At 35.1% G+C, this 72,089-nt stretch overlaps 3 protein-coding genes and 1 long non-coding RNA gene across 9 annotated transcripts; 2 read left to right on the top strand and 2 right to left on the bottom strand.

The window, feature by feature from the left end:
* Positions 1-6,475: 6,475 nt before the first annotated feature.
* Positions 6,476-35,329, bottom strand: LOC145137854 (uncharacterized). 3 transcript variants are annotated; one of them, XM_079071995.1, is made up of 10 exons: positions 35,219-35,329; positions 34,078-35,091; positions 8,565-8,667; positions 8,399-8,482; positions 8,198-8,316; positions 8,010-8,111; positions 7,800-7,930; positions 7,493-7,557; positions 6,829-6,892; positions 6,476-6,553 (listed from the first exon to the last, which is right to left on the bottom strand). In XM_079071995.1, exons 4-10 carry the CDS (start codon positions 8,447-8,449, stop codon positions 6,495-6,497), a joined length of 591 nt encoding a protein of 196 aa, XP_078928121.1. In that variant the 5' UTR covers positions 8,450-8,482; positions 8,565-8,667; positions 34,078-35,091; positions 35,219-35,329; the 3' UTR covers positions 6,476-6,494. The 3 variants fall into 3 exon arrangements, 2 of the variants coding, with proteins under 2 accessions (XP_078928121.1, XP_078928122.1); XR_013721252.1 differs by lacking the exon at positions 6,476-6,553 and adding an exon at positions 7,016-7,271 and having other exon boundaries at positions 6,780-6,892; XM_079071996.1 differs by lacking the exon at positions 6,476-6,553 and having other exon boundaries at positions 6,785-7,271.
* Positions 35,330-35,628: 299 nt separating this feature from the next.
* On the bottom strand, positions 35,629-36,601 carry LOC145135568 (uncharacterized). 2 transcript variants are annotated; one of them, XR_013719887.1, is made up of 3 exons: positions 36,062-36,601; positions 35,867-35,966; positions 35,629-35,732 (listed from the first exon to the last, which is right to left on the bottom strand). It is a non-coding gene; the product is annotated as an uncharacterized LOC145135568 (long non-coding RNA). The 2 variants fall into 2 exon arrangements; XR_013719888.1 differs by having other exon boundaries at positions 35,633-35,783.
* A 16,943-nt stretch (positions 36,602-53,544) lies between these two features.
* Positions 53,545-56,164, top strand: LOC145136398 (uncharacterized). 3 transcript variants are annotated; one of them, XM_079070515.1, is made up of 4 exons: positions 53,545-54,014; positions 54,149-54,658; positions 54,739-54,849; positions 54,942-56,164. In XM_079070515.1, the coding sequence occupies exons 1-4, from the start codon at positions 53,768-53,770 to the stop codon at positions 54,956-54,958; spliced, it is 885 nt and encodes a 294-aa protein (XP_078926641.1). In that variant the 5' UTR covers positions 53,545-53,767; the 3' UTR covers positions 54,959-56,164. The 3 variants fall into 3 exon arrangements, with proteins under 3 accessions (XP_078926641.1, XP_078926642.1, XP_078926643.1); XM_079070516.1 differs by having other exon boundaries at positions 55,028-56,164; XM_079070517.1 differs by having other exon boundaries at positions 54,739-56,164.
* On the top strand, positions 55,626-56,144 carry LOC145140376 (uncharacterized). The gene has a single exon (XM_079073887.1). The coding sequence runs from the start codon at positions 55,626-55,628 to the stop codon at positions 56,142-56,144; it is 519 nt and encodes a 172-aa protein (XP_078930013.1).
* Positions 56,165-72,089: the final 15,925 nt, after the last annotated feature.

Consider the following 72,089-nt stretch of genomic DNA (forward strand, 5'->3'; position numbering starts at 1 on the left):
GACGGAGGTTATCAATGCAGAGATCGGTGGTCTCTTCCAAGTGTGTGTTTTTTTGGTTTCTATAGGAGAGAGAGAGAGAGAGAGAGAGAGAGAGAAAAGGGGGCCCCTATCTTTATTTAATATATAAAAATAATTATAAAAAAAAGAAAATGTAAAATAAATCTAATAAGGGCAATTTAGTCATTTCAATTTTACGAGGGACCAAATATGCGTACAAACATGGCCAAAAGGACCACGAAACCAAAAAAATCGGGGTTTGGACTAAAACCCCAAAAAAATGCATACCACAGGGACCATTTAAGCATTTTTGTCTTTTTAAAACAATGATTATATATATATATATATATATATATATATATATATATATATATATATATATATATATATATATATATATATATAAACGTTACACATTTTAATATTAACTCGTTTCTCTACGGGCCATATTGACAACTGCCGACTTGTGTCTTTCAATATGTAATTTTTTAAAATTTAGTTTACATGTATAAATATAAATTCAAATTAAGTCTTTGTTTTTATTTTTTATTTTTTAAAATCTTCCAACAAATATTTTGCATCACATAGTGATGCATTGGTCATCAATCTTGATAAACAAGATTTTCATTTATCATAAGACTTGTGGTAAAATTATTTTTAAAATTTTATCCAACTAGATATTTGGTGATGAATTTTTCAAGTGATAATAATAATAATTATAATAAACTATTTAAAAACGGAGACAACGACAAAGACAACAAAACGGAAAAGCGTAGTTATGATGAGTTTATTTTAAAGATTTGACAATTAATACTAAATTAAATATTTTTTGGAAAATATAATTATTTTATTTTGTATATTTAATTAAAATAAATTAACTAGCAAAAAAATATTAAATAATTAATATTTAAGTAAATCAAGGATACAAAAATAAATTTTGTTAGAATTTAGGGACCTATTGAAAAAAATTTACCATTCCAGTTGTAGAAAGGTTTTTCAAATAATATTTTTTTTCTGAAAATTACTCTAAGGTTTAATGGGCAAGGGTTGTTAATTCATAAACTTAATGAAAAATATGTACAAATACTATGTTTTAGAATATTGTTGTTGAGATGATTTTTGTAACTAGTATTAGTGATTATCTTATATGACTTCCACTAAATATTTATGATGTAATTTATTAAATATTCTCTACCTAATAATTTCTATAAAATGGAAATGAATTTAATATATGTAATAAATGATATTACTTTTTAAAGGTAATATAAAGTGGAGACGCTAATCCAATACATCGAAAAATGTATCGAATAGATCTATATAAAATGAACATATTGTATACATAAATAAAAAAAATTATGGCTTCATATGGGGCACTGTGTTTCATCGCTCTGCTAATGTTGATTGCGATCAGCAATGGCTAGGTGGGTCAACTTGTAGTATCTGTTGTTGATGCAGGCATGCCTTGAAGGCCACTCCACCTACAACAACTACAACAGTGTACTTAGAAAAGTGTTTTTCAAGCATCTACTGGTCTGGTTTTTGATTTCTATGGGAATGAAGTTGCAGTGGCGCTGTCAGGAGCTGACATCAAAGAGCTAAAAATTGTGGGATCCCTTTGTTGTGTACACGTTTTTCAAGGATTTTTCACTGTTGTACACATATATGAAGGATTTTGATTTTGTTTCATATTTGGCTCATGCGAGTGTTTTGCATGTGTTCCATTATAGCTGCAATAACAAAAGAACACACATAATGCAAAATTAGAATAATAACTAATAAACTACATAACATTCAGTCTTTCGTTAACTACTACACAATTTAATATTAACTCGTTTTTCTACGGGCCATATTGACAACTACCGACGTTTGTCCATCAATATGTGATTTATTAAAATTTAGTTTACATATATAATTATAAATTTGAATTGTCGCTCTATTTTTATATTTTTTTTAAATATCTATATTATTAATTAATATTATTTTTAATTTTTTAGTAATCCAAGGAATTTAATATCAACAAAACATAATATGTTTTTTTCATAAATTTTATATTTATATATCTACCCCGATACATAAAGATCATATTTGTCAAATGTCAACTTCTCATTTAGTTTAACACATGCCATTTTCTGAAAACTTTAGAATTATTTTTATTCAAATGTCACCTACTAAATGCCACCTCATAATAATTAATTTTTTAATATATTAGTTAATGTAGATATTAACATTCCGTTTGTAAATTCGTATATTTTCGAATTGGAACAAAGAGGAATTTTTTTTTAAAATACATATTTAAACTATAATAAAAGAAAATATTTTCTATTTTGAAATCAAAACTCTTAAATAAACTATGAGTTAAATAACTAAATTTGGAATTTATTATTATTATTACCGAGGTTCGATACGAAAAAGTCACAATAATTAAATCAAACATTTTTAATGATACTTTTTAAACAAAACCTTGAAATTTTTTTGATGGTATGTTTTTAAAATAATGATTATATATATATATATATATATATATATATATATATATATATATATATATATATATATATATATATATTAATATTAACTCGTTTCTTTCCGGGCCATATTGACAATTGCCGACTTGTGTCTTTCAATATGTGATTTATTAAAATTTAGTTTACATGTATAAATATAAATTCAAATTAAGGCTCTGTTTTTATTATTTGTTTTTTAATATCTTCCAACATCACATAGTGATGCATTCATCATTAATCTTGATAAACAAGATTTTCATTTATCGTAAGACATGTGGTAAAATGATTTTTAAAATTCTATCCAACTAGATATTTGGTAATGGATTTTTCAAGTGATAATAATAATAATTGTAATAAACTATTTAAAAACGGAGACAATGACAAAGACAACAAAACGGAAAAATGTAGTTATGATGGGTTTATTTTAAAGATTTGAAAATTAATACTAAATTAAATATTTTTTTGGAAAATATAACTATTTTATTTTGTATATTTAATTAAAATAAATTAACTAGCAAAAAATATTAAATAATTAATATTTAAGTAAATCAACGATACAAAATTAAATTTTGTTTGAATTTAGGGACCTATTGAAAAAACTTACCATTTCAATGGTAGAAATGTTTTTCAAATAATAATTTTTTTTCCTGAATATTACTCTAAGGTTTAATGGGCAAGGGTTGTTAATTCATAAACTGAATGAAAAATATGTACAAATACTATGTTTTAGAATATTGTTGTTGAGATGAGTTTTTAACTAGTATTAGTGATTATCTTATATGACTTCCACTAAATATTTATGATGTAATTTATTAAATATTCTCTACATAATAATTTCTATAAAATGGAAATGAATTTAATGAATGTAATAAATCATATTACTTTTTAAAGGTAATATAAAGTGGAGACGCAAATCCAATACGTCGAAAAAAGTAACGAATAGATCTATATAAAATGAACTTGATTGTATACATAAATCAAAAAATTATGGCTTCATATGGTGCATTGTGTTTCATCGCTCTGCTAATGTTGATTGCGATCAGCAATGGCTAGGTGGGTCAACTTGCTTCATCTGTTGTAGATGCAGGCATGCCTTAACGGCCACTCCACCTACAGCAGCTACAACAGTGTATTTAAAAAAGTGTTTTTCAAGAATCTACCGGTCTGGTTTTTGATTTCTATGGGAATGAAGTTGCAATGACGTTGTCTGAAGCTCACATCAGAGAGCTAAAAATTGTGTGATCCCTTTGTTGTGTACACGTTTTTGAAGGATTTTTCACTGTTGTACACATTTATGAAGGACTTTGATTTTGTTAAAATTTTGGCTCATGCGAGTGTTTTGCATGTGTTCCATTATAGTTGCAATAACAAAAGAAGACACATAATGCAAAATTAGAATATTAACTAATAAACTACATAACATTCAGTCTTTTGTTAACTACTACACAATTTAATATTAACTCATTTTTCTACGGGCCATATTGACAACTACCGACGTGTGTCCACCAATATGTGATTTATTAAAATTTAGTTTACATATATAATTATAAATTTAAATTATCGCTCTATTTTTATATTTTGTTTTTAAATATCTATATTATTAATAAATATTATTTTTAATTTTTTTAGTTATCCAAGCAATTTAATATCAACAAAATATAATATGTTATTTTAATAAATTTTTATATTTATATATCTACCCTAATACATCAAGATCATATTTGTCAAATGTAAACTTCTCAATGAATTTAACACATGTCATTTTCTGGAAACTTTAAAATTATTTTTATTCAAATGTCACCTACTAAATGCCACCTCATAATAATTACTTTGTTAAATATATTAACTAATGTAGATATTAACATTCCGTTTGTAAATTCCAATATTTTAGAAGTGGAACAAAGAGGAAAAAAATTTCTTTAAAATACATATTTAAACTATAATAAAAGAAAATATTTTCTATTTTGAAATCAAAACTCTTAAATAAACAACGAGTTAAATAACTAAATTTGGAATTTATTATTATTATTACTGAGGTTCGATACGAAAAAGTCACAATAACTAAATCAAACCTTTTTAATTACACTTTGTAAACAAAACCTTCTAATTTTTTTTGATGGTATTTTTTTAAAACAATGATTATATATATATATATATATATATATATATATATATATATATATATATATATATATATATATATATATATATATATAAACGTTACACATTTTAATATTAACTCGTTTTTCTATGGCCCATATTGACAACTGCCGACTTGTGTCTTTCAATATGTGATTTATTAAAATTTAGTTTACATGTATAAATATAAATTCAAATTAAGGCTCTGTTTTTATTTTTTGTTTTTTAATATCTTCCAATAGATATTTTGCATCACATAGGGATGCATTCGTCATCAATCTTGATAAACAAGGTTTTCATTTATCATAAGACTTGTGGTAAAATGATTTTTAAAATTCTATCCAACTAGATATTTGGTAATGAATTTTTCAAGTGATAATAATAATAATTATGATAAACTATTTAAAAACGGAGACATTGACAAAGACAACAAAACGGAAAAACGTAGTTATGATAGGTTTATTTTAAAGATTTGGCAAATAATACTAAATTAAATATTTTTTTGGAAAATATAATTGTTTTATTTTATATATTTAATTAAAATAAATTAACTAGCAAAAAAATATTAAATAATTAATATTTAAGTAAATAAAGGATACAAAATTAAATTTTGTTAGAATTTAGGGACCTATTGAAAAAACTTACCATTCCAATGGTAGAAATGTTTTTCAAATAATTTTTTTTTCTGAAAATTACTCTAAGATTTAATGGGCAAGGGTTGTTAATTCATAAACTGAATGAAAAATATGTACAAATACTATGTTTTAGAATATTGTTGAGATGATTTTTTTTATCAAGTATTAGTGATTATCTTCTATAACTTCCACTAAATATTTATGATGTAATTTATTAAATATTCTCTACCTAATAATTTCTATAAAATGGAAATGAATTTAATATATGTAATAAATGATATTACTTTCTAAAGGTAATTTAAATGGAGACGCAAATCCAATACATCGAAAAAAGTAACGAATAGATCTATATAAAATGAACATGATTGTATACATAAATCAAAAAATTATGGCTTCATATGGGGCACTGTGTTTCATCGCTTTGCTAATGTTGATTGCGATCAGCAATGGCTAGGTGGGTCAACTTGCTGCATCTGTTGTTGATGCGGGCATGCCTTGACGGCCACTCCACCTACAGCAGCTACAACAATGTACTTAGAAAAGTGTTTTTCAAACATCTACCGGTCTGGTTTTTGATTTCTATGGGAATGAAGTTGCAGTGGCGCTGTCAGGAGCTCACATCAGAGAGCTAAAAATTGTGGGATCCCTTTGTTGTGTACACTTTTTTGAAGGATTTTACGCTGTTGTACACATTTATGAAGGACTTTGATTTTGTTTCAATTTTGGCTCATGTAAGTGTTTTGCATGTGTTCCATTTTAGTTGAAATAATAAAAGAAGACACATAATGCAAAATTAAAATAATAACTAATAAACTACATAACATTTAGTCTTTCGTTAACTACTACACAATTTAATATTAACTCGTTTTTCTACGGGCCATATTGACAACTCCGACTTTTGTCCATCAATATGTGATTTATTAAAATTTAGTTTACATATATATAATTATAAACTAGAAAGGTGACCCCCGCGTTGCGGGGGTCAGAAGGTGTCGCTTTTGTGTGGAAGTATAGTATATTGTTTTAATTGGTAGCTACAGTAAAGTATGTTGCTATTGTCTATGTTTCACCCATTTACAAATACACAAATATGTTGTAGTATGCTATAATATAATGACCCCTTTGTGTTGCAAAGTAAGTCAAAAATATAACATTTCGGAAAAATAGAACATATAAGATTAATACCTTCCCATATTTCCACATCTTCAGGTAAATTTTATCAACAGGGGTTAGAGACCATACATAACACACGATTGAGCTCTAACGGATGTTTACCTCCTATAAACATATTCTATTATAATCAAAATATGGAATATACATATAAGTGATTTTGAATTTTCAAATGACCAAGCAAAGCGACCAAAAAAATTAACAGTTCAATGTTCTATTCATGGCATGGTAATCAAGTCTTATTTCATAAGTTATTGAATAAACATCAATAAATGTTAGAAAAATAATCCATTTAATATTTAAGGTTCTACTATTGGGTGAATTCATTTGACCCGGGGAGCCTACAAATCTATCATTTCTTATGGGTTGACCGTATATAATACCAGATGTTGCCACGACATCCACAAATGCCAATTTGTTCCCCATCTCCCTCGAACTCCTTTCCGCCTTCATACATATAGAGACATTGAAAAAAAGAGTTAAAAAGAAAAAAAAATTGTTATCACACAATAAGAGGACACTTGTTTACAACATTGGAGTTAAAACTGTTTTCTTATTAATGCATTATACTTTGAAGTAATTCCCTTGTCCTTCTCTTCTAGTATAGAATGTGCAGAAGATACTATTCTTATGCGAGATGCAGACGTAGTCACCCCAACACGCCTATCCATCATCATCATTGGTGCAGTAAAATTGTGGGTTGGTTTTACCTGAGATTGGTGCAGTAAAATTGATAAAGGGCATTTTGGTCCTTTTTTTGTTTAAAGAAGGGTATTCCCTAATGCAAAATATATTTACTGTCAACAATTCCAACATTTTTCAACCCCTGAAATATGCAAGAAAAAAAAGTAAAAATATTTATTAACATATCTAATTATAATACATTTTCATTTAATTATTTTTAATGAACTTATTTGCGCACAATAGCCAAGTTTCATATCCATTCCCCACCCATGACCAAGGTTATTCTGAAAGTACATTAATTTGTGTATCAAATAATAATTTATTTATTTATTTAAAAAAAAAAGAATATGCAACATTTTTTGCCTGTAAGATGCCAACCACAATGCCATGCATTTCTGGAGAATACTGGAGCCATTTCTTCAACAAATCTATAAATCCAAACAACAAATAAAAAACAATTGACAAATTATATTTTTAAGACATGCACTCTAGCTACGAATTGCTTGTAATTTGTGATATGATACTGTATGTACTGTGTTTCCCCTGAGTCAAATTTTTGTCAATGAGACAAAAACTGCAATTTTTTGTTGCAACAAAAAAGGTGGGGCAGAGACTTGCTTTGTAAAAGACGTGAATGCCCTTCTTATTTTATATGAACAAAGTAAATTACCCTTTGATTCATTTACCCGTGGAATATGTCTTCTTTTCCGTAATGTGATCCTATGATGTATATCTGATGATTTTGGATCTAAAGCTGGTTGAGATATCTCCAGTCCTGCTGCTTTAACAATACCCAAGTATCTGAAAATGTAATATAAATAATTGAAAATTAATACTAAGTATTGAAAAAAGAAATGATAGATAAAGATGTAAAAGCTACCTTCTGGGGTTAAAATGTTGCACTCCAAGATCTTCATCCCATAGAAATACATAATCATAAACGGAAACAGCAGCCGGATGTAGAAACCTTTTTGCAAACCACCTGAAATTGTAAGAATCATTAAATTTAATTACCTCAAAACATGTTTCTCATGTGAGGTCATGTCATGTTCTAGAATTAAAGCTTACCATTTTGTTTGATTCACAGCTACAATATGAACAACTTTCTTACTCCACTTGAGAGCCCACCATCCATCCATATGCCCATCGTAATGGAACAAAATAATTGTAAAATTTTCATGAAGAAACTGAAAATATTAATACTAATTCAATATTGTTTATATCAAAGATATATATCACGTTGTGAATATTAAATACTCTTTATTATACCTTTCGAACAACTATATTAACATTATGCTTCATTTTCAATCCCACTGGCATTGCCAGCAAATTGTGAGGAATGGAAACATTAGCCTGACATGCATAACAAAAAAAGGTAAATCAATTAAGAACAGATAAAATAAGTTTAGAATGTGATGAATTTAATCGCAATCACCTTTAATTTAGAACTACTTGATGCCCATATAGGCTTTAATTCCAAGTCAGATTTAGGTTCAATAATGCCATAAGATTAGACCCTTTAATCCTGTGAAAGCTAGCTAATAAAAAAAAGCAAGGAAGCAGATTAGTTTCTGATGGGTTTTAAGCATAAGAACAATCCTATGTGCTCATACAAACCCTAATGCTTGGATCTAGGTTTCTCTATTGTACATGCAATGAATCCAAGACTTACAAACCCTAGATCTATCAAATAAGAACTGAAATAAGGGTTTAGTAATTACCTTTGATTGTTATATAGCAATAACAATCAATCCTTGTTTTGATTGGCTTCAGAAAGCTTAGTGCCTAAAATGCTGCACCTCTAATGGAGTCACAAACACCACTAAGCAACTTGGATGAAGAGGGAGGAGAGAGGAGGCACCAAAAACGGCTGGAAACCCTAGAGGAACTCTTAGCCACGTTTTTGGGGCATAAGAGTCCTATATATACATGTAGGCTATTAGGGTTTGCAACTAGGAAACCCTAATCTGACTGCTTAAGCCCTAAGCTGTCCAATGGACCATTCCAGAAGGCCCTTGGACGATTTCTTTATGGTCCTCCATATAGAATTCGTCCATTGCCATCTAATGGATCCTAAGCCCAACTTTGTAACTATCTTATAATTACAATATCAGTCCCCTTAATTTAATTAATCTCTTTTAGTCACAAAATTAATTCTTAATTAATTCTTGACTAATATTAATTAAACAATATGATTTCTCCTTTAATATATTGTTCTTATAATATATATTAATAAATCATAATTAAACCTTTCTCTCTCCTTAATTCATCCTACATATTGCTATGGTGAAGGCAACCCAAAAGGACCATGCTCATAATCAGGTCAAGTACATACCAAAATAGTTATGGACTTAGACACTAATCCGACAGTCTCCCACTTGGATAAGTCTAATAACTATTTTGCATAACTTCATAACTTGATCAGCAATCGTAGCTTTCAAAAGCCGCTGTCAACTCTAATCTTATCAGATACGCGTGTCCTTTAGATAAGGGATTATATATTCCTCCATAAGATATCGTATAGACATGAGACATGGATTGAAATCATTCTCTCGGTCTATGTGTCGTTTCCCGATTTCCGATTTATGACGACTGACTAATTGAACAAATCAAATCAGTCCTGGCCCGACCGAGCACTTTCCTTTGTCATCACTAAATCATCGAGGGGCCCACATATATCGCTTTTATCCCACCTTGGGTAAAATGAATGGATAAACTTTGACTCAAATGCTTGCTTGCACCTACTAATCGAATCACACACAACAATAAGTTTTATAACACCAAGTTACTGGTGCGTTTACTTATCATCAATGTGCAACCGACCAGCAAATAACAACTCACACGTCTCGGTTTCAAGTGTAACACCGGGTTCATGGTATGATTTTATTTAAGTTTTTATCTTTTTTTTTTTGCCACGAACTCGGCGAGTCTGCGTCCCGACTCGCCGAGTAGCAGCAGGGTGGACACGGGATTTGAGCGGTGAACTCGGCGAGTCGATGCATGGACTCGGCGAGTCCACCTGTCTGGATGAAACTCTATTTTCAGACATTGCACCCTATTTTACCCATTCTAAAACACCCATTTCGTCCCATTCTCTTCCAGAAGAACTGTAGAGCGAAACCCTAGCCCATTTTGATCCTTGTGAGTGATTTTGGCTTGGTGAAGGAAGTTTGAAGCTTAAGAGAAGAAGGAGGAAGTTGGAGGGTGCAAGGAAGTGTGGTAGATCCGAAATCTACCCTGGGAGAAGCTCCTAACCAGGTAAGAAAGCTCCTTCTTGATCTTTAGTATAATAGATTCCCTTTCTGTCCCTTATATGTGGATTGCAAGACCTTAAACCTCCCAAACTCCGTGTGTTTATGCCCTAGGAGCTTAGATTTATGGTTTGGAACCATTGCATGTCTCAGATTTGGCCAGAATGGGTGAAGAGTCGAAGGGTACTCGGCGAGTGCCAAAGTGCACTCGGCGAGTTCCATGAAGTTGGCCTTAGACTCGGCGAGTTGGATAAACAACTCGGCGAGTCCTATGAAGATTGTCTGGTACTCGGCGAGTCGTTCTTCAAACTCGGCGAGTCCCTTGAATATAGCCTTGAACTCGACGAGTTGTTCTTCCAACTCGGTGAGTCATATGAACAGTCACTAGGATAAGAAGGGTTTAAGTGTAGGAGGTCCAACCCTCCGTAGTCGCACGTGGAATTAGCAATTTAACGTGTAGCTATAGTCCCAGAATCTCCAAACCTCCAAGGTTGATGTTGGATGGAAGATTGGAGCGATTTGTGAGATCTGTTCGTCGGACTCGGCGAGCTCCCCCTTGGACTCGGCGAGTCCAGTCGCGGGTTTTTCAGTTGTCCCCGTCTAGCGAGTCAGGCTGACTCAGTGAGTGGGAACAGGGACCCAATGAGTCAGAGTCGGGCTAGACATAGAAGGACTCGGCGAGTCGCCATATGGACTCGGCGAGTCCAGTCAATCAGAAGGTTGACTTTGACCAAGGAGTTGACTTTGACAAGTCATTTGACCTTAGGGGTATTTATGAGTACCTAATCCATGTTTACGGATTTATAGCCGGGGGGATTACCGGTGCGGCAGCCAGGCGTAGTCTGAGCAGGTTTTCGGCAGCTACTCTCGAGGTGAGTTTCCTTCCAGTAGGGACGGGTCTAAGGCACCAAGGCCGGCCCGTATAGACGATATGTCAGTATCGGAGTGTGGGCGGAGCCCGTATCTCATAGCTGAGTTTGATTGTGTTATATGCCAGTATGATAGAATTGCTTATACTTGTTGTCTGTGTGATACTTGTATGTTATGGTTTAGTAGCGGAGTGTGGGTGAGGCCCGTATCTCCATGGATAGCAGAGTGTGTGCGAGGCCCGTATCTCTCAGAAGGTAGAGTGTGGGCGAGGCCCGTATCTCTATGGGTGTGGGCGAGGCCCGTATCCCTTAGCTATCCATTATATGATTGCATGGTATGTGGCATTATGGGGGAACTCACTAAGCTTCGTGCTTACGTTTTATAGTTTTGTTTTCGGGTATCTCTTCAGCTAGGGGAAAGGAGCTGGCGCGGTAGCGGGATATCACACACACTCTTGTTTCCGCACTATGGATTTTCTGGGATGTACTCTGAATATTTTACTATGATGTTACCGGTTTTCAGACATAAATTAATATTATGAATGGTTTGTAACAATGTTTTTATGTATTAACCTAATTTAAAAATGAAATTTTTAGTTGGTATTTTTCGGATGTTACAAGTTGGTATCAGAGCCCTGGTTTGAGGGATTCGGACACACCTTCGGGGGTGTCTGGACTCAAATCGAGGGATTAAAAGATTTTTATAAAGAAATGATTTTCTAAAGACTAAGTAAAAGGGGTTTCTAAAAAGAAAAAGGTGTGTGATGTGCGCGACCGACCGAGCTCAAGTAAGCTTTCCCCAAAGTACCCATACAAGTTTACGTTATGATTATCAATTTCAGTTTCAGTAGAACAGCATGCTAGAATAGGACTAAGGATCTAGGAATGATGCCTTATGTGCCTGCTTTATGTGTTTCGGCTTTTTGAGAATTGCATGCTAGTACAGATCAGTCAGTATGATAGCCAGAGTAGTATATACTTGATTATGTGTACTCAATGCCCGAATGCTGCTTGCTTTGTGCTATTAGGAGTTCTAGTCGTCTTTCACTAACTAGTGAACGAATATGCTAAGTTACATATTGCAAGGATTAAATAATTTCAGAAGGTTGGGTCTAGCCCTATTTCGCAGCTCTTGTTTGAGTCCAACCGTTGTAGGGTAGGACCTCTCATTCGAAGAATTATCTAGTCTGAGTAATATGTAATAGTATTCGCGAGCTAGTTAGGGAAAGAAAGCAGGGACTTCTTGTGCAGCTGATGGCAGAGAGTGGGATGGCGATTACTTAGGGCAAGCCTAGGGCGAGAGTAGCACGAGAACCGCAGTATTAGTAGAAAGGACTTGGTTGAGTTGAGGCAATTCTTGAGGAAAGTACGGATAGACGTGGAAGGTAGTATGGGCCTGTACTACTGAAAGCGGAGGATTCGTACTCGATTCAAAAAGGGCCGAGACGAGACCGGGGACTTGTGATATGAATGTGACCCTCGTTAGTGGAATATAGTATGATGGTGGTTATGCTATGTTTTGCAGTATGGTGACCACACGACAGGGAGCGGGAGGCTCAGGATCAGGATCGGGCTCGGGTTCAGGGTCCGAACCAGTTGATGAGGGTCTACGCGAGTTCATTGCGTCAGAGATTACCAGGGGCATCCTTGAGTCGACTCCCATCATCTTCGGGTCGATCAAGGAGGGTATTGTAGAGTTGATAGAGGATCGTCTCAGGGCGTTCAGGAGTGATATGGCGGCTAGCCAGTCAGGACCACGCACACTGTCCTTTAAGGACTTCAGGGGCAGTGGTGCATCAGATTTCCATGGGGCGAAGGACCCCATTGCTGCCAGACGATGGATTGCAGACCTTGAGTCTGCACAGCTGATCAGCTTCTGCCCCGAGGGGTCGAAGGTATGATTTGCAGCAGGGTGTCTACGTGACAGAGCTAGAGATTGGTGGGAGTCGGTTTGTGACTCTTTGGGAGCCGCGGCCATTGAGGCTATGACATGGCCGGACTTTGTGACACGATTCAGGGCGGAGTTCGCACCTGCGGTGGAGCTCCAGCAGTTGGCACGGGAGTTCTTGGATATGAGGCAGACGACAGAGACAGTGGCGGAGATCACTGCCAAGTTCCGGGAGAGGGCGTTACTGGTGCCCCAGTATGCAGGTGATGAGGATATGAGGAGGACCCGCTACCATGACATGCTGCGAGCCGACATTCGGGAGCATGTCAGTTTTTCAGCTTGCCCTACCCTGGATTCTATGATTGCTAGGGCGAGGGAGAGGGAGATAGATCTAGAGCACATCCGGAAGAGGAAGGCAGAGGAGGGACAGACGATAGGGGCTTCGGGAAAGAAGCCTAAGGGATCAGATGGTAGGCCGAAAGGCCATTCAGGACCGGGCCGCTGCAGGAAGTGCGGCAGGTCGCACGAGGGAGCGTGTAGATTAGGATCGACAGGATGCTACAGGTGCGGCAAGACGGGACACTTCAGCAGGGATTGTACTGCCCCTACTCCGGTTATTCAGACATCTGAGTTGCTGTGTTTCCACTGCAACCAGAGGGGCCACAAGAGGGCCAACTGCCCCCAGTTGACAGCAGCAGCGCCAGTACAGGCGCCAGCTCCAGCGACCCTGCGGATTACAGATGGCCGGCAGGGCAAGGCAGAGGCTCCGGTGGTGAGGAGCCGGGCATTTCAGCTGACAGCCGAGGAGGCACGCGCTGCACCCGATGTGGTGACGAGTATGATTCTTTCCCTCTGACCTATTTATATGAGATTTATGATATTGATATGTGCTCTGTGTATATACGTTTAGGATCGTTCCATGTAAACGGTATTCCAGTCCAGGTGTTGTTTGATTCGGGGGCTACCCGATCCTTTGTTTCTCTTGCACTTAGCAAGAAGTTTCCTGGGTCCTCGGGCATGTTGGATTGCCCTTTAGAGGTCGAGATTGCGGACGACCGGTCGGTGCGAGCATCAGAGGTCTTCCGAGATTGTGTATTAAGGTTGTTCGAAGAGCGGTATTTGGTTGACCTAGTTCCCATTCCATTGCAGGGAAACAAGGTCATTATTGGCATGGATTGGCTGAGTCCCAATGGGGCAGTGATAGATTGCGCGCAACAGTTAGTACGAGTTAGAGCCCCAAGTGGGGGAGAGTTAGTAATTCAGGGTGAGAGATCACAGCGAGGGCCAGCCTTCTGTTCGGCAGCGAGGGCAAGGCGTTACCTTCAGCAGGGTTGCGCAGGATATGTCGCATATGTCATGGACACCCGGGAGGCGGGTAAGGCGACGGTGGGCGATGTGCCCGTAGTACGAGAGTTCGCGGATGTATTCCCCGAGGAGTTGCCTGGGATACCTCCAGAGCGACAGGTGGAGTTCAGGATCGACCTAGTCCCTGGTGCGGCTCCGATAGCCAAGGCACCGTATCGGTTGGCTCCTCCTGAGATGCAGGAGTTGTCTACACAGCTTCAGGAGCTGTTAGACAAGGGTTTCATTAGACCGAGCAGTTCACCCTGGGGAGCCCCGATTCTGTTTGTGAAGAAGAAGGACGGGTCGCATCGGATATGTATCGATTATAGGGAGCTGAATAAGGTAACGGTGAAGAACCGCTACCCACTCCCGAGGATTGACAACCTCTTTGACCAGCTTCAGGGAGCATCTTGGTTCTCCAAGATAGATTTGTGTTCAGGGTATCACCAGGTGAGGGTCAGAGAGGAGGATGTGCAGAAGACGGCATTTCGGACACGTTATGGCCACTATGAGTTCGTGGTGATGCCTTTCGGGCTCACCAATGCTCCTGCCGCGTTCATGGACCTCATGAACCGTGTGTGTAGACCGATGTTAGATCGGTCGGTGATAGTATTTATTGATGATATCTTGGTTTACTCCAAGACGCGAGAGCAGCATGAGGAGCATTTGCGGGAGGTTTTGGAGACCTTGAGAAGGGAGAACTTGTATGCTAAGTTCTCCAAGTGTGAGTTCTGGTTGCGCGAGGTGCAGTTTCTTGGGCACCTTGTCAACCAGAACGGGATTTCGGTGGATCCGGCCAAGGTGGAGGCCGTGATGAGATGGGAGGTTCCGAAATCTCCATCTGAGATTCGGAGTTTCTTGGGATTAGCTGGCTACTATCGGAGATTCATCCAGGATTTCTTCAAGATAGCATTACCCCTGACCAGGTTAACGAGGAAGGCTGTGGTCTTTCGTTGGGGGCCTGAGCAGCAGGCAGCATTCGAGACACTGAGACAGAGATTGTGCGAGGCGCCAATCTTAGCCTTGCCAGAGGGCATGGAGGATTTTGTTGCATACTGCGATGCGTCCATCTCAGGTTTGGGCGCGGTATTGATGCAGAGAGGGCATGTCATCGCCTACGCGTCGAGGCAGCTGAAGCCTCACGAGGCGAACTACCCGACTCATGATTTAGAGTTGGGGGCTGTTGTGTTCGCCCTCAAGATTTGGCGTCATTACCTCTATGGGGTTCGCTGTACGATTTACACGGACCACAAGAGTTTGAGGTACCTCATGGACCAGCCAAATCTGAATATGAGGCAGCGTCGGTGGCTTGATGTGGTAAAGGATTATGATTGTGAAATCCTTTATCAACCGGGGAAGGCCAACGTGGTGGCCGATGCGCTTAGCCGCAAGGCGGCGCCGATCAGGGATATTTGCATGTGGATGACAGTGGTGACTCCGCTTTTGGAGCGGATCCGGGAGGCTCAGCAGGAGGCTATGAAGGAGGAACATCGGAAGAGTGAGCGGATTGTGGGACAGGTTTCCTCCTTCGACTATGACAGCAGAGGATTATTGACATTACACCGCAGGGTGTGGGTTCCATATCTCGGAGGCGTGCGCCAGGTTCTGATGGAGGAGGCGCACAAATCCCGATTCTCCATTCATCCAGGGGCAACGAAGATGTATAGGGATCTTCGTCTGGACTATTGGTGGCCCTGCATGAAGCGGGATGTAGCATGGTACGTTGAGCGGTGTCTGACCTGCAGGAAGGTCAAGGCCGAACACCAGAGACCGCACGGCAAGATGCAGCCGTTGGATATCCCGCTGTGGAAATGGGAAGACATCACGATGGATTTCATCACCAAGCTTCCCAGGACCGCGCGGGGAGTGGATTCGATATGGGTCATCGTCGATCGATTGACCAAGAGCGCCCACTTTATCCCGATTCAGGAGAGCATCTCGGCCGAGAAATTGGCCGATATCTACATCAGAGAGGTGGTGGCACGGCACGGGGTGCCAGTTTCAGTGATTTCAGATAGGGATGTGCGGTTCACTTCCAGGTTCTGGAAGAAGTTTCATGACGAGCTGGGTACTCGTCTGCATTTTAGTACAGCCTTTCACCCGCAGACGGATGGCCAGAGCGAGCGGACCATCCAGACTCTGGAGGATATGCTGCGGGCGTGTGTTTTAGACTTCGGTGGTAGCTGGGATACCTATCTTCCTTTAGCCGAGTTTTCATATAACAACAACTATCACGCGAGTATTGACCGCTCTCCCTTCGAGATGTTGTACGGGAGGAAGTGCAGGACCCCGATATGTTGGGGCGAGGTTGGACAGAGAGTCATGGGGAGCACCGAAGTAGTGCTCAAGACGACAGAGAAGATTAAGCAGGTTCGGAGCAGGCTTCAGACTGCTCAGAGTCGGCAGAAGAGTTATGCCGATAAGCGCCGATCAGACCTGGAGTTCCAGGTCGGGGATATGGTTCTCCTGAAAGTGTCGCCGTGGAAGGGCGTCATCCGATTCAGGAAACGGGGCAAGTTGGGTCCCAGGTATATTGGACCGTTTAGGGTTGCAGCCCGAGTGGGCAAGGTGACATATCGGCTGGACCTGCCAGCCGAACTTAGTCAGATCCACAGCACTTTCCACGTCTCCCAGCTGCGGAAGTGCCTGGTGGACGATTCAGCAATGGTACCTTTGGAGGACATCCAGGTTGATGACAGCCTGAATTATATCGAGCGGCCTGTGGCTATCCTAGACCGGAAGTCGAAGGAACTGAGGAACAAAAGGGTGGAGCTGGTGATGGTGCAATGGCAGCATCGGAAGGGCTCGGAATGGACTTAGGAGCCCGCGGATGAGATGATGGAGCATTATCCGGAGCTGTTTCGAAAGGGAGCGGCAGACTTCGAGGACGAAGTCTAAAATAAGTGGGGGAGATTTGTAACACCGGGTTCATGGTATGATTTTATTTAAGTTTTTATCTTATTTTTTTTTGCCACGAACTCGGCGAGTCTGTGTCCCGACTCGCCGAGTAGCAGCAGGGTGGACACGGGATTTGAGCGGTGAACTCGGCGAGTCGATGCATGGACTTGGCGAGTCCACCTGTCTGGATGAAACTCTATTTTCAGACATTGCACCCTATTTTACCCATTCTAAAACACCCATTTCGTCCCATTCTCTTCCAGAAGAACTGTAGAGCGAAACCCTAGCCCATTTTGATCCTTGTGAGTGATTTTGGCTTGGTGAAGGAAGTTTGAAGCTTAAGAGAAGAAGGAGGAAGTTGGAGGGTGCAAGGAAGTGTGGTAGATCCGAAATCTACCCTGGGAGAAGCTCCTAACCAGGTAAGAAAGCTCCTTCTTGATCTTTAGTATAATAGATTCCCTTTTTGTCCCTTATATGTGGATTGCAAGACCTTAAACCTCCCAAACTCCGTGTGTTTATGCCCTAGGAGCTTAGATTTATGGTTTGTAACCATTGCATGTCTCAGATTTGGCCAGAATGGGTGAAGAGTCGAAGGGTACTCGGCGAGTGCCAAAGTGCACTCGGCGAGTTCCATGAAGTTGGCCTTAGACTCGGCGAGTTGGATAAACAACTCGGCGAGTCCTATGAAGATTGTCTGGTACTCGGCGAGTCGTTCTTCAAACTCGGCGAGTCCCTTGAATATAGCCTTGAACTCGACGAGTTGTTCTTCCAACTCGGCGAGTCATATGAACAGTCACTAGGATAAGAAGGGTTTAAGTGTAGGAGGTCCAACCCTCCGTAGTCGCACGTGGAATTAGCAATTTAACGTGTAGCTATAGTCCCAGAATCTCCAAACCTCCAAGGTTGATGTTGGATGGAAGATTGGAGCGATTTGTGAGATCTGTTCGTCGGACTCGGCGAGCTCCCCCTTGGACTCGGCGAGTCCAGTCGTGGGTTTGTCAGTTGTCCCCGTCTAGCGAGTCAGGCTGACTCAGTGAGTGGGAACAGGGACCCAATGAGTCAGAGTCGGGCTAGACATAGAAGGACTCGGCGAGTCGCCATATGGACTCGGCGAGTCCGGTCAATCAGAAGGTTGACTTTGACCAAGGAGTTGACTTTGACCAGTCATTTGACCTTAGGGGTATTTATGAGTACCTAATCCATGTTTACGGATTTATAGCCGGGGGGATTACCGGTGCGGCAGCCAGGCGTAGTCTGAGCAGGTTTTCGGCAGTTACTCTCGAGGTGAGTTTCCTTCCAGTAGGGACGGGTCTAAGGCACCAAGGCCGGCCCGTATAGACGATATGTCAGTATCGGAGTGTGGGCGGAGCCCGTATCTCATAGCTGAGTTTGATTGTGTTATATGCCAGTATGATAGAATTGCTTATACTTGTTGTCTGTGTGATACTTGTATGTTATGGTTTAGTAGCGGAGTGTGGGCGAGGCCCGTATCTCCATGGATAGCAGAGTGTGGGCGAGGCCCGTATCTCTCAGAAGGTAGAGTGTGGGCGAGGCCCGTATCTCTATGGGTGTGGGCGAGGCCCATATCCCTTAGCTATCCATTATATGATTGCATGGTATGTGGCATTATGGGGGAACTCACTAAGCTTCGTGCTTACGTTTTATAGTTTTGTTTTCAGGTATCTCTTCAACTAGGGGAAAGGAGCTGGCGCGGTAGCGGCATATCACACACACTCTTGTTTCCGCACTATGGATTTTCTGGGATGTACTCTGAATATTTTACTATGATGTTACCGGTTTTCAGACATAAATTAATATTATGAATGTTTTGTAACGATGTTTTTATGTATTAACCTAATTTAAAAATGAAATTTTTAGTTGGTATTTTTAGGATGTTACATCAAGAATATACAATGTTATCATCTCACCAATCACTCGTGATAAAACCATGAAGTGATTCTAGTGAGCGTGGGTTTGATCAAATACTTTAATCTTATCAAAGCACTCATGAACTCTGCAGCAAACTTGTGCTATGTCTAAACACTTTAGACAATCTACAGACAGATTCATGATAGTCTTCCTTCATACCTACTTCCAACGTATGACCGACTGTGGAGGTTCGAATAATCTAGTTATTCTGGAAGTCAAAACATGCAAAGTGAAACGCAATAATAATATTAATCCTATATGGTCCCAAAACTTTTGAGCGTAAATAAAAAACACTTTTATTTAAACACCATATTGATTACTCATTATTCATTGCTTACTGTTTCAGAAAATCAACTTATTACTCGAATTATAACCACAATTGTCCCATGCTCCAAGCATGCACACTTTGGTTTCCTATGGTCCATATTTTGTGAAATAGATCAATTGAAAAACTTTTCCAATGAAACTCATTTCACAATCCCCAATCCAAATTCTTGCCACTTTTAGAATATGTCAGATTCTAACATTTTATGCAATGATTCTTTCGTAATGTCAGAGAACAAAAGTCACCAAGACCCGGCCAATAAAATTATAAGGTATTCTATCAGAAATTGTTACAAGACAATTTCATAGACGTGAAGTCTCACATTCATCCTTCTTGCATAAAAGTTTCTAATCTAGACATATTTCTTAATATCCAACTCCCATTAATGGAAACATTTCCATATTTGCCATATGACAACTCATTCTTAATAGAATCTTATCTATTCATAATAATGTCAATATAGTCCATCCAGTACTCTACTTCTAACTACTCACAAGTGACAAATCCTCAGTGAACCTCAGATCGTCCTTTGATAGTTGTTTAATTATTTTAGTCAAAACCAGTTCTAGTCCCTTTTCCCTCTTAATGCCCTAGGCATTTGGAAAATTTTAGAATGGTCAAATATTATAGCATATGCAATCGATCCTATACCCGAAGCGTATTGGACACGATGCATAATGTCTCACATAAAGACATGATACTTCATCATCCTTCTGCCATAATATTTTATGTGCCCTGTTCCCACAATTCGAACTATGAAGAGGGATGCCGTAATCATAATTGAATTTTGAGAATGCACTATGTATCCTTGACTAAATTTATTAACATTTCTCGATCTAAGCTTTAGAATTTTGAAACGAAGTATAATATTCTCTCCCTTAATTATAGCAAAACAACTTTTTAACCCTTGCAACTTTGCAAAATGAATCTTTGTTTCCTATAATTAATATTGCTAACTTGAAATACTTACCATAATAATCATGCTCCCACTAACATGATGATTATTTTCTTACCAGCATAACACTTATGCTCCCACTAGCTTTGACATGTATTCAGAAAACAATTGACCTTCTAGAAAACAATGCTTATTGAATTCCTTAAGTTCATATTTCTAATACCTAATGCTTTGATAAGCCTTTATCTAAGCTTTTTAAGCTCATACACCTTTGCCTTAGATAAGTCACATGTGTGTCTAAACAATTCAGAATTTATGTTACTAAGTCCCAAATGTTCAGATCAATTGCCAAATCTCACAATTCGAACTATGAAAAGGGATGTCGTAATCATAATCGAATTTGAGAATACAATTTTCACAATTGCTATCTTCTTAAAATCTCTCTTAGTGAAAGCATTTCCTCACAATCATTTTCATGAAGGAGGAAAACTTTATGACACTTAGATTTTATGATGTATGTGTTCCTATCCATGTGAATTTGTCAAAACGAAAGTTTGCGACAAATCCAAAACCATATGGACTGAACTTGTTCAATCTTGATTTCTTGCCTCATGGTAACATGAATGCCCACCATGTCTTCCAAGCAACTCACCCTTTCATATCAATGTACTTTCCATTGATCAAGGTGCTTTGTCTTTATGCATTCAAATGAGAACTCATACAACTCACACGCATAATTAACTCAACTGGAATGACACAAAAAAAAGAGTATGTCATCCACGATAGGCTTTAAACCTCAAGTCGTGTGCTAGTGATGATCAACTAGGTTTACTCTTGATTTGTTCTTGAAACTTTTCAAGACCATTAAGACTCCCACTGACTTCTTGACATATAAGATTCTCTTGTCAAGAAACATTTCTTGACAAACAAATATTCAAGAGTTAGTGTAGCCTTTTGTCAAGTTTAACACTTCACACAATTGGTCCTGGTTGGTCTTTGTCTTATCCAAGACATCATAACTTACCAATTTCAAATGTGCAAGAATAAGAAAACTTTTCCAAATTCCACATTTATCGAGTGTTATAAACCTACTTAAGACTTGACACTCATGTCAGAATCTTGACTCTAAGACTTGATATTGGAACGAAGTATGATTGACTTCTTGATTTAACCATTTCTACAATTCTCGATTCCTCTTCTTAGACATGCAATTGCACTAAGAATCACTTAGAGGATCAATTGAGATATGGTTCTTAATCATTAAGACTTATCATAAAACACAATAAAAGGTACTCTCCCTTCTTCTTAGAATAGAGAAACTTTTATCTTTCTGCCTACTTGATTCTTCTTATTCGTTCTGCTATTGATTGAAACTCTTTCAATCAACTCAGAATTATACTTAATCTTATAAGTATAATCATATTTACTAAACTTTAGTAAATCATGACGAATATCTTTATCACTCTTGTGGTGGACTTGATCAACGCACAACCTAGTGTACTCAATGTCCTGGTCCTTCTCTTGACACTTTGCCAAAGAATTAGTCTAATTTCCAAAATATGAAGTTTCTCATTCATCACGCAACCAAGTTGTATGATTCCAAGTTTCTGTCCAATTGAAACTTGGGCGATGAGAATCTTCCTTTATTTGGCAAATCCTCGACATTTCACAAATAACATAATCAAGAATCACATCCAATTCAACATTGCTAAAATTAGAAATACATAAACATCCATTTTCACATATGCCATTGCAAGGATAAATAAATAGGACGAAATCAAAATTCATTTTATTGCGGAAAAACTTGTCCTTACAATGCAATTCAAATGAAAACTATGCTATTTCAATTTCTAAGCAATCTATTCTAACTCTAAAGTAGTAGCTCAAAAATCCGATCTTCAAGCAATGCGATCGAAATCCATTTCTTCACGATCAGATTCAGCTTACTTCTTCCCTTAAGCTTCCTCTCTTTTCTTCGATCCTACAAAACATCAAAATGTAATCTTATCACATCATGTATTGAAAATCAAAGAATAGGAACTTATAGAGTTAGTTATTGGATTTTACCTGAAGTAGATCCACACGTCTTGACTCTCCCATCTCTTAGATCTCTCAGGTAAACTGGGCAGCTTCGTCTCCAATGCCCCTTCTCTTGGCAGTAGAAGCAGATGGACTCTTTTGGAATGGTACAAGGAACTATCTCAGAATTTACCTTTTCCGGATTTCCAATGTCACCATTTTTAATGTCCATTGAAGTTTGGGAGTTTGATTTGCCAGACAAATTTGCTTGATCAGCACGCCAAATCATTTCTGATTCAGCAGCTATAAGCAAATAGGTCAAATCAATGAGGGTCACGTCATGGTCCATCATATAGTACTCTCTAACGAACTCACTATATGATTCAGGAAGGCACTGAAGAACCCAGTCAATAACCAACATTTCTGAGATATCGACACCCATCATCCTTAACCTATCAATGTGTGACTTCATCTCTAAGATGTGTGCACACACAGGTTTCCCATCTTCGTGTTTACTTGCCAAAAGGGATTGAGTGAGCTTGAACTTTTCAAGCCTTTGAACTTGTAGGTTAGGGAGAATAATTGGAGGAGGTGGAGGAAGTGAAGCATGACTCTCATTTCCTTGATCGTATCGTGGAATGTCATCTTCATTTGGAAAGCTTGTTCCAAGGGACTTGGGAAGACCATTGTAAGATTTAGACATCTACAACACGGGAGAAAATTCAAGTTAGTTGATAAGAATCCTTGATGTAACACCCAAATGAAACATCAAGGCTAGGATCCAACACAATACTCTGCAACCTAGAAGAGGGATGCCGTAATCTAGTTGCAGAATATTTGAAGGTAGGTAAATGACGATTTACCAATTTCCACCATGAAAAAACGAAAAAACTTTTAAGTTTTAAATGAATTGAAACTCCTAGATCTTTTGAGATTCATTGAACTTTTCAATGGCATGTTTAATCTCGATTATGCCCTTCTATTTGTGACTGGGATGCCGAGGATCACAAACAAGGTGTGAATAACCATACGAATCACGTGGTGCACCTAATTGCTACTATCACCTAATCAATGTGCCGGTTAGCCACACACGCTCCATTGATCTATGATAAACATCGAGCCATCCTTCGCCACCAATGTCAATCCCAAATTAGTGTGCCGGTTAGCCACACACGCTCCACTAACGTTTGAAATGGGTACGAAGTGTAATTCCATGGATTAGCATACAAATTCACATTTTGCCCTAAAGTAACTAAGATTGGGAATTTGTAAAAGCATTTAGTTACTTTGTACTTCATTATACTTATAATGGAAGGTTTCGTCCTATCCTACCCGTTCGGCTAACGACCCTCCACTAGTCAAGAGTGCGGTGGGTAAGAGTGGATACCCATTCAATCGCCATTTTATAGGCAATTTCCTTAAACACCCCTTATAGACCAGCTTCGTGAATGAGGCCTACTAACGGTAAGACTGACTCTTTACTCATATATATAATATTAGACTTTTAATGTTACATATATATAATATAGGGTGTATTTTACACTTTTAAAATACTAGGTGGTTTTATTAACTTTCTCTTTTAATTAAACTTTTAATTAACTTAACAAAACCATGAGGGTGTAATTTGAACTTTTCAAAATACTAGAGTTTTAGAATTTAAATATTACATAATTAAACTATTAATCAAAATTTTAAATTCCGAAACTTGAGGGCAAGTTTTGAAACATTTCAAAACATTAGGTTTTAGAATTTAAATATTTCAACATTAAATTTTTAATCAAAATTTTAAATTCCAAAACTTGAGGGCAAGTTTTGAAACTTTTCAAAACATTAGGGTTTAACTATTTAAATTTCATAAACAAAACTTTTAAGTTCAAATTTAAACTATAAAACCTAAAGGGAGTAATTCGAAACTATTCAAACTTACTAGGGATCAAATAACAAATAATATAAATCAAACAATTAATTTAGTGATTATCTATATTTGACCTAATCCAATTTTAATCACAAGATAATTACCAAATAATTTGAATAATCTATATTTATCATATAAAGAAACTATTATTAAAAAGATTTGAAATTATCTTTTGTTTTGGTAAGGATAATCATTTACATACAATAAAATTCGGATTTTATTATCAAAAAACGATTTTGGCATCAATCCTACAGCAAAACAGCAAGTAAATCCCGAAATATACTCTGTCAGACTCCCGGACTTGCCGAGTCAGTCCTGAACTTGCCGAGTAAGGCCAACTCGCCGAGTCCAGATACTGACTCGCCGAGTTGAGTCGGGCAGAGGCAAAAAAATTGATTTTCAGCAGAAAAACGACAATTGCATCACATACAACAGAAACCAATCAAGGCTCTGATATCACTGATGGGTTTTAAGCATAAGAACAATCCTATGTGCTCATACAAACCCTAATGCTTGGATCTAGGTTTCTCTATTGTACATGCAATGAATCCAAGACTTACAAACCCTAGATCTATCAAATAAGAACTGAAATAAGGGTTTAGTAATTACCTTTGATTGTTATATAGCAATAACAATCAATCCTTGCTTTGATTGGCTTCAGAAAGCTTAGTGCCTCAAATGTTGCACCTCTAATGGAGTCACAAACACCACTAAGCAACTTGGATGAAGAGGGAGGAGAGAGGAGGCACCAAAAACGGCTGGAAACCCTAGAGGAACTCTTAGCCACGTTTTTGGGGCATAGGGGTCCTATATATACATGTAGGCTATTAGGGTTTGCAACTAGGAAACCCTAATCTGACTGCTTAAGCCCTAAGCAGTCCAATGGACCATTCCAGAAGGCCCTTGGACGATTTCTTTATGGTCCTCCATATAGAATTCGTCCATTGCCATCTAATGGATCCTAAGCCCAACTTTGTAACTATCTTATAATTACAATATCAGTCCCCTTAATTTAATTAATCTCTTTTAGTCACAAAATTAATTCTTAATTAATTCTTGACTAATATTAATTAAACAATATGATTTCTCCTTTAATATATTGTTCTTATAATATATATTAATAAATCATAATTAAACCTTTCTCTCTCCTTAATTCATCCTACATATTGCTATGGTGAAGGCTGTTGGATTAGTGTCTAAGTCCATAACTATAATTGGTATATACTTGACCCAACCCGGCATAGTCCATTTGGGTTGCATGGCATCGGAACATTTGGGTAGACCTTTTAATGAGAAGAAGATATTTGTGACATATTAATATATTATAAGTTCTAATATATTAATATGAAATCATATTATTTAATTAGTATTGATCAAGAATTAATTTGGAATTAATTTAGTGATCAAAAAGAGACTAATTAAATATATGGGGATTGATTGTGTAAATCATTGATTCTTATATATGTGGGCTTATGATCCATGATTCCTTATGTTGGGTTTAACCCATGTGGTGGCCCATGGATACTCCATGGAGGTTAAAACCCATGGAGCATAAGGAATGGGTAAAGTCATGGGTTACATGGTGTAACCCTAATGTGCACACTATATACAGACCCCATTGGTTGGTGAAATTGGCACTAGTGCATAATAATGAGAGGGAAAGCTAATTTCTATGAACTCATATCTTCTCTCATGGTTATTCCAAATGTTCATGGTGTTGTGTGAACCATTTGAGGTGTCACATTTGGGGCACTAGGCTCTTGAGCTCCATGGAATCAAGCACCAACAAAGAGGTATGTAATTCTACTAGATTTTATATTACATGTACTTTATATTATGCTAGTTAGAACAATACCTTGGAAAATTGATATTTGCATGTATAATAGAGAAAACATAGATCCAAGGTATTTAGGGTTGCATGTACACCATAGGTGTGTTAGAATGCTCAAAACCCAACAGTGGTATCAGAGCCATGGGTTGTTTTCTATTATATTTGATGCAAATGTATTTTTTTTTCAAGTTGAAGAAAAAAAAAGGAAAAAAAACATGAAGTTTGTCATATTTTAAGATAATTACTTGATTTTATGAAAAACTAATTATTTTTAAAATTTGAGTCATTTTACTACAAGAGTTGAAATTGGCACTAGTGCATAATAATGAGAGGGAAAGCTAATTTCTATGAACTCATATCTTCTCTCATGGTTATTCCAAATGTTCATGGTGTTGTGTGAACCATTTGAGGTGTCACATTTGGGGCACTAGGCTCTTGAGCTCCATGGAATCAAGCACCAACAAAGAGGTATGTAATTCTACTAGATTTTATATTACATGTACTTTATATTATGCTAGTTAGAACAATACCTTGGAAAATTGATATTTGCATGTATAATAGAGAAAACATAGATCCAAGGTATTTAGGGTTGCATGTACACCATAGGTGTGTTAGAATGCTCAAAACCCAACAGTGGTATCAGAGCCATGGGTTGTTTTCTATTATATTTGATGCAAATGTATTTTTTTTTCAAGTTGAAGAAAAAAAAAGGAAAAAAAACATGAAGTTTGTCATATTTTAAGATAATTACTTGATTTTATGAAAAACTAATTATTTTTAAAATTTGAGTCATTTTACTACAAGAGTTGAATTAGGTCAATTTATTAAAAGATAGAATGATATGATTATTTTATTTGTTTTAAAAGTTTGATCTAAATTTTTAAGGAGTTACAAATTTTGTCATAAAATTTTGGAACTCAAAAAGTCTTTTTTAAAAGTTATGATCTTAAGAGTTTTGAAACTTCCATAAGTTATGGATGTGAAATGTCTCATTCATTAACTCTTTAGGTTATGAATTCCAAGAGTCTTCAAAGGATAATTGTCAAAGTTTCAAGATTTGTATTAGTTTATATGATTAGCTAATTTCTTGAAAATTGTTGATGTGAATTATCTTTACTTATGAGTTTAATCTAGATCATAGAAAAAATTATTTGATTATTGTGTTGATTGGAATATTTGATCTTAATGATTTTTATGAACTCCATAATTTGTCCTCAAGTTATGGAAAATGAAGAATTTTTTCTTTTTAAAGTGTCATTAAGTCTCATAGGTTATGAAAATGGAAGAGTCTCTATTTTTAATGTCACCATTAATTGATTTTATGTCTTCCATAACTTGTCCTCAAGTTATGGAACTTGAAAGGTTTTTCATTAAACCATAATTAAACTCATAAGTTATGAAAATCCAAGAGTTTTGAATGGTTTCAAAACTTGCCCTCAAGTTTTGGAATTTGTAAAGTCTCACACACATTAATGCTTTAATTCCAAACTCTACAATTTTAAAAGTTAAAATTCAAACTTTATGGACTTCATTAAATCAATTAAAGTGTTTAATTAAAAGAGTTAATAATTTCATAAAGACATGGTTGAAGTTTAATTAAATTAAGAGTATAGTTTAATTAATAGATTAAACCACCAAGTATTTTAAATGTTTAAAATACACCCTTATACTATTATTATAATTTTAATTATATAGATATGTATAAGATAAAGTCAATCTTACCGTTAGTAGGCCTCATTCACGAAGCCGGTCTATAAGGGGGTATAAGGTTACTGCCTATAAAATGGCAGTTTAATGGGTGTCCACTCTCACCCACCGCTTCCTTGACTGGTGGAGGGTCGTTAGCCGAACGGGTAGGAAAGGACTATAATTCTCCCTTCAGTAAAAGTATAATGATAAACACTAAGTAACTAAACACTTATAAATTCCCCATCTTAGTTACTTAGGAAAATGTGAAATAGGTGCTAACCCATGAAATTACACTTTGTACCTTACCAAGTCGTTAGTGGAGCGTGTGTGGTTAACCGACACACTAATAAGGACTAGTAAGAGTGGCAAAGGGTAACTTGACTTTATTATAGATCGGTGGAGCGTGTGTGGTTAACCGGCACATCGATTAGGTGATAAAGTTAAGGGTACCAAGTCAATTTGCATGGTTATTCACACCTTGTTTGTGATCCTCGGCATCCCAGTCACAAACTTGAGAGGGCACAATCGAGATTCAAACATGCCATTGAAAGTTCAATGTATCTCAAAAGATCTAGGAGTTTCAAATCCAATTAAAACTTAACTATACTTCATTTTTCATGGTGGAAATTGGTAAATCGTCATTTACCTACCTTCAACTATTTTATAACTCGGATTATGGCATCCCTCTTCCAGTTATAAATAGGTTGTTGGATCCTAGCCTTAATATTTCATATTGGGTGTTATATTAAGGACTTTAAATCAACTAACTTGAATTTCTCCCTTATAGATGTCTCCTTCAGACAACTATGGTCTTCCCAAATCTTTAGGAACAAGCTATCCTAATGAAGATGATATCCCAAATGGAAATCAAGGTGAAAGATCAATCCCTTTGTTGTGCATTAGTGGGACTGAAAATCATACTTCACTTCCTCCACCTCCTCCAATAAATCTCCCTATCCCACAAGTTTCAAGACTTGATAAGTTCTAAGTCACTCAATCTCTATTGGAAAACAAAGTCTATATGTGCTTAGGTCTTGGAGATTAAGTCACATATTGACAAGTCGGGAGAGTCGGGTGTCGAAGTCTCGAGGTAGCTGGTTGTTGACTTGGTTCTTCAGTCACTCCCTGATGACAGATCACGACATGACCCTTTAATGATCTTATCTATTTGCTTGGTGTTGCTGAATCAGCAATGATTTGGAACACTGGTAAAGCAAATTTGATTAGAAGATCGACTTCCCAAAACTTCATGGACATTGACAATGGTGACACTGGAAATCCAGAAAAACTTTCTCTTCCCAATGAAAAGGGATCGGCCATAGTCAACTCGGTTGACCAAATGGTAAAGAGAAAGGCTAAGTCTGAGATAGTCCCATGTACCATTCCCACAGAGTCCATATGTGCCTATTGCCAAAGGAAAGGGGCATTGGTTGCGAAGCTGCCGAATTTACCTGAAACCTCATAAGGATGGTAAAGTCAAAAGTTTGACTCTACTTCAGGTAAAGTCCGTTATCTAACTCTATTAAGTCTCTTTTGGAGATTCTTAATACATGATGTAATGTAATTACATTTTGATGTTTTTTGAAGAATCAAAGGAAGCTTAAAGAAAAAGTGTGTTGATTCTAATCGTATGGTTCGATGACCAGAATTTTGAGCCACTGCATAAGAGTTATGAGATATTGCTTAGGAATAGATAACAACAAAGTTTTCATATGAATTTGCATTGTAAGGATAAGTTTTTCCGCAAGTTTTAAAATAAAAGAAAAGTTTTGATTTTATTTATTTTAAGTATCCTTACAAAGGCATTTGTGAAAAATTGTTGTTTATATGTTTCCATCGATAAGCAATATTGGAAAATGAATTTGATTCTTTCGTTTGTAGTAGTGTCATAATTTATCAAATAAGGAAAGATTCTCATCACCCAAGTTTCAGTTGGATAGAAACTTGGAATCATGCAAGTTGTATTGTGTGATGAATGAGATTTTTCACCTTTGGTAAATTAAGACTAATTCCTTGTTCACATTCGCATGTGAGTCAAGCGAAGGACTAAAGGATCAGGTACATTAGGTTGTGCACTAGTCAGGTCCACCACAAAGGTTGATAAGATTATTCGTTATGATTTACTAAAGTTTAGTAAATATGATTATGCTTACAAGTTTAAGTGTAATGCTGAAACATTGGAAAAGTTTCAATATATGGCAGAATGAATAAGAAGAATCAAATAAGGCAGAAAGATAAAAGTTTCTCCAATCTGAAGAGATGGGAGAGTACTTGTGTATCTTGTTTTATGATTATCTTAGTGATTATGGAATCATATCACAATTGATCCTCTAAGGACACCTTAGTGCATTTGTTGGCTAAGGAGATGAATCGTGAATTGTGGAAATGGTTAAATCAAAAGATAAATCATACTTCATTCCAAAATAAAATCTTAGAGTCATACTCCAAGATTGAGCATTGAGTGACATAATCTTAAGAAAGGTTTAAAACACTTGTCAGATGTAGAGTAAAATGCTTTCTTACTCTTGTACATTTGAAATGGGTAAGTTGTGATGTTTTGGATAAAACAAAGACCAACTAAGGCCAATTGTGTGAAGTGTTTGTAAAAGAATCCGCACTATCTCTTGAATATTTGGCAAGAGAGTCTTATATGTCAAGAGGACAGTGGGAGTCTAAAAGATCTTAAGATAGGTTCAAGAACTAATCAAGAGTTTTGTTAATCACTAGCCCACGACTTGAGGTTTGTAACCTATCGTGCTGACATATTCTTATTTCTATGTCTATTACAGAAAGGTTGACTATTCTTGTGAGTTCTATGAGTTCTCAATTGTTTGCATAACAACCTGGAAGCAATGGTAGGCCCTTGTGCTGCCGGGTGGCAAGAAATTAAGATTGAACAAGTTCAGTCCATATGTGTTTGGATTTGTCACTGACCGTGTCTTGTGATTATGGTTATGACAAATTCAAATGGATAGGAACACATACACCATAAAAATCTAAGTGTCATAAGGTTTCTCTTCGATTCATGAAAATGATGGTGAGGAAACGCTTTCACTAAGAAGATTTTAAGTAGATAGCAGTTGTGATATTTGCATTCTCATATAGTTAGTGGAACGTGTGTGGTTAACCGGCACACTAACTAGTGAGAATTGCAAAAGTTCTAGACAAACATGTGAGCTATCTAAGGAAAGGTGTATGATTTTGATAAAGTTTTATCAAAGCATCTCGTATCAGAAATCTGAACTTTGGTAAGAAAGACAATAAAGTATTGATTTCTAGAGGTCCAGTTGATTTCTGGATACATGTCAAAGCTAGTGGGAGCATGATGATTATGTTACAAGTTAGCAATGTTAATTATAGAAAACAAAAGTTTCAATTCGCTTTGAAAAGTTGTTTTGCTATAATTAAGGGAGAGGATTTTACACTTCATTCCAATTCTACAAGCTTAGATTGAGATTTTAATCAACTTTAGTCAAGAATATATATGAATGTTATGCTGGAATGGTTCAACATAAGGAAATTCTATATATGTTGCGTTCTCAAAATTCGTTTATGATTACGGCATCCCTCTTCATAGTTCGAATTGTGAGAACATGGCAAATAAAAAATTTATAGAATGAATCGTGTCCTATATGCTTCGGGTATAGGTTCGATTACATGTGCTATAATCCATTCTAAATTTTCCAAATGCCTAAGGCATTAAAATGGAAAAGGAATAGAACTGGAAATGACTAAAATGAGTAAGCAAATTGTCGAGAACAATCTGAGGTTTACCAAAGATTGGTTGCTCATGGACAATTAGAAGTATAGAGTAAGGACCATATTGACATATTTTGAAAAGAGGCAACTCTTGTTTAGAAGTGATGGTCAAAATGGTAATATGGAATTGTTTCCATAGGTGGAAGTTATTCTTTGAATCTGTGTAAGATTAGAGAACTTAATGCAAGAAGGATGTTCAAAGGAATGTACTTTGAATTTGAGACTTCGTTTCCATGGAGTTGATCTCAATTGGAATTCTTTGTAATGTTTGTTGCCAAGTCTTTGTGACTTTTGGGTATAGTCATTACAAGAGGATCATTGCATATAAGTTTAGAATATAACATATTACAGTAAATGACAAGAGGATTGGGATTGTGAAATGAGCATCATTGAAATATTGTCAATCGATCTGTTTCACAAAGAGAGGACCACATGTAAACATAGTGTGCATACTTGGAGTATGGCATAGCTATTGTTTGGACGAACATAGTGTGCATGCTTGGAGCATGGCATGACTATTGTTTCAATTCAAGTATTAAGTTGATTAATCGAAACATGAATAATGAGTAATCAATATGGTGCTTAGATAAAAGGTGTTTTTATTTACACTCAAAGTGTTGGGGCCATACATGATTAGTATTATTTTTGTGTTTCACTTTGCATGTTTTGACTTCCAGAATAACTAGGTCATTCTTCCCGAATGACTAAGTTATTCAAACCATCCACAGTCGGTCATATGTTGGAAGTAGATATGAATCAAGACTGTCATGAATTTGGCTTGTATGATCTGTCTAATGTGCATTAGACATAGCAGTGGTTGCTACAACATTCATGAGTGCTCATAAGTTCTGAGTATTGGATTCAACCCACGCTCATTTGAATCACTTCATGGATTTTATCACGAGTGAATCATGAGACGATAATATCTTATATTCTTCAAACCTAGAGATATGAGTTGTTGACTATGAGTTGGTTATACATTGATTGCACGAAAACGCAAACTCGATGTTATAAAACGTGCCTTTGTGTATGATTCAACAAGTAGTCAGTACAAGCATATGAGTCGAAGTTTATCCATTCCTTTTACCCTCAAAGGGATAAAAGCGATATCTGTGGGCCCCTCGATGATTTAGTGATGACAAAATGTAAGTGCTCGGCCGGGCCTGGACTGATTTGATTTGTTCAATTAGTCAGTCGTCATAAATCGGAAATCGGGAAACAACAAATGGACAGAGAGAATGATTATAATCCATGTCTCAGTCCATATGATATCTAGAATGGAGGAATATATGATCACTTATCTAATAGATGTGTCATTGATTTGTTCAGAGTTCGGCATCAGCTTTTAAGAGCTACGATTTCTGGTCGGGTTGTGAAGGCGTACTTGCAATAATAGTTATTAGACTTATCCAAGTGGGAGACTGTTGGATTAGTGTCTAAGTCCATAACTATAATTGGTATATACTTGACCCGACCTGGCATGGTCCATTTGGGTTGCATGGCATCGGAACATTTGGGTAGACCTTTTAATGAGAAGAAGATATTTGTGACATATTAATATATTATAAGTTCTAATATATTAATATGAAATCATATTATTTAATTAGTATTGATCAAGAATTAATTTGGAATTAATTTAGTGATAAAAAAGAGACTAATTAAATATATGGGGATTGATTGTGTAAATCATTGATTCTTATATATGTGGGCTTATGATCCATGATTCCTTATGTTGGGTTTAACCCATGTGGTGGCCCATGGATACTCCATGGAGGTTAAAACCCATGGAGCATAAGAAATGGGTAAAGTCATGGGTTACATGGTGTAACCCTAATGTGCACACTATATAAAGACCCCATTGGTTGGTGAAATTGGCACTAGTGCATAATAATGAGAGGGAAAGCTAATTTCTATGAACTCATATCTTCTCTCATGGTTATTCCAAATGTTCATGGTGTTGTGTGAACCATTTGAGGTGTCACATTTGGGGCACTAGGCTCTTGAGCTCCATGGAATCAAGCACCAACAAAGAGGTATGTAATTCTACTAGATTTTATATTACATGTACTTTATATTATGCTAGTTAGAACAATACCTTGGAAAATTAATATTTGCATGTATAATAGAGAAAACATAGATCCAAGGTATTTAGGGTTGCATGTACACCATAGGTGTGTTAGAATGCTCAAAACCCAACAAAGGCAACCCAAAAGGACCATGCTCATAATCAGGTCAAGTGCATACCAAAATAGTTATGGACTTAGACACTAATCCAACAGTTTCATGTTATTATGAACCCTAAACTTTAACAAATAGATAGATATGTATACACATACAGCAATTCCATAACTTTGTCTGCGAAAGCTGAAACTTTGTAGTTCTGGATGCAATATACAACAATATTGTACAAACAAATACCATGAATGTTTTGTTCTTGGATCGACAAAATCCCTGAATTTATATGATTAGAATCCATTTAATAGTCCCAATGATGTAGATGAACAAAATATGTGGCAGGAAAAAAGTAGAGACACCTAAACTTAAACTTACCCATTCATTTTGTTTTTTCCTTAAAAGATTCCTCCGTGATCTAAATTTCCTCATAGAAGAAATAAAAGTTTTCTAAAGGATTCTCGACTGTAGAGGTTAACGATGTTCCATGAAGGGCATTTTTATCTCTTTTTTGTTAAAATTTTGATCGTTGACTTGTATTCCCATATATCAAATAAACATTTAATTGAAAATTTGGTAAGTCATCAACATGAATTGGAAATAACCAACCTAATTTTAACATCAGATCACTAACCGAAGGTGATGATAATATAAACATCGATAATTGTATTCTCATAGATAAGCATCGATAATTGTAGGAGATTCTTCAGCCACATACTCTCTTTCTTCCTCCACAACAATAAGAAAAAATGTGTGAAATGATAAGAACAATTGTATATAAATAAATCAAATGAATTCCAACTTTGTTTATCAACAATTTAATTAGAAAACTATGTGTTAGGGCATTTTAAATGCTCACATCCTAAAAATGATGAAGTAATCAACTAAATGATCGACAGGTTAAATGCTCACACAATATTGACAAATCAGAAAAGTCCCCTAAGTCTTACAATTCCAACAGGACGTGGTGGAAGATGCTGATGAACAAAAACTGGAACTTTTTCCAACCTGAAACACAAATAAATAGATCAAATGCTTACGTCCTTTATTCATAAGATAAGCAGCAATGAAATTAGAAGTTAAAATTGAAGCAAATATCAAAGAAGAACCATGTAGGAAAACAAACCCACATCCATATGAGCATAAAATGTCTACCACCGCCTCCTTTCTGATAGTGGCTAGCAGAATAAAAAAAAATATTAGTGCTTTTCGAACACAAAAGTTGAGAAATGTCATAATTTGTTACCATAAAATAAACATTAACCATATATAATATATAGTGCTATAAACTTTTTGAGCACTTACGATGTCCACAATTAAGAACCACAGGTCGATAGAGAAGTTCTTTACATATTTCACAAAGTAAATCATTAACAGCTAAATGTGAATTTGTAAAAAGAATAGTTTTAGTTCTTTATTTTAACTTAAGGTTGGCATAAATCTCATAAAAAGGTTGCAGTTTAAAATGTTTATCACATAACACGGATTTATGCAAATCAATGAGACAAATGGATTCTTTGGAACTACTATATGTGAAAGTGCATAACCAAACTGGGATAAATCACTTCGCATATAGTTACAAATTAAAACATTGAACTCTTGAAGTGATTTAAAATAAGTGTAGTGTTTAGTGTTTCTTTTTTTAGAGATAAAGACAACAAATAAAGCTTTGAAGTAATTTGAAACATATCAGAAGTAAAGAAAAATACTCTTCACTTAAGCATTTTATCGAACAGATGGCAGACGAAAAAATTATCCATCCATCACAACCAATCCTTCATGACCCTCGTAATCATTGTGAGACCAGCTGCTTGCTCACCTGTTCACGCAACTTTAATTATCATAAACAACCCAACAACAATCACCAATTCTGCCAAAAAAAATAAGAAGAGGAAGAAGGGTAAAGAGGAGATAATGTGAGAGGGAGAGAGAGAGAGAGAGAGAGAGAATCACCTGGTATTGGTTTTGTGAAGAGGAGAATCGATTTGAGCGAGCGGTGGTGGAAGGACCAAAAGAAGCGGTAGGAGAATACATCGTTGATAATCACATAAACCTAGAGGAAAAAGTGTTTATGATGTCGTTAACAGAGAGAATTGATCGTTGATAATCATCCACTTAAAAATCAATCACAGAGCATGAAACACATACCGATTCAGCCATAAGTCGGAAGCCCTAAATCGTCGATTAGAACGTCGAACATCCGATGGTGGGGGCCGACGATTTTGAAACTCGCTCTCTAGGGTAGGAGTTGGTGTAGGTCAATGATTCTCAGAAGAAGAAGAAGAAACGTCAGAGCAAGCGGAGGGAAGATGGTCAGGCGAGAAGAGGGGAAGAGACTGTGTATTTTGGGGATCATTTCCATTTACCATAAAAGCAAGCAATCGATTCGAAGCCCTAAACCCAGATGAAACGCGCTGCAAGATCTATCGCTTCAGTGGCGGAGGAAGACGGCCAACAGTTGTAGTCGATCCCGACCTTCGATCTTGCAGTCGATCCTTTTCTGGCGCCTCAACCGTGCTGAAGGTCGTGTGTGAAGCAGAGAAGAGAAAATGAAAGGCGACAGAACTATAGAAAAACGATGATAAGCGGTGAAAAGGCTGAGGCGGTGGATAACTGGGCGAAAGCAAGGAGGTGATAGAAGAGGAGACACTCACACAGAGGGTTGAGGAAGAATAAGATGAGGCGGTGGGTTCCTCGAACAGTGGAATGAGGAAGGATCCAGATGAAGCGGTGAAAATACCGGATGAGGGGGTGGTAACCGATGAACAGTATCGTGGTTAGGTACTGTTTAAGGGAGTAAATTGTAAAATCTGCACAATTGAAAATATAAAAACTTATGGACCAATTTTGCCAATGGTGTATGCAGTTTACTGTTCCTAACTTTCATATCTTTAATATATATATATATATATATATATATATATATATATATATATATATATATATATATATATATATATATATATATATATATATAAATTTGAATTATCGCTCTATTTTTATTTTTGAGTAAATTGTAAAATCTGCACAATTGAAAATATAAAAACTTATGGACCAATTTTGCCAATGGTGTATGCAGTTTACTATTCCTAACTTTCATATCTTTTATATATATATATATATATATATATATATATATATATATATATATATATATATATATATATATATATATATATAAATTTGAATTATCGCTCTATTTTTATTTTTGTTTTTAAATATCTATATTATCAATTAATATTATTTTTAATTTTTTAGTTATCCAAGCAATTTAATATCAACAAAACATAATATGTTATTTTAATAAGTTTTTATATTTATATATCTACCCTAATACATAAATATCATATTTGTCAAATGTCAACTTCTCATTGAATTAAAAACATTTCATTTTTTGGAAACTTTAGAATTATTTTTATTCAAATGTCAACTACTATATGCCACCTCATAATAAATAATTTTTTAATATATTAATTAATGTAGATATTAACATTCCGTTTGTAAATTCCTGTATTTTAGAATTGGAACAAAGAGGAAACAATTTTCTTTAAAACACATATTTAAACTATAATAAAAGAAAATATTTTCTATTTTGAAATCAAAACTCTTAAATAAACGAGTTAAATAACTAAATTTGGAATTTATTATTATTATTACTGAGGTTCGATACGAAAAAGTCACAATAATTAAATCAAACCTTTTTAATGACACTTTGTAAACAAAACCTTCTAATTTTTTTTGATGGTATTTTTTTAAAACAATTATTTTATATATATATATATATATATATATATATATATATATATATATATATATATATATATATATATAAACGTTACACAATGTTAATATTAACTCGTTTTTCTACGTGCCATATTGACAACTGCCGACTTGTGTCTTTCAATATGTGATTTATTAAAATTTAGTTTACATGTATAAATATAAATATAAATTAAGGCTCTCTTTTTATTTTTTGTTTTTTAATATCTTCCAATAGATATTTTGCATCACATAGGGATGCATTCGTCATCAATCTTGATAAACAAGGTTTTCATTTATCATAAGACTTGTGGTAAAATGATTTTTAAAATTCTATCCAACTAGATATTTGGTAATGAATTTTTCAAGTGATAATAATAATAATTATAATAAACTATTTGAAAACGGAGACAATGACAAAGACAACAAAACGGAAAAATGTAGTTATGATGAGTTTATTTTAAATATTTGACAATTGATACTAAATTAAATATTTTTTTGGATAATATAATTATTTTATTTTGTATATTTAATTAAAATAAATTAACTAGCAAAAAAATATTAAATAATTAATATTTAAGTAAATCAAGGATACAAAATTAAATTTTGTTCGAATTTAGGGACCTATTGAAAAAACTTACCATTCCAATGGTAGAAATGTTTTTCAAATAATATTTTTTTTTCTGAAAATTACTCTAAGGTTTAATGGGCAAGGGTTGTTAATTCATAAACTGAATGAAAAATATGTACAAATACTATGTTTTAGAATATTGTTGTTGAGATGATTTTTTTAACTAGTATTAGTGATTATCTTATATGACTTCCACTAAATATTTATGATGTAATTTATTAAATATTCTCTACCTAATGATTTCTATAAAATGGAAATGAATTTAATCTATGTAATAAATGATATTACTTTTTAAAGGAAATATAAAGTGGAGAAGCAAATCCAATACATCGAAAAAAATAACGAATAGATCTATATAAAACGAACATGATTGTATACATAAATCAAAAAATTAAGGCTTCATATGGGGCATTGTGTTTCATCGCTCTGCTAATGTTGATTGCGATCAGCAGTGGCTAGGTGGGTCAACTTGCTGCACCTGTTGTTGATGCAGACATTCCTTGACGGTCACTCCACCTACAACAGCTACAACAGTGCACTTAGAAAAGTGTTTTTCAAGCATCTACCGGTCTGGTTTTTGATTTCTATGGGAATGAAGTTACAGTGGCGCTGCCAGGACCTGACATCAGAGATCTAAAAATTGTGGGATCCCTTTGTTGTGTACACTTTTTTGAAGGATTTTTCACTGTTGTACCCATTTATGAAGGACTTTGATTTTGTTTCAATTTTGGCTCATGTGAGTGTTTTGCATGTGTTCCATTATAGTTTCAATAACAAAAGAAGACACATAATGCAAAATTAGAATAATAACTAATAAACTACATAACATTCAGTCTTTCGTTAACCACTACACAATTTAATATTAACTCGTTTTTCTACGGGCCATATTGACAACTACCGACTTGTGTCCATCAATATGTGATTTATTAAAATATAGTTTTCATATATATTTATAAAATTGAATTATCGCTCTATTGTTATATTTTGCTTTTAAATATCTATATTATTAATTAATATTATTTTTAATTTTTTAGTTATCCAAGCAATTTAATATCAACAAAACATAATATGTTATTTTAATAAAGTTTTATATTTATATGTCTACCCTAATACATAAAGATCATATTTGTCAAATGCCAACTTCTTATTGAATTTAACACATGTCATTTTCTGGAAACTTTAGAATTATTTTTATTCAAATGTCACCTACTAAATGCCACCTCAGAATAATTAATTTTTTTAACATATTAATTAATGTAGATATTAACATTCCGTTTGTGAATTCCTATATTTTAGAATTGGAACAAAGTGGAAAAAATTTTCTTTAAAATACATATTTAAACTATAATAAAAGAAAATATTTGCTATTTTGAAATCAAAACTCTTAAATAAACAACGAGTTAAATTACTAAATTTGGAATTTATTATTATTATTATTTAGGTTCGATACGAAAAAGTCACAATAATTAAATCAAACCTTTTTAATGACATTTTGTAAACAAAACCTTCTAATTTTTTTATGGTATTTTTTTAAAACAATGATTTTATATATATATATATATATATATATATATATATATATATATATATATATATATATATATATAACGTTTTTAATATCAACTCATTTATCTACGGGCCATATTGACAACTGCCGACTTGTGTCTTTCAGTATGTGATTTATTAAAATTTAGTTTACATACATAAATATAAATTCAAATTAAGGCTTTGTTTTTATTTTTTGTTTTTTAATATCTTCCACAAATATTTTGCATCACATAGTGATGCATTCGTCATCAATCTTGATAAAGAAGATTTTCATTTATCATAAGACTTGTGGTAAAATGATTTTTAAAATTCTATTCAACTAGATATTTGGTAATGAATTTTTCAAGTGATAATAATAATAATTATAATAAACTATTTAAAAACGGAGACAATGACAAAGACAACAAAACGGAAAAACGTAGTCATGATGGGTTTATTTTAAAGATTCGACAATTAATACTACATTAAATATTTTTTTGGAAAATATAATTTAATTTATTTTGTATATTTAATTAAAATAAATTAACTTGCAAAATAAATAATTAATACTTCAGTAAATCAAGGATACAAAATCAAATTTTGTTAGAATTTAGGGACCTATCGAAAAAACTTAACATTCTAATGATAGAAAGGTTTTTCTACTAATATTATTTTTCTTCTGGAAAATACTCTAAGGTTTAATGGGCAAGGGTTATTAATTCATAAACTAAATGAAAAATATGTACAAATACTATGTTTTAGAATATTGTTATCGAGATGATTTTTTAACTAGTATTAGTGATTATCTTATATGTCTTCCACTAAATATATATGAGGTAATTTATTAAATATTCTCTACCTAATAATTTCTATAAAACAGAAATGAATTTATTATATGTAATAAATGATATTTCTTTTTGAAGGTAATATAAAGTGCAGACGCAAATCCAATAAATTAGAAAAAGTAATGAAGTGATCTATATAAAATGAACAAGATTGTATACACATATCAAAAACTTATGGATTCATATAGGGCACTGTGTTTCATTTCTCTGCTAATGTTGATTGCGATAATATGTTATCTTTATAATATGTTATTTTTATAAACTTTTATATTTAGATATCTACCCTAATATATAAAGATCATATTTGTCAAATGTCAACTTTTCATTAAATTTGACACATGTCATTTTCTGAAAAATTTAGAATTATTTTTATTCAAATTTCACCTACTAAATAACAACTCATATTAATTTTTTTAATATATTAATTAATGTAGATATTAACCTTCCGTTTGTAAATTCCTTTATTTTAGATTTGGAACAAAAAGGAAAAAAGGTTCTTTAAAATACATATTTGAACTAAATCAAAAGAAAATAGTGTCTATTTTGAAATCAAAACTCTTAAATAAACGAGTTAAATTTCTTAATATGAATTTTTATTATTATTACTGAGGATCGAATCGAAAAAGTCACAATAATGAAATCAAACCTCTTTAATGACACTTTGTAAACAATACCGTCAATTTTTTTTTCCGATGGTATTTTTCTAATACAATGATTATATATATATATATATATATATATATATATATATATATATATATATATATATATATAAACATACATAAACATTACATATTTTAATATTAACTCGTTTTTATATAGGCCATATTGACAATTACCGACTTGTGTCCATCAATATGTGATTTATTATAATTTAGTTTACATATATAAATATAAATTTGAATTAAGGCTCTGTTTTTTTTAATATCTTCAAACATATATTTTGCATCACATAGTGATGCATTCGTCATCATTCTTGATAAAAAAGATTTTCATTTATCATAAGACTTGTGGTAAAATGATTTTTAAAATCCTATCCAACTACATATTTGGTAATGTATTTTTCAAGTGATAATAATAATAATTATAATAAACAATTTAATAACGGAGACAAAGACAACAAAACGGAAAAACGTAGTCATGGTGAGTTTATTTTAAAGTTTTGACAGTTACGACTACATTATATATTTCTTTTGGAAAATATAATTATTTTATTTTGTATATTTAATTAAAATAAATTAACTAGCAAAAATATTAAATAATTTTTATGTAAGTAAATCTAGGATACAAAATTAAATTTTTTTAGAATTTAGGGACCTATTGAAAAAACATACCATTCCAATGGTAGAAAGGTTTTTCTAATAATCTTTTTTTTTTCTAAATAATACTCTAAGGTTTAATGGGCAAGGGTTGTTAATTCATAAACTGAATGAAAAATATGTTCAAATATTATGTTTTAGAATATTGTTATCAAGATGATTTTTTTTTAACTAGTATTAGTGATTATCTTATATGTCTTCCACTAAATATATCTGAGGTAATTTATTATATATTCTCTACCTAATAATTTCTATAAAAGGTAAATGAATTTAATATACGTAATAAATGATATTACTTTCTAAAAGTAAGATAAAGTGAAGACGCAAATCAAATACTTCGGAAAAAGTAAGGAAGTGATTTATATAAAATGAACAAGATTGTATACACATATCCAAAACTTATGGATTCATATAGGGCACTATGTTTTATCTCTCTGCTAATGTTGATGGCGATCATCAATAGCTAGGTGGGTCAGCTGGCTCCACCTATTGTTGATGCAGGTCTACCTTGACGTTTACTCTACCTGCAGCAGCTACAACAATGTACTTAGAAAAGTGTTTTTCAAGCATCTACCAGTCTGTTTTTGGATTTCTATGGGAATGAAGTTGCAGTGGCGCTGTTAGGATCTGACATCAGAGAGCTAAAAATCATGGGATCCCTTTGTTATGTACACATTTTTTAAGGATTTTTCACTGTTGTACACATTTATGAAGGACTTTGATTTTATTTCAATTTTGGCTCATATGAGTGTTTTGCATGTGTTCCATTCTATTTGCAATAACAAAAGAAGGCACATAATGAAAAATTAGAATAATAACTAATTAACTATATAACATTCCATCTTTCATTCACTACCACATATTCATTCATGTTGGTACCTGATGCGACCATAGTGTGGAGAATCGGACCATTGAGTTCCTAGAGACCCACGATCGTGTCGAAAGGGGCTTCACAGAAATTGCCATAACTAAGGCTACGGGTCTCTGTTTTTCTTAAAATAATGATTATATATATATATATATATATATATATATATATATATATATATATATATATATATATATATATATATATATATATATATATATATATATATATATATATATATATATATATAAACGTTATACATTTTGACATTAACACGTTTCTCTACGTGCGATATTGATTAGCGTCGACATGTGTCCATCAATATGTGATTTATTAAAATTTAGTTTACATATATAATTATAAATTTGAATTATCGCTCTATTTTTATATTTTGTTTTTAAATATCTGTATTATTAATTAGTATTATTTGTAATCTTTTTGTTATCCATCCAATTTAATATCAGCATAACATAATATGTTATTTGGATAAATTTTTATATTTAGATATCTATCCTAATACATAAAGATCATATTTGTCAAATGTCAACTTCTCATTGAATTTGATACATGTCATTTTCTGGAAACTGTAGATTTATTTTTATTCAAATTTCACTTAGTAAGTGTCACCTCATATTAATTAATTTTTTAATATATTAATTAATATATATTAATGTAGATATTAACCTTCTGTTTGTAAATTCCTGTATTTTAGATTTGGAGCAAAAAGGAAAAAATGTTTTTTTAAAATACATATTTGAACTATAATAAAAGATAATATTTTCTATTTTTAAATCAAAACTGTTAAATAAAGAACGAGTTAAATTCTTTAATTGGGATTTTTTTTATCATTACTAAGGTTCGAATCGAGAAAGTTACAATAATAAAATCAAACCTATTTAATGACACTTTGTAAACAAAACCTTCTAATTTTTTATGGTATTTTTTAAAACAATGATTATATATATAGACGTTACACATTTTAATATTAACTCGTTTCTTTATGGGCCATATTGACAACTGCCGACTTGTGTCTTTCAATATGTGATTTATTAAAATTTAGTTTACATGTATAAATATAAATTCAAATAAGGCTTTGTTTTTATTTTTTATTTTTTAATATCTTCCAACATATATTTTGCATCACATAGTGATGCATTGGTCATCAATCTTGATAAACAAGATTTTTATTTATCATAAAACTTGTGGTAAAATGATTTTTAAAATTCTATCCAACAAGATATTTGGTGATGAATTTTTCAAGTGATAATAATAATAATTATAATAAACTATTTAAAAATGGAGACAATGACAAAGACAACAAAACGGAAAAACGTAGTCATGATGGGTTTATTTTAAAGATTTTACAAATAATACTAAATTAAATATTTTTTTGGAAAATATAATTATTTTATTTTGTATATTTAATTAAAATAAATTAACAAGCAAAAAAAATTAAATAATTAATATTTAAGTAAATCAAGGATACAAAATTAAATTTTTTAGAATTTAGGGACCTATTGAAAAAACTTACCATTCCAATGGTAGAAATGTTTTTCAAATAATATTTTTTTTCTGAATATTACTCTAAGGTTTAACGGGCAAGGGTTGTTAATTCATAAACTGAATGAAAAATATGTACAAATACTATGTTTTAACATATTGTTGTTGAGATGATTTTTTTAACTAGTATTAGTGATTATCTTATATGACTTCCACTAAATATTTATGATGTAATTTATTAAATATTCTCTACCTAATAATTTCTATAAAATGGAAATGAATTTAATATATGTAATAAATGATATTACTTTTTAAAGGTAATATAAAGTGGAGACGCAAATCCAATACATCGAAAAAAGTAACAAATAGATCTATATAAAATAAACATGATTGTATACATAAATCAAAAAAATATGGCTTCATATGGGGCACTGTGTTTCATCTCTCTCCTAATGTTGATTGCGATCAACAATGGCTAGGTGGGTCAACTTGCTGCATCTGTTGTTGATGCAGGCATGCCTTGACGACCACTCCACCCACAACAGCTATAACAGTGTACTTAGAAAAGTGTTTTTCAAGCATCTACCGGGTTGGTTTTTGATTTCTATGGGAAAGAAGTTGCAGTGGCGCTGTCAGGAGCTGACATCGGAGAGCTAAAAGTTGTGGGATCCCTTTGTTGTGTACACTTTTTTGAAGGATTTTTCACTGTTGTACACATTTATGAAGGACTTTGATTTTGTTTCAATTTTGGCTCATGTGAGTGTTTTGCATGTGTTCCATTATAGTTGCAATAACAAAAGAAGACACATAATGCAAAATTAGAATAATAACTAATAAACTACATAACATTCAGTCTTTCGTTAACTACTACACAATTTAATATTAACTCGTTTTTCTACGGGCCATATTGACAACTACCGAATTGTGTCCATCAATATGTGATTTATTAAAATATAGTTTACATATATAATTATAAATTTGAATTATCGCTCTATTTTTATATTTTGTTTTTAAATATCTATATTATTAATTAATATTATTTTTAAATTTTTAGTTATCCAAGCAATTTAATATCAACAAAACATAATATGTTATTTTAATAAGTTTTTGTATTTATATATCTACCCTAATACATAAAGATCATATTTGTCAAATGTCAACTTCTCATTTGAATTTAACACATGTCATTTTTTGGAAGCTTTAGAATTATTTTTATTCAAATGTTACCTACTAAATGCCACCTAATAATAATTAATTTTTTTTAATATATTAATTAATGTAGATATTACCATTCCGTTTGTAAATTCCTATATTTTAGAATTAGAACAAAGAGGAAATTTTTTTTTCTTTAAAATACATATTTAAACTATAATAAACGAAAATAGTTTCTATTTTGAAATCAAAACTCTTAAATAAACAACGAGTTAAATAACTAAATTTGGAACTTTTTATTATTATTACTGAGGTTCGATACGAAAAAGTCAGAATAATTAAATCAAACCTTTTTAATTTCACTTTGTAAACAAAACCTTCTAATTTTTTTTATGTTATTTTTTAAAACAATGACTATATATATATATATATATATATATATATATATATATATATATATATATATATATATATATATATATATATATATATATATATATATATATATATAAATAAACGTTACACATTTTAATATTAACTCGTTTCTCTACGGGCCAAATTGACAACTGCCGACTTGTGTCTTTCAATATGTGATTTATTAAAATTTAGTTTAAATGTATAAATATAAATTCAAATTAAGGCTCTGTTTTTACTTTTTGTTTTTTAATATCTTCCAACAGATATTTTGTATCACATAGTGATGCATTCGTCATTAATCTTGATAAACAAGATTTTTATTTATCATAAGATTTGTGGAAAAATGATTTTTAAAATTCTATCCAACTAGATATTTGGTAATGAATTTTTCAAGTGATAATAATAATAATTATAATAAACTATTTAAAAACGGATACAATGACAAAGAAAACAAAAAGGAAAAACGTAGTTATGATGGGTTAATTTTAAAGATTTGACAATTAATACTAAATTAAATATTTTTTTGGAAAATATAATTATTTTATTTTGTATATTTAATTAAAATAAATTAACTGGCAAAAAATATTAAATAATTAATATTTAAGTAAATCAAGGATACAATTAAATTTTGTTAGAATTTAGGGACCTATTGAAAAAACCTTACCATTCAAATGGTCGAAATGAAAGACCCTAACTTTCATACTAAAGACATTGTCACTCCAAAACATGTTACTTGCATATTTATAAACAATATTTTACATTGATAATTTGATTACAAACGACTGGATACAAACCGACTAAGTTTTAAGTATATTACACAACTACCCAGGATACTATACTTTTATACTTACATGATCCCGAAATACAAAAGTAATATTATAACTATTCTAAACCTTCCGACAGTATACGACTATACTGGTTACTTATCTCCTGCAATTGTTAAACATTGAGAGGGGTAAGCGGTGACGCTTAGTGAGTTCAATAATAGATACAATATAACGTTATGCCATATATATACTTTCAATATGGCAGAAGCAAAGAGAAACAAGGAACAACAAAGGCATATGTGAAATCATGTGACAAGCTTTCCATTTCAATCAATGACTTGATTTAAAGATATACAGTCAAAGAGACTTAACAATTTCAATACTTTATAAATATCAATAACGCTTCGGCCCAAATGGCACAGAAGACATACAATTTCTGATTAACATTTCGGTAGATTTCAGGCTTATAGCCCTGTCTAACCATCTGCCAATGCCATAGAATAGAAGTCATTCTCTTACGGAGACATGCTCTACATGGCCAGAGGCTACGTACCAGTACCACCGTGAATCTAAGTCCTTTCACTGATCACATGGTCAAAGGTACAACTTTGCTACCATAATAGCGGAAATAATAACACGAGATGATAACACGGAAAAGCACATAGCACATATAACACATAACATACAATTGTTCCTATATATTGAACTCACCGTGAAATAACCGAGGGTTAAAATAGTAATTTGGGCAGCACTTCGGCTCTAAATATGACTTTTTGTGACGAAAACGAGAATTTTAGATGAAAACCGGCCTTACACGGGCAGATTTTCGGCTTGTAAATATAATTTTATTGGGAACTTCGGAGCGTCGGGGCTTGCTTCGGGTGTCGGGAATGATATTGGGGCTTCTGGGGGTTAAAAGTGGGCTAAAAGGGGTTTTAGAGTGAAAGGAAATAAGAAAATGTAACATAGTTCCGGAGACCCTCGGTCTCTATTTATAGGGGACCGAAGCTGCTGACTACGCTGAGCGTAAGTCCTCTGTACGCTGGGTGTACTGCGAGGCGACCATCTACGGGGGGGCGTAGCCTTCGTACGCGGGGCGTACATGCGAGGCGTGTCCTCTGATCGGAACCTGGGTCTCGGACGTGACAATCTTATCCGATACGTGACATCCGAGCGAAGACCGGCGACGTGGCTGATCCGAGGCCCTGCAAGTGCGAAGTACGTTGGGCGTACGAAACTAAGTACGTTGGGCGTACCCTTCGGATAAGGCTTTGAATTTTCATTTATTTTTATTAAAAACTTCGGAAATTCATATCTTTTGCGTACGAGCTCCGTTTTTGACGTTCTTTATATCCACGCGTAGGCAAGGTTATGCTCTACAATTTTCGTTTAGACTCATTCGGCTAACTTTGACTTCATTTTTAATATTATATTTTTAACGGGCCGGGACAGGAAAAGTCCGTTAAAAATTCATAACTTCTTCATCTGACGTCCGTTTTCTTCTGTCTTTTTACCGTTGAACTACTAATGACAAGACCTTCAATTCTCGTTTAGGTTGTGTCGGCTAAAAATCACTCGATCTAAAATTCGAGTTTTTAGCTGTCTACTGTTAAGCTAAAACTTAGAAAAATCATAACTTCCTCATACGAAGTCAGATTTTGGCGTTCTTTTTATCGAAATTCTCGGTTTAACGAATACTACGACTTTCATTTAGATCACTAAGGCTAAAAAGTAGTTTATCAAAAACTCACTTTTTACGTCATTCGGCGCCGTGCTGGTTTTGTCGCGAAACTTCAAATAGTCATAACTTCTTCGTTATAACTCAGATTTCGATGAGGTTTTCGCCTAAATGTTTCTAACCGGATTATCTACAGCTTTAAATAATAAAATTTTACTTATTTCAAATTTTATATCTTCGTTAAATTTCAATATTAGATTGGAATCTCATAAGACTTCCAATATTTTCCGAGTGATTCTAAACATAGTTTTACTTCATTTCTAGTAAAAACTATCCGTTAGAACTCAATACTCAATATCACATAATATTTCATAATATTATTTACTTAAAACACGATTTCAAAACGTATATGTTACAAATACCTCCTCCTTTTGAGGATTTCGTCCCCGAAATCATAACGATAAAAATGACTTGGAATATTTCGCTCTTATCTCATTCTTATTTTCCTAATTATAATTTGGGCCTCGATGGTGTTTCCACTTGAAGCGCACCAACTCCAAGACATATGCACAAAGCATATCTTCTACTGTTTGGATTTTTCTCTCCGTCTGACCATCTCCTTCTTCAATTCTCTGACAAAAATTTCGTCACTACACGAGACATGGTTCTCTGAACCAATCAATTCACTTCACAGATCTATATTAGTCGGACTCGATTCTTTACGACCATTTAGGTCTGAACGAAAATCATCTTCTTAGTCATCACCAAAACGAAGGTAATGACATACTCGAATAAAAACGGAATCAATTTCTAGCTTCTTGGTAACATTGTGACTTTCCCTGATCCAAGTGTGAGTCCTATGCTTCCAGTAGTATAGGCCTCTACTACTATTCACACCTACTCATACTCGTCCCAAGTATTGTCTCGTAGTTCCCAAGTCACCATTCAAAAGTTTTCACAAAAAAAACTTTTCACACCTAAGTGTGTTCAAACAAGTACATAGAACAATTTATCCTAGACTCAACTAAGGATTTCGCGTTTCTATCAAATATATCCTGGATTTCTTAAATTCATCTTCTAGAATTCTTTTATGCATAAGCTCGATCTAGCATATCCTAATATTTTTCCTAAGTCGAAAGGAATTTCACTTCCAGACCAAGGTCGGCAACAGACCTTAAACTTTCTCAAGTAATAGCAATATAAGTAAGCAACCTAAGGCATGCTATATTCATTTATCATTTAGCACATATTAGAATATAAGGCATATCTCCTCTAATATTCTAGTGCTTGTGTCCATTTAGGTATTCAACCTAAAATATACTAGACACATATCGTACCATCATCCCTTAGCAATCCATGTTTAAGTCTAGAAATTCTCAAAATTCCTAGTTCACTTAAACTAATTTTGTAAAAATTTTGAAGTAATTTAATATTTTAAAATAATAGGCTTTATCACTACCCAATACCCCACTTAAATCTTTCCTATGGTTTGTATCCATATACTTACAAATGACTCCGTTCATATATTGAACGTTAGACAGTTTAAGTCTAAATATCAATCCGTGATATTTAGTTCGCTTAAACTAGTGCTCTGATACCATTATTGAAAGACCCTAACTTTCGTACTAAAGACATTGTCACTCCAAAACATGCTACTTGCATATTTATAAACAATATTTTACATTGATAATTTGATTACAAACGACTGGATACAAACCGACTAAGTTTTAAGTTTATTACACAACTACCCAGGATACTATACTTTTATACTTACATGATCCCGAAATACAAAAGTAATAGTATAACTATTCTAAACCTTCCGACAGTATATGACTATACAGGTTACTTATCTCCTGCAATTGTTAAACATTAAGAGGGGTAAGCGGTGACGCTTAGTGAGTTCAATATAGAGGAACAATTGTATGTTATGTGTTATATATGCTATGTGCTTTTCCGTGTTATCATCTCGTGTTATTATTTCCGCTATTATGGTAGCAAAGTTGTACCTTTGACCATGTGATCAGTGAAAGGACTTAGATTTACGGTGGTACTGGTACGTAGCCTCTGGCCATGTAGAGCATGTCTCCGTAAGAGAATGACTTCTATTCTATGACATTGGCAGATGGTTAGACAGGACTATAAGCCTGAAATCTACCGAAATGTTAATCAGAAATTGTATGTCTTCTGTGCTATTTGGGCCGAAGCGTTATTGATGTTTATAAAGTATTGAAATTGTTAAGTCTCTTTGACTGTATATCTTTGAATCAAGTCATTGATTGAAATGGAAAGCTTGTCACATGATTTCACATATGCCTTTGTTGTTCCTTGTTTCTTTTTGCTTCTGCCATATTGAAGTATATATATATATATATATATATATATATATATATATATATATATATATATATATGTATATGGCATAACGTTATATTGTATCTATTATTGAACTCATTAAGCGTCACCGCTTACCCCTCTCAATGTTTAACAATTGCAGGAGATAAGTAACCAGTATAGTCGTATACTGTCGGAAGGTTTAGAATAGTTATAATATTACTTTTATATTTCGGGATCATGTAAGTATAAAAGTATAGTATCCTGGGTAGTTGTGTAATATACTTAAAACTTAGTCGGTTTGTATCCAGTCGTTTGTAATCAAATTATCAATGTAAAATATTGTTTATAAATATGCAAGTACCATATTTTGGAGTGACAATGTCTTTAGTACGAAAATTAGGGTCTTTCGCGAAATGTTTTTCAAATATTAATTTTTTTTTTCTGAAAATTACTCTAAGGTTTAATGGGCAAGGGTTGTTAATTCATAAACTGAATGAAAAATATGTACAAATACTATGTTTTAGAATATTGTTGTTGAGATGATTTTTTTAACTAGTATTAGTGATTATCTTATATGACTTCCACTAAATATTTATGATGTAATTTATTAAATATTCTCTACCTAATAATTTCTATAAAATGGAAATGAAATTAATATATGTAATAAATGATATTACTTTTTAAAGGTAATATAAAGTGGAGACACAAATCCAATACTTCGAAAAAAGTAACGAATAGATCTATATAAAATGAACTTGATTGTATACATAAATCAAAAAATTATGGCTTTATATGGGGCACTGTGTTTCATCGCTCTGCTAATGTTGATTGCGATCAACAATGGCTAGGTGGGCCAACTTGTTGCATCTGTTGTTGATGCAGGCATGCCTTGACGGCCACTCCACCTACAACAGCTACAACAATGTATTTAGAAAAGTGTTTTTCAAGCATCTACTCTGGTTTTTGATTTCTATGGGAATGAAGTTGCAGTGGCGTTGTTAGGAGCTGACATCAGAGAGATAAAAATTGTGGGATCCCTTTGTTGTGTACACGTTTTTGAATGATTTTTCACTGTTGTACACAATTATGAAGGACTTTGATTTTGTTTCAATTTTGGCTCATGCGAGTGTTTTGCATGTGTTCCATTATAGTTGCAATAACAAAAGAAGACACATAATGCAAAATTAAAATAACAACTAATAAACTACATAACATTCAGTCTTTCGTTAACTACTACACAATTTAAGATTATCTCGTTTTTCTACGGACCATATTGACAACTACCGACGTGTGTCCAGCAATATGTGATTTATTAAAATTTAGTTTACATATATAACTATAAATTTGAATTATCGCTCTATTTTTATATTTTGTATTTAAATATCTATATTATTAATAAATATTATTTTTAATTTTTTTAGTTATCCAAGCAATTTAATATCAACAAAATATAATATGTTATTTTAATAAATTTTTATATTTATATATCTACCCTAATACATAAAGATCATATTTGTCAAATGTCAACTTCTCAATGAATTTAACACATGTCATTTTCTGGAAACTTTAGAATTATTTTTATTCAAATGTCACCTACTAAATGCCACCTGATAATAATTAATTTTTTAAATATATTAATTAATGTAGATATTAACATTCCGTTTGTAAATTCCTATATTTTAGAATTGGAACAAAGAGGAAAAAATTTTCTTTAAAATACATATTTAAACTATAATAAAAGAAAATATTTTCTATTTTGAAATCAAAACTCTTAAATAAACAACGAGTTAAATAACTAAATTTCGAATTTATTATTATTATTACTGAGGTTCGATACGAAAAAGCCACAATAATTAAATCAAACCTTTTTAATGACATTTTGTAAACAAAACCTTCTAATTTTTTTTTATGGTATTTTTTTAAAACAATGATTATATATATATATATATATATATATATATATATATATATATATATATATATATATATATATATATATATATATATATATATATATATATAAACGTTAAACATTTTAATATTAACTCGTTTTTCTACGGGCCATATTGACAACTGCCGACTTGTGTTTTTCAATATGTGATTTATTAAAATTTAGTTTACATGTATAGATATAAATTCAAATCAAGACTCTGTTTTTATTTTTTGTTTTTTAATATCTTCCATCATATATTTTGCATCACATAGGGATGCATTCGTCATAAATCTTGATAAACAAGATTTTCATTTATCATAAGACTTGTGGTAAAAGGATTTTTAAAATTCTATCCAACTAGATATTTGGTAATGAATTTTTCAAGTGATAATAATAATTATTATAATGAACTATTTAAACATAAATTTATTTTCTACACAGGAGTCAATGTTGTCGACATACAAAAATCTTAAACATAAATTTCTGTAAAAAAAACATCATATGGACCTTCTCTGTACGTCATAAAATTATAGAGAATAAATGTGCCAACATTGAAAAAATATGTGGCAAAAATGTAAAATGTATTGAGTTCGCTATTCATTAATTAATAAACAAATAAGCATTATTTGATCCAATTTGATAAATAAATAATTAATTATATTTGATTCTCAATTCACTTCTTTATTTTTCTTTTGGAATATAAAAAGGTTCACTGTACTTTTAGTGTATTTGATAAATATACATTTCATAGTGGAATCCTTTGGTTAACTTTTCTAATTTGTATTCTATGCTTAAAACGTTATTATATATGAGAATTACTTCAGGGGGAGGCAATCTTAGAGTGGCTTTTGTGGATAGTGGACACTACAAAGCAAATCCAGTTTTCTATATAAGACATGTAACAGGAGTAATGAGGAGTAAAAGAAACAAAAAAAACATACAAAGATGGCAAGTTCAAGCTCAAGCTCAAGCTCTAATCGACATGTCACACTCGAAGTTGGAGAAGAATACCCATACCCATCACATGTTTATGCCCCGAGTTTTGTTACCTTGAAGTTGAGTGGAAGCGAGATGAGTATGGTATTTGGAAAACACAGATACTATGCCTATTAGAGAGTCATGGTATGCTTGGTTTCATTGATGGAACACTCATAAGCCCTCAAACCAGGCTGTGGAGAAGATCTGATGCCCTGGTGAAAAGTTGGATTCTCGCTTCTCTCTCTAAACAAACACTCACGTATGTTGTGGATAGTCTCACAGAAAAGCTCCATCAAGAGAGAAATGCAGTTGATTTCAATGCAAAAGATGTATGGGATGCGCTGCAGACTATGTATGCTCCTGCTGTTGTTCCACCAGAACTCCTTGTTGAAGGTACAATTTGTAGTTTGCTAATAGTACTACTACTACTACTTATATTATAATATATGTCTAGTTAATTTAACTGTATACCAACTGAACACAATCTTGTAGTTTATTGCCTCCATAACAAAATTTTGCAAATTTAGATACATCACGAGATCGACAAAGATCAGAGGAGCACCAATTTTTGTACAGAATGACTCTACATGGAGACTGGAACGCGGTTGAACTGGTTTTGAGTGACAGAGAAGTTATAGTGATAGACAAAATCACTAATAATGGCAACACAGCACTCCATGTAGTTGTGGGTGCTACCAAGAAGCCAGAATTCCTAGAGAAAATGTTGGGGATGATGCCTGAAAAGACACAACTATCAGATGTAAGAAATTCTGACGGAAGCACGCTGCTCCATGTTGCTGCTATTATTGGCAACACTGAAGCTGCGAAGATCTTGATGATGACAAGGGACCCAGATTTGTTGTTGGCTGAGGATAATGAGGGTCAGACACCACTAGCCTTAGCTCTTTCTAACATGCATACCGAAACATCTAAACATCTTTTGGAGCACATCGATACTGATACACAGAAGGATGTTCTGTTTTCTAGCACAAGTGGTGATGAGCTTCTTGTTACTGTTATCTCTTCTAAAGATTTCGGTAAGCGTCTATTATATAATGGATTCAGATTGGAAAATATATCCACTTAATTGATACAACTAACTTTCAAATGTATGTAGGGTTGGCACTTAATTTGGTGAAACGTTACACTACATTGCATAGTGATGCCGTGCTGATGGCTATAGCTCAAAATTTCCCAAGCCAACTCAATATATTGGAAAAATATATAGGTTTTTTTTTATTCTTAGTTATCTTAATTATGAATGTTACTTTATCTTGTCAATTTATTTGTTTGAGATGCTAATTTGGGTCTATGCTGCAGTCAGTGGCGGACCTTAGTGGAGCATTGGGGTCCCGGGCCACTGCTCAATTTCCGGCACGTAGTGTAATTTTTTTTTTCTCTATTAGGTGCACCGACTTGAAGTACGAGGGACACCCCTACTAAAACAGTATGCGTCCGCCACCGGCTGCAGTGCTGCCATTCATCAAAAAGAGACTTCAAACTCATGAAGATGCTTCCAACCTATTACATGATGCATGTTTTTTGATACACATGAGCAAACATTCCAGCTCTTACCATCACTACTGTACAAATCTAATTTTTGAAGCCACCAGACAAAATGCATTCAAGGTTGTACAACTTATTGTGTATTTCTTCCCAAACTCAATTATGAGTGCAAATGAAGATGGTCACAATATTATTCAAGTTGCTGTGATAAATCGCTCGGAAAAGGTTTACAACCTGCTACATCAAATGAGCGAACATAGGAATGTATATCGAACAAGCAAAGATTCTTCTGGAAATAACCTCTTGCACTTGGCTGCAAGATTGGCACCTGCCAACAAATTGAATCTTATAACAGGAGCAGCATTACAAATACAACACGAACTACAATGGTTTAAGGTAGACATCTTAATGATTCTAAATCGACATACCTACCAAAAAATTTCTATCAAGCATGATTAACATATAGTGAGCACAAAGACTTGGTGATTGAGGGAGAAAATGGATGAAGTCTACTGCACAGCCTACACAATTACAACTGCATTAATTACCACCATTGTGTTTGCAGCAGCTATCACAATGTCGGGAAGAAACAAGGAGGAAACTGGGATACCAATGTTTACCAACCACACTACCTTCACTATATTCGCAATATCAGATGCCATTTCATTATTCGCAGCTGTCACGTCATTATTAATGTTTTTGTCGATTCTCACCGCACGTTATGCTGAGCAAGACTTTCTCTTGAAGTTGCCTACAAAGTTGATAATTGGTTTGTCCACCTTGTTCATCTCAACGACGACCATGGTAATAGCTTTTGTTGCATCGTTATACCTTGTATTTGGCCAAATCAACTCACGGATTCACATTCCAATTACGGTCTTGACATGCCTACCAATTACTTCGTTTGTGACCTTGCAGTTCCCTCTCGTCATAGACTTGATGAGTGCCACATATGGTCGTAGTATTTTTCATAAGAATGCAATTTATTCTTATTGGGATGCACAAATATTGATTTGATAATAAATTGGGGAAGTAAAGATCACAATGATAATGGAAGTTGTGGAATGCATTATTGACATTAACATTGACATAATAATTTTTATACTAAGTTATATATATAATCTTAACTATTTTGAGTAATTTTACTCAATAGCATCTACCCGCTGCTTCCTTGTAACGTCCCATTTTCCAAACCAAATTTTCTACTTTTAAAAGATAACATTTCATTTAAAACATTCATTCACGATAAACAAAACCATTGTTTGATAAATTGAGTTCCAAAAACCCAAATCAGAGTATATAAAATAAACATACGGAAATCCCAAATCATGATGCCACCACGTGTGAACAGTCAAACCAAGTGTTAGTTAAAAACAAGTGATCCCTTGGCAATTTGAATTTCCAAGTTCAGAGCTAAATGCTTTTCCGATGAGGTGTAGAGTGAAGTGATCTGAGATTGAGGGAAATCCGAAGTATGGTGTATTTCGATATATGAAGGCTGGGTGATTCTATGTTAGCATTGTTTCGTCTCGATGTATTTTGTCTTATGTTTCAGTAGCGCATGTAGGAGACAAAGGTCAACCACACCGATATGTCAGGTGGTTGATCTCTGATCAGCTTTTAGTACAAATGTCACATAATATGATCGGTCCTATGTTTGTATAAATAGGACCAACCTTCATGCAATTCCTTACCCGCTTTTCACCTTTAATATATCAAATCAAGAATCATTATGTCACACCCTCGGCCGACGGCGGAAACACGAGTTGTGCGACGTAGGGACATTGGATAACGATGACAGGTATATTGAACAATACACAAAAGTATAACCCAAACATTATTTATTATAAATTATTTCGGGGTTACATTGTTTGGAGTTCAAACACACATCCTATTCATAACTAAGCATAAGACAAATAGAAACGATTTCCAGCAACTTCCTTGATGACTTTTTGCCTTCCACGGCTACTCTCCACACTCATCTTCTTGAGAATACATATTTTGAAAACGTCAACATAATGTGGGTGAGTTCACAGGTTTTTATTATTTACTTCGGATTTTGTTTCTTTTCAAAAATATCTTTCTTTTAGGATATATTATAATGGGGTCTCATGCCGATAGTGTAACATCCATAAAATTCAAGCCAATTTAAAACTTTTTCAAGCATTCACAAACCATTATTTAGTACAAAATATTTTCAAAATAGTTTCATATCAGAGTATCCCATAAATCAGAATCATAAAATGTGAGGAGGTGCACGATCAAGAATTCGCCTTCCCGTGATCATTAGAAGTACCTGAAACAAAATCAACAATTGTAAGCCCGAAGCTTAGTGAGTTCCCCCAAAATACCAATGTCATACAATCAAAACAATATCATAGCAAACAACATGCATATAGAGTCTACAGTATGATTGGACCGCCCTCACCGGGCCTTCAGTCTATCTGGCCCACTCTCAGAGTCTACAATATGACTGGACCGCCCTCACCGGGCCTTCAGTCTATCTAGCCCACTCTCAGAACCTTCAGCATGGTTGGTCCGCCCTATTGGGCCTTCAGCCTGTTTGGATCGTTCTCCGAGCCTTCGGCCTGACTAGTACGCCCTGATGGGTTTGCAGTCTATCTGGGCCGCCCTGGGTATGTTGGCCTAGAGCACAAAGCAGGACCGCCTCAACCCACCTCCAATCATACAAATAACACATAATATCATAAGCTAGCTAGCATGTACAGATAATCATATAGATCTAACAGATCACTAATCATAGCATCATCCTATATACCAGGATATCGATCTAACAGATCACTAAACATAGCATCATCCTATAACCAGGATACAGATCTAACAGATCACTAACATATCATCATCCTATAACCAGGATACAATCCAAAAAGGGCCGACCTTGGTGCCTTAGACCCTATTTATATAGTGAGAAGAACTCACCTCACAGGTAGTGTTGAACCGATAAATCAAATCCCAAACACGGCTCCAAGCTCAACCACCTACAATCATCATAGGACCACTTCTATCAAGACCCAAATTACCAAAGTACCCTCAGAAGTCAAACTTAGTCAACCCTTGGTCAAAGTCAAAGTCAACGGTCAAGGTCAACAGTCCATGTTGACCCAACTTGTCGAGTGCAGCTTACAGACTCGTGGAGTTCCTTCAGAACTCAGAAAACAGCGAAAACCCGGGTCAACTCGCCGAGTTACCAGACAACTAGTCGAGTCCATGCAGTGTCTAGAAGGTTCGGCAAAACCCTAACCAACCCATCGAGTTGGCTATGCAACTCGTCGAGTTCCTTCAGCCCTTTTCTCATTCAGACGCTTTTAAGCGAAACCAAGGCTCCAAACTGTAGATCTAGCCTCCTAGGGTGTAGTTACCACGTAAAGTTGCCAACTTTACGTGCATGCAAAGCTTCAAGAGGCTAAAACACCTAAAACTAGTCTTAGGAAGAGGTTTAGGGCATGGAGAGAGGCCAAGACTAGATAAAGCCGATAACTTTATGGCTATGGGGGTCTAGAGGAGTCCAAATCTGAAGTTACAACTTCAAATCATGCTCAACTTCCAAAAATGGATCCAAAGTGGGCTAAAAAGACCCTAAACTCTTAAATGGAGAGATCTAACAAGAATATAATCAAGGTAAGGACTTTTTACCTTCAAATGAATGCCAAAATGAAGTAGATGTTGGATCTACAAGCTCCTTCTCGTCCCAAGCTTCTCAATCTTCAAGTCTTTTCAAGAAATGCACCAAACACACACTCTTTAGCCTCACACACACTCAAAATAGAAGGTTAGCTCGATTAGGGTTTGTTTTTGGACGTGAAGGTGATAAGGGAGGCTGGAGGGAGGACTTAAGGTCCTTTAAATAGGGTGCAAACCCTAAAAATTAATGTTTCAAGCACAACATCAACTCATCGAGTTGGGTCCTCCAACTCGTCGAGTAGGTCCTAAAGTTCATGCGGCCTGATCAGTTTCTACATGACGACTTAGGGCAGTCAACTCGTCGAGTAGGTCTAAAAATATGAATATTGTTGGGTCTATAAATATGGTTTATACTTTGCTTTTCTAAGCATTTATTGTTTTTATTATTTGGGCCGAAAATAGTATAGGATTAATTGTAGCTTGGACCAAAAACCCATGTGTTTTCGGTCTAGCATTGGATTATTTGTATTTTGGGCTTGGCCTTAGGTCCATATATATAGGGTGAGGAGTGCATGTGAGGGTAATAGCCAAGGAGCTTAAGTGTGTGTATTCTAAGGTGTGAGAGAAAAAAGAGAGAAGAGTGTGTGTGAACTATGTGTATGGAGCATCAATCATTTCATTGAATACATCATAGATTCATCTTCTTCTTCTTCTCCTTCTCTTATATTTAGATCTGAAATCATCCGTTTGATTGGGATTCCGCACCATCAAACGGATCTGATTGATACACAAGCAGATTTTGGGACTTACAAGTGGTATCAGAGCTTGGATTGTATCAATCAATTTTTTCAGATCTGGAGCTTATTTGATCTTATTTTGAAGAGATTTTTGCGTTTTTGGATAGATCTTAGCAAAATAAGGGGGGTTTGTTCTTTGCGTTTTTCATAAAAACGAGTTTTTGATCGAGTTTTGGAGCAAAAAGGAGCAAAAAACGTTGTTTTTCGTCGTAACCAGCGATTTCCGAAGTTTTCTGTCGGTTTTTCGGTCCGGGTTTTCGGCCGGAGTTTTCAGTCCGAAGTCACGTGTTCGGTCCGACGTTTTTGGTCCGAGCATTCGGTCCGAGGTTCGCACGTGTTCGGTCTGGTGGGTTTGCGGTGCACGTGTTCAGTTCGGACGTTTACGGCTCGGTCTTCGCTTCGGTCTCGGTCAGCAGCAGCAGTCGTCCTCGCATCCTCATTTCCTTGCACACCAGCGTCCAATAAAAAAAGGAAGCGAAGTTGGAGGTGCCGGGGATCGAACCCGGGTCTCCTCCCAACTAATCCAAGCGCCTTACCAAATCGACTAGCATATCCTTTGTGTCATCCCTTCGAAATTTAAAACATAAGTTGTCCTTCTCGGTTCCCATTTTCACAAATTTTACATTTTTAACCCAAAAATCAATTTCCTTTATTTTCAAAATCCATTTTCAATCAAAAATTTTAGTTTTTAATTTTTATTTTTTATTTTTGCCTTTTGACCTTAAATTGTGACTTTGACTTTCAAGTTTGATCTTTGAATTTAAACTTTGACTTTTTCGTTTACTTTTCAAATTTTCAAATTTAGCTTTTCGGTTTGACTTTTTGAGTTTGACTTTTAAGGTTGAATTTCTCGGCTTTTAAGTCAAAGGGAAATTAAAATAAAAAAAAATGATTTTCGCATCCATTCCGGTAAATGAAGTTTCATGTACTCCATCTTGTGAAACTACTATTAAATTTCTCCGAGATCAAATTGATTTATTAAAAAGAGAATGAGGACCTTAAATACGAAGGCTATACTCTTAGGAAAGGTCAGAAACCTCTGAAAGCTCAATTAGAGGCCAAGACTAAGGACTTTAGGAAATTACAAGAAGATTCCAGCAACAAGTGTGAAAATTACGATCACATTAAGAAAAAACTTGTTGCTGTAACTGAAGAACTTGACGCTTTGAAAATTAAGTGTGGAAAAACAGATGTTAGTTTCAAAAATTATACTGCGTCAAGTAAGACAGTCGAGTCCTTATTTGAAAACCAATTAAAATTCAAAGATAATCAAAACAAAGGTCTAGGGTATGATAGTGTTCCTCCCCCTTTCAATCATAACTATACATCCATCCCTATGACACAAGAAGAAATTGACAGGGAGGCACATCTTCAATATGGGAAACCTGCTGTGGTTGTGCCAGAAAAGGTTGAGGTGAACGTTTCTAATGATTCTGTTACATGTGCAGGTAAAGTAGCAGAAGATGAGAACAAGGAGAAAACAATTAAACAATCCAATGACTCCTTGAACTCTGAATCTGTTGCTTCGAACTCAGTTGCCTCTGATCAACCTGTTGTTGAGAAATACAGGCCACCAAAACAAGCGAAACTGACGGCTTGTTGCAAGTGTGCATGTGGGAACAACCAGAGACAAGGCAAGGACACGCCACCAGGGGCAGGAAGAAACAACTTCACAGTGAAGAAAAAGACATGTTTTCACTGTGGAACACCTGGACACATTGCCAAAAATTGTCCTAATCGCGCATACGTTCCCAACTACGCACAAGGATTGCAAAACGCGCCAAGAGGGAGATACTCTAAAAGAAACCCCTCAAGGTCACGTTCAGACAATGGTGACTGGAAAGCGCAGAAGGCCAAGAATCAAACCCACAAGGCCAAGAATCCGAATCCCAAAGGCAAGAAGGGAATGCCGGCCAAGAAGCCAAATCCAAGAGATGCTCCAGCGAAACCAAGACCGGCTAGGTCTAAGTCATTTCAACGGCCGACTTCCAGTTCAAAAATAAGTGCCGGGGCACCCATCGGACCGAAAAAGAAATGGATTAAACCCAACTATAAATGGGTTCCAAAGGCTCACTCTCCCAAATCTTCTAACGATTCTAATATTTCTACATCTTCTGTTTGTGATAAGCAGGACATGTCATGGGAGAGAGTACTATGCAAGGATGACAAAGGTCAACCCAGTTTCAAAATGGACTGGGTTCCAAAGATCAACTGATCCTGCTCTGTGTCGGAGCAGCTATGGAGGCATATCATCAGACTTCGGTTTGTTGGTAGTGGTTGTTCCAGGCACTTGATAGGAGGCATCTCTCAACTGTACAACATTCAGAACTTTGTTTGAGAGTATGTGTCCTTTGTGGGAAAGGAAGAAAGGAAGGGCTCACACATGGGGTTAGTGCTTAATGACATGAAGAATTTTCGGACCTGTTCTGAGATTATGCATGCTGTTCTCAGACCTTCTAGATGCAAATTCAATCGGTGAATTACGGTTTGAGTTTTCTCCTCGATACTCCTGAGTTTATTTTACATTGATTCATTTTGAAGTTAATCTTTTATTTTCTTATAGTTTTTCGTTAGTAGGTATTTTTGGGAAGTGATATGAAGTCTAGTGCTAAAGAGCAATATGCAATTCGTGTAATGCACTAAAGCCGAATTGTATAGACTCTGTATTCAATGTGCTGGTAGGCACAAAGGATTCAAATGGACTAGACATTGATTGACCATGAAAGGACTAGACAATATAGACTTAGATAGATTCATTTGGACTGACCATACGACGCTCGGGTAGATTGAGCAGTGAGATAAACATGGGAACCTGCGAGATACACTAAAAGTTAATTATCTAGAACTGTGGCTCAACATTTCCTTGATGTATGGACTCATGTCCTTAATTCCGGTATTGATAGGGCAACTGGGGGGTTCTGATAAAGTAGGTCTGTAGGAAATTATTTTCTTGCTTTCTATCTGTCAGTCATATGTTGCTTCCTTTGCGTGATTGGAACATATCCGACCTGGATTGCAACATATGCAACTCTAATTCTACGCACCTCCTTATCTATGAAATTCTTTCTATCTGTTAGCCATATGTTGTTCCCTCTGCGTGATCGGAAGATCCGACCTGGGACACAGCATATGCAACATTCTACCTCTCAACCCCTCTATCTATGTTAGTCATATGTTGTTCCCTCTGTGTGATTGGAAGACATCCGACCTGGGATACAACATATGCACTTCTATATATGACTTCTTTCTTAATGATTGAATACTCACCTAAAGTAAGGAGTTCTTTGGAAGTTCTTGATTACCGGGGTATATCAGGAAGTGGGAAACACGTTCTAGTACATCTAAAATTGAACCATTTAGAGGTTGTCTGTAGATCTTGCTGCTTAATTTAAGTGGACAACAATATCGTTGGTCGTCGTCAGCTAAATGTCCATTTAGGAATATATATCACAATGACTTGTCACCTATAATATGTCCAAATTGTCAACATCCTTTGTGTTTAAGTGGACCACAATACCGGTGATTGACCAGATCCAGACATGCAGGCGTGTGCTGATAAACGATATTGGATTGCTTGACAAACTTTGATCCCAAATATTTTTGTTTTTGTTAAATTTATTCATAGTTTTCCTCTATGCACAAATTTAGGGGGAGAATTAAAAATAAATAAATAAATTAAAAAATCAAACAAAAATCAGAAAAATTCAAAAATCAAACAAAAATCAGAAAATCAAAAATCCAAAAATATTTTTTGTGTGCTAATTTTTCTTTTAGTTTTGTTTTGTCTTGAAAAGTGATTTCAGGCGTAGATGAGACTCGTGGAAACTATATCGAGATTTTTGAGCCAAAGCTTCATCTGTCACACCCCAAAACCGGAACGGCGAAAACGTTTGGGGGTGGAGGACGTCATGTACAGTATCACAACAATGCAAAGTAGTAAACAAGCAACAACATCATCGATTGCATTAATAATATAATTTCATACAAGTGTGTTCTGTCAAGTTATATAGACACCAAAAATATACATCAAAATAAAAGATGAGTCTTGAACGAGCTCCATCTTCTCAAAACCTGGCACAGGTACCTGTCTACTGGTGACCTGAGAATACAAGTTATTTTGAAAGAGTTTATCAGCTTTAAAGCTGGTGAGATCATAAGTATATTAATGTCTGTATTTGCATGAAAGTGTTTGTAAGTCTGTAATTGTATAAGTTTGTAAAAGTTTGTAATTGTTTGAACTCCCCTAGAAAACCCTATGTTTCCTACTAAAAGTAGCCTTCTACCGAGGCATCTAGTATCTGTGTGTGTGTCTCTTGTAAGAGTGTGTATTTTCCCAAATCCGACTATCATTAACCAAAAATATAGTTTTTACATTATTGTTTATTGTGTGAAGATCACAAAGTAAATGTAATGGGAAAATGAAATAATACTGTAGTGTTGTATTAAGTAACTACTGCTGTACTAACTACCTTAAACCAATTGTTATTTAAAGTACCATGTGATCGGCCTGTATCCTGCTACCGACTCTATAGAAAAACGACGATGTAAGACGTCGTAAGAAATGACGTTTGGCACCCGTAGACTTGCAAGTCCCACTGTAGCGAGCAACAAGGTGTAGGATAGTCAATCCAGTATAGATCTATACACAAACTCATACGCTCCCCACTTAAGGAGATTTTGGATACAAAACGGTCATGACAGGTAGTACCATGCCCCGTTACGTGGCTCACATAAATGTAGTAATGTTCTAGTATATGTATGTGCTAGCTGTATTGTGTGTTCTCTCCTTGTGTAGCATGTATTGTTTGTTTCTCATCATAGTATTCTATTGTTTGTTTCTCATCATAGTATCTATTGTTTGTTTCTCATCATAGTATTCTATTATTTGTTTCTCATCATAGTATTCTATTGTTTGTTTCTCATCATAGTATCTATTGTTTGTTTCTCATCATAGTATTCTATTGTTTGTTTCTCATCATAGTATCTATTGTTTGTTTGTTATTGACTCATGTATGAACTGACTCATTGTATGTTTCACTGTTCTAGTAATAGCATTAGTATCTCCCTAAACTATACCTATTATAGTTTACTAGTAATGTTGTTTGAATGTATGAGCATGTTTCTATACCTTTGCTACCCGAAGGTATTGAACTGAATGAAGTAACCTTTTATATCTATACACATATACATGATATATAACTAGGATTCAAACGACCTTCGGACAAATAACCTTAATACCCTAAGTCCACAACCAAACAAGGAACAGGAAGTAAGGTGAGCTATCAGTCCTAAGTCCTTTCAATCCTACTTATATAACTATATCTACATAGATACACATAATATAAGTTAAAAGAGTTTAATAAAAGTATTTGATATGAAAAAGAGTTTATAAGACAGTTTGAAGTAAAACAGTTTGGTAACACAGTTTGAAAGTAAGAAATCCACTTGTTTGGTAGTTATTAATCACATGTGATTGATATAATAACTATAATTGTTCAACTTGTATTCCCCCCATAAAAGCATTTAAAAACATTTAAAAGGTTAATTAAGGGGTATGAACTCACCTGTAGTGAGTGGTTTGGATGAACTGATAGTATAGGATGCTAAGTGTCAAGTGAAGACTTGAACACACACAAGGATCCTAGTTAACATATAATCACACATATATGTATCCAATTAGTCATTAAACAACTAATTAACCAAGTTAAGACATCCTAAGACATGTAAAACACTTGATTTAAGTGATTATAAGTGCTAAGGATTGCATCTAAGTGTTGTAGGACATTGCTATTGAGTTTGGGGTCCAAGGGTAAACTCTTTTGGAGTTTACGGTTTTGGGACCAACTCACATTGAGTTTACGATCGTAAACCCATGAGTTTACGGCCGTAAACTCATTGTACTTTGACCATTTTGTGTTTTGAAGCTTTAAAGGTCATAAGAAGCATTCCTACTTCATGTTTAAGCCTTAGGGAATGTTTAGGGCACCATTTCACTCCTTTGTGGAGTTTACGGTCCTTGGACCACTTTTCCTTGGGTTTACGGACGTAAACCCAAATGGTTTATGGTCTTTTTGATCTTTTACGTCCTAAGCACATCAAGGATGGTATCTAGACTAGTTTCCAAGGCTTGGTAAGGGACTAGGGCACACTTTGGCACCCTCATTAGGGTTTACGGTCCAAGAACATCTTGGACCGTAAACACCTTTGATCTTGTGTTTCCTTATGTTTTCTAGATGTTTAGGAAGTGTAACAAGTCTTATAACACACTAGAGTGAGAGTACTTACTATGTAGAAGCTTGAAAAGGTGTTAAAAGTCCAAGAACACTAGTGTGTGTTCTTGGTGTTCTTGGTGAAACTAAGAACACTTGAAGATCTACACAAATGGAATGATTTCACGGATGGAATCACGTAAGATCACTAGATTAAGTAAGATATCGACTAAACAAGGCAAGAAACACTTACTTTCTTGAAGATCTTGAAGAAAAGTCGGATGATACTTGAGAGAGAAATGAGTTCTAGTTCTTGAAAATGTGAAAAAGTGATTAAAATGGCTAAGTGCCATATTTATACCCTTGGGGTTTACGGCCGTAAACACCTTGTTTAGGCCGTAAACTCCAAACTCTTGGAGTTTTGGAACTTTATTGGTACACAATAAACCCTAGGGCATCCTCTCTGCTGTTATCTCCTGAAGTACTAGGCTTTAGGACACTCAAACGGACTCTACACAGCTCAAAAGTTAGCAGAAACTGTTCTGTCTTCTATTGAAGTGAATGGTTGTACATAATAGAAATTTCGGGTTGTCACATCATCCCCCCGTTAGAAGGAATTTCGTCCCGAAATTAGAGTTTAAGCAAATAAGTAGTTACAAATAACTAAGTAAAAAGACGAGGATATTTCAGTTTTATCTGATCCTCTCGCTCCCAAGTGAATTCAGGTCCTCGGTTGGCGTTCCAGCAAACCTTCACTATCGGGATACGGCTTTGTTTCATTTGCTTGACCTCCCGGTCCATGATCTCTATAGGTTCTTCCACGAAGTTGAGGCTCTCGTTGATCTCGATCTCGTCGAGTGGGATTACAAGAGTCTCGTCGGATAGACACTTTTTCAAGTTCGAGACGTGGAAAGTAGAATGTACGTTACTGAGTTCGCGCGGTAAGTTAAGTTTGTAAGCTACAGGGCCGATTCTAGCAAGAATCTCGAAAGGCCCTATGTACCTTGGATTCAGCTTTCCACGCTTTCCAAAGCGTATCAAGCCCTTCCAGGGTGAGACCTTCAGCGTAGCTTTTCTGTCGGTTTCTAGAGGCTTTTAATCGTTCACGAATTTGAACGATCTTCTCTGTCGTTTCCCGAATGATCTCCGGACCCGTGAGAGTGCTTTCAGGAACTCGTCCTTTAGCTAACTGTGTATCAGCCACCTCAGCCCAGCACAGAGGGGATCTGCACTTTCGGCCATAGAGGGCCTCGAATGGAGCAGCCTTTATGCTCGTGTGATAACTGTTGTTGTAGGAAAATTCGACAAGGGGTAAATGAGTATCCCATGCTTTCCCAAAGTCGATCACACAGGCTCGCAACATATCTTCCAAGGTTTAGATAGTCCTCTCACTTTGCCCGTTTGTGTGTGGATGGTAGGCTGTACTCATGTCCAGCCTAGTTCCTAGGGAGCTTTGTAGCGACTGCTACAACCTCGAAGTGAATCTACTATCTCTATCCGAGATAACGGATATGGGAACACCGTTCAGTCGTACAATCTCCCTAATGTAAGTTCTTGTAAGCTTCTCCATCTTGTTTGTTTCCTTGATAGGCAGGAAGTGTGCGGACTTGGTCAATCTATCGACGATGACCCATATGGTATCAAGTCCACCCGTTGTCTTGGGCAACTTGGTTATGAAGTCCATAGTGATCCGCTCCCACTTCCATTCAGGTATCTCCGGTTGGTGGAGTAATCCTGACGGTTTCTGGTATTCGACCTTGACCTTGGCATAAGTAAGGCATTTACTTACGAAGGTAGCAATCTCTGCTTTCATGTTAGGCCACCAGTATAGCTTTTTAAGATCCAGATACATCTTATCTGAACCTGGGTGGACGGAATAACGAGTGTTGTATGCCTCGTTCATGACCAAGTCTCTGAAACCACCGAGTTTCGGGGTCCAGATCCGATCCATGAAATAATAAGCTCCGCCACCCTTGACCTCCAAGTTCTTATCCATTCCTCTCAGGGATTCACCCGCCACATTTTCAGGTTTCAAAGCGTCGAGCTGAGCTTCCTTAATTTGTGTGGACAAGTGTGAATGGATTGTCATAGTCAAAGATTTGAGTCTACGACCAGAATATTCTTTCCGACTTAGGGCGTCAGCTACTACGTTGGCTTTACCCGGATGATAACGAATTTCGCATTCGTAATCACTGAGTAGCTCGACCCACCGTCGTTGTCTCATGTTGAGCTCCTTCTGGTCGAATATATGTTGTAGGCTTTTGTGGTCTGTAAAGTTAGTGCTTTTTGTACCATACAGGTAGTGTCTCCAGAGCAAATATAACTGCTCCTAGTTCAAGATCGTGTGTGGTGTAGTTGACCTCGTGTGTCTTTAGCTGTCTCGAGGCATAGGCGATGACCTTACCTCGTTGCATCAGAACACATCCGAGTCCTTGATTTGACACATCGCAATAGACAACGAAGTCTTCTATCCCTTCGGGGAGGGATAGTATTGGTGCGGTGCACAAGGCTCGCTTGAGCGTTTGGAACGCTGTCTCCTGCTTCTCTTCCCAGTCAAAGGCCACGCCTTTCTGGGTCAGTATTGTAAGAGGTTTCGCAGTGCGGGAGAAGTTCTGAATGAACCTGCGATAGTAGCCAGTGAGGCCTAGAAATTGACGAATTTCTGTAGGCGTCTTCGGTGCTGACCAGCTCTCAATGGCTTTAATTTTGGAAGGGTCCACGTGTATTCCCTCTTCGCTAACCACGTGCCCTAAGAATTCGACTCTTCGGATGCAAAATTCGCATTTCGAGAACTTCGCATAGAGTTTCTCCGAACGCAGCGTTTCTAAGACTTGACGAAGATGTTGACTATGTTCCTCCTTACTATGAGAGTAGATAAGTATGTCATCGATGAAGATGATGACGAACTGCTCCAAGTAAGGACGACACACCCTATTCATTAAATTCATGAATACTGCGGGCGCGTTTGTTAATCCGAACGGCATCACTACGAATTCGTAGTGCCCATAACGAGTTCGGAAGGCTGTCTTCGGAACATCCTCCCCTAACACTCGTAGTTGGTGATATCCGGATCTTAAGTCGATTTTTGAAAAGAAATTCGCCCCTTGAAGTTGGTCAAATAAATCGTCAATACGAGGCAAAGGATAACGATTTTTGACGGTCAGTTTGTTGAGCTCCCTGTAGTCGATGCACATACGAAACGATCCGTCTTTCTTCTTGACGAACAAGACTGGAGCTCCCCAGGGTGAGAAGCTTGGTCTTATAAAGCCCTTGCTGAGCAGTTCGTTAAGTTGACAGGACAGTTCTTGCATCTCTGCAGGTGCTAGACGATAGGGCGATTTGGCTACGGGGGTAGCCCCTGGAACTAAGTCGATTCTGAACTCGACTTGACGTTGCGGAGGTAATCCTGGGAGTTCTTCCGCAAAGATGTCGGGAAAGTCGCGTACTGGAATGTTCTGAATGTCTTTCGTTTCTTGGCTCACATCGACCACATGAGCAAGGAATGCGTGACATTCCTTTCGCAAGAATTTCTAAGCTTGAACGCTCGAGCTAAAAAGACCCTAAACTCTTAAATGGAGAGATATAACAAGAATATAATCAAGGTAAGGACTTTTTACCTTCAAATGAATGCCAAAATAAAGTAGATGTTGGATCTACAAGCTCCTTCTCGTCCCAAGCTTCTCAATCTTCAACTCTTTTCAAGAAATGCACCTAACACACACTCTTTAGCCTCACACACACTCAAAATAGAAGGTTAGCTCGATTAGGGTTTGTTTTTGGACGTGAAGGTGATAAGGGAGGCTAGAGGGAGGACTTAAGGTCCTTTAAATAGGGTGCAAACCCTAAAAATTAATGTTTTCAAGCACAACATCAACTCATCGAGTTGGGTCCTCCAACTCGTCAAGTAGGTCCTAAAGTTCATGCGGCCTGATCAGTTTCTACATGACGACTTGGGGCAGTCAACTCGTCGAGTAGGTTTAAAAATATGAATATTGTTGGGTCTATAAATATGGTTTATACTTTGCTTTTCTAAGCATTTATTGTTTTTATTATTTGGGCCGAAAATAGTATAGGATTAATTGTAGCTTGGACTGAAAACCCATGTGTTTTCGGTCTAGCATTGGATTATTTGTATTTTGGGCTTGGCCTTAGGTCCATATATATAGGGTGAGGAGTGCATGTGAGGGTAATAGCCAAGGAGCTTAAGTGTGTGTATTCTAAGGTGTGAGAGAAAAAAGAGAGAAGAGTGTGTGTGAACTATGTGTATGGAGCATCAATCATTTCATTGAATACATCATAGATTCATCATCTTCTTCTTCTCCTTCTCTTCTATCTAGATCTGAAATCATCCGTTTGATTGGGATTCCGCACCATCAAACGGATCTAATTGATACACAAGCAGATTTGGGGACTTACAAATATAGAGCTTTAAATTTTATACCTGGGACTCGGGATGTTACAATTCTCCCGCACTTGAACTAGATTTCGTCCTCGAAGTCTTCTGCGGGGAACAACTTCGGATAATGCTCTCGCATCTATGCCTCCGGCTCCCAAGTCCACTCGGATCCCTTCCAATGATGCCATTGTACCTTCACCAAAGGTATCTCCTTGTTCCGTAGGACCTTCACTTACCTCTCCAGAACGGCCACTACCCTCTCCACGTAATTCAGGCGCTTATCGACCTGAATATCATCTAATGACACCACTGCCTCCTCATCTAGTATGTACGTCCGCAATTACAAGACGTGAAAAGTGTTGTGAATCTGACTGAGCTCCTCCGGGAGATCCAGTCTATATGCCACCTTACCAACTATGACATCCCCATTTTCACGGCCAGAAAAGACTGATTTTGTTTATGCTTGTTTAAAAATCAGAGTAACATTTTAAAGAAAAGTGTTGCGGAATTTGTTCCCAAAAGAAAAATATGATAAAGATTTATCAAAGCATTTCCGAAGAAATGTATTTCATTAAAAACCTCGGGATGTCATGTTCGATACAGATCAAAAGCATAAACAGTACAATATAATCCTTACAACATTTATTCATATCTACAGGCCTATAATCCGTAATCCCTCATCCAAACACCACATCTATGCTCGAGTGTCACTACCTGTAATACAAGAAACTGAGTGGGTCAGGCTTGAGAGCCTGGTGAGCACATAGGGTTTTTAACCCACAATAAATAATTTTATTAATTTCCTCATCCAACAATAACCCGATTACCCGTTCCCATTATCCTCACTTTACGTCCCTAAAACACCTATCATAAGGGACCTAGCCTAAGGATCATCATCGGGATGGACACTACTGCCAAGGGGGTTCCTCAACAATAAATGTCCTTAATGCAACCATGATGGGGATGGAGTACACCGGTGAACACATCATTCACAAACACCTACAGGTTGTGAGCCTGCTAGCGTTCCACTGGACTGTCTAGAAAAGTCTGTGGTCGTCATCTATACTCCGCTAGATGACTGGAAACATCGTCATCATCGAGGCCTCTCATCATTTTATTTCATCACACCTAACTATTAAATCTACCCATGTTTTACCCAACACATTTTGTAGATATAAAATACATATACAATTTAAATCATTTAAAACATGTATAAAATCTTTCATCCAGCATAGACAACAAGTATTTAGACAATATGCACACATAACACGTAATTTATATAAAATACTTAATATCTATGTGTAAGATGAAAGTAACTATGCACTCACTTGTTACAGTGACGACTCGAAATTCGAGCAGCGCTTCGCTTCTTAACAATATGATTTCCTTCGACAAAACCTAGTATTATTACAACTAGATTTTAGTCTAATATTTATTGCGACTCTTTATTAGTCTAGATTCGTCATTAACTCAGAGTCTACTTCATGATCTATCAAGTAAGGATCACCCAAGACAGTTGGGAGGCAGGACCATTTCGGCACATAGCTTTTCTGAAATCCAACAACCAAACCCAGCGTGACCATTCTAGATACCTCTCCCGTAAGTAGTTCAATCAGTATAACGACTTTGAATCACTGATAAATCTTATTTATAGGTTCATAATAACAATATTATATTTATATATAAGCTATATTTAAAGTATGGTAGGCGTATCTCACTTACAACAGGTTTTTATTAAAAACTGGGCTTCGCTGGAGCAGCGTTTCCGAGCCGAAAAGCTCTTTTCTCGGAGCCTTCGGGAGCTCCGGGGCTTCCTTCTGGTGCTAGGGGATTTTCCTAGGCTTTAGGGGGGGGGGGGGGGTTTAGGGGCTAGAGAGAGAGTATAGAGAGAGAAAGAGAATGGGAAATGAGTGAAGAT

The sequence above is a fragment of the Lactuca virosa genome, chromosome 9 (genome assembly GCF_052849685.1).
Source record: "Lactuca virosa cultivar CGN04683 chromosome 9, Lactuca_virosa_CGN04683_v6, whole genome shotgun sequence".
NCBI lineage: Eukaryota > Viridiplantae > Streptophyta > Magnoliopsida > Asterales > Asteraceae > Lactuca > Lactuca virosa.

Excerpts from the sequence above, each read along its gene's own strand:
- LOC145140376 (XM_079073887.1), top strand. The coding sequence starts at position 55,626 with ATGGATGAAGTCTACTGCACAGCCTACACAATTACAACTGCATTAATT.
- LOC145137854 (XM_079071995.1), bottom strand. The coding sequence starts at position 8,449 with ATGCCAGTGGGATTGAAAATGAAGCATAATGTTAATATAGTTGTTCGA. Across the intron at positions 7,931-8,009 it reads CAACATTTTAACCCCAGAAG|ATACTTGGGTATTGTTAAAG; the intron begins GTAGCTTTTACA and ends TTACATTTTCAG. Across the intron at positions 6,554-6,828 it reads GGATGTCGTGGCAACATCTG|GAGGTAAACATCCGTTAGAG; the intron begins GTATTATATACG and ends ATATGTTTATAG.
- LOC145136398 (XM_079070517.1), top strand. The coding sequence starts at position 53,768 with ATGCTTGGTTTCATTGATGGAACACTCATAAGCCCTCAAACCAGGCTG. Across the intron at positions 54,015-54,148 it reads ACCAGAACTCCTTGTTGAAG|ATACATCACGAGATCGACAA; the intron begins GTACAATTTGTA and ends TTGCAAATTTAG. Across the intron at positions 54,659-54,738 it reads TATCTCTTCTAAAGATTTCG|GGTTGGCACTTAATTTGGTG; the intron begins GTAAGCGTCTAT and ends AAATGTATGTAG.